At 45.2% G+C, this 60,948-nt stretch overlaps 1 protein-coding gene across 2 annotated transcripts; it reads left to right on the forward strand.

Moving 5' to 3' along the window:
* Positions 1 to 33,398: 33,398 nt before the first annotated feature.
* MGME1 (mitochondrial genome maintenance exonuclease 1) lies at positions 33,399 to 43,461 on the forward strand. 2 transcript variants are annotated; one of them, XM_040429666.1, is made up of 5 exons: positions 33,399 to 33,456; positions 36,895 to 37,473; positions 38,193 to 38,415; positions 39,973 to 40,105; positions 42,164 to 43,460. In XM_040429666.1, the coding sequence occupies exons 2-5, from the start codon at positions 36,942 to 36,944 to the stop codon at positions 42,299 to 42,301; spliced, it is 1,026 nt and encodes a 341-aa protein (XP_040285600.1). In that variant the 5' UTR covers positions 33,399 to 33,456; positions 36,895 to 36,941; the 3' UTR covers positions 42,302 to 43,460. The 2 variants fall into 2 exon arrangements, with proteins under 2 accessions (XP_040285600.1, XP_040285601.1); XM_040429667.1 differs by lacking the exon at positions 33,399 to 33,456 and having other exon boundaries at positions 36,864 to 37,473; positions 42,164 to 43,461.
* The last annotated feature ends 17,487 nt before the right edge of the window (positions 43,462 to 60,948 follow it).

Below are 60,948 nucleotides of genomic sequence, written 5' to 3' on the forward strand. Positions count from 1 at the left end.
TGGATGCAAGGTGACGGCTGCACCCGCCGCCGTTCGTGCCCAGCGCCGCCTTTCCAGACTTCTGCGCCGCCTCCTAATCCTCTGTGCCGCCTCTCGCTCTCCCTCCCTCCCCCCTCCTCCTGCTGTAAGATCTCGCGCATACAGGGGTTGAGCGAAGTGCCGGCACATGCGCACTTCGCTGTAAGAAGCCAAATGGAGAAGTCCGCACGGGCGCATCAGGCAGAGCCCTGTGCGCAAGCGCGAGATCTTACAGCAGAAGGAGGGGGGAGGGAGGGAGAGCAAGAGGCGGCACAGAGGATTAGGAGGTGGCGCAGAAGTCCGGAAAGGCGGCGCTGGGCACGAACGGCGGCGGGTGCGGCCGGCACCTTGCATCCATTAACATCCCCTTGGGAACCTTATTTGTTTGACTGACAGGTTAGTAATAGCTGTTTTTTAGCTAAATAAGCCCACAGATGACATTTATAAGCCCACATTAGGAATCGTGAAGACGCCCTGAACATCAGCATATTTTTAGCTGACAGGGGTAAAACCTGGTGACAGAATCCCTTTAAAGAAATTACTGTTTCTAGCTGCTGTGGAATAGCAGCTAGAAACAGTAATTTCTTTAATGTGTTATGTTATTTAGACTGAGCTCTCAGCATGCTTAGCCAGTCAGTAATTTTCATAGTGCTGTTATGATTTATGGACACAGCTCTCAGCATGCTTAGCCAGCCTTCTATCTGGCTGTGCTTCTTGAGAGTCACAGTCCACAGGCTCAGAAACAGCCTGTGGACTGTGACTCTCAAGATGCAAAGCCAGATAGAAGGCTGGCTAAGCATGCTGAGAGCTGTGTCCATAAATCATAACAGCACTATGATTGCCCTCCCTTCCAACTGGATGAGTTTATCTGATACCTGCCCTGCTCCAGAAGCTCCTGCTGTCTCGCGAGCTGGTGTGGCTGAGCGCTGTGGGCCGTGTGCTGGTTGAAACTGCTGAGCAGGTTGTACACAGCGCAGCGTGCAGGAGGGATAACCGCGGGCGCACTGAGGTCATATCCGGCGGGCCGAGGCATTACAGGAACAGCACCAGCTGCTCTGACGTCCTGCCGCCGGATATCCTGTGACGTCAGAGCAGCTGGTGCTGTTCCTGTAATGCCGCGGCCCGCCGGATATGACCTCAGTGCTCCCGCGGTTATCCCTCCTGCACGCTGCGCTGTGTACAATAGTGATGGGAAGTTCGGATCTTTCGGATGAATCGGTTCATTTGAATCAGCTCATTCAAATGAACTGATACATGAATCGGATCTTCGGTTCACTTGCTGAGTCACTGACTGCTGAGCTGACTCGCAAGTGAAGACTCTAGGTGCCGGTGCGCATGCGCAGATGCTATCCATTCGATTCACTTGCTGCTGCTGACTCAGTCGGCTCTTCAGCTCTCTAATGAGTGAGTCAGGATCAGGAAGAGTGATTGATTATAGTGATAGTGAAGGGAAGCTGAGGCTGACACCGGACAGGAGGACTCAGGAGCTGTCACTGTGGTGTGCATTGTTGTCTGTTGTGCATTGTTACCCACAGTGACAACAGTCTGACACTGACAGTAGTACAACGAACCAAGTGAAGTGAAATGTGAATGCACGCACAGGGAAAACTATGTTCTGAATTGATAACAGTATTACAGTAACACAGTCACTGGCTGATAATAAAATAGTCCCCACTTAACGGAATCCATAAAGGAGATGTGAACCCACCCTTAGTTATATAGCTACTGAATGAGATGCCTTTAACATATATATCTCCTGAGAAGCCAATTTGATCCTAAAGGGTTAATTCAACATGTAATCTAAACTCTGTGTCATCTGTCACTTCTCTTATCTCTCTGCTCCTGTCCCTTAATCTTATCACTGCTGCAACAAAAGCATCAGCCGACAGCCTGAGTGTAACCTGTTCTAGACTCTGACTCACGGCTCTGTTAACTCGAATCGAATGAGTCACTAACTAATCGGATCTTTAGATTCTTTTAACTTGTGACTCATTCGATTAATTTATATTCTTAGACTCCCTGTACTACTCAGACGACTCAGAGCTGCTAGTGCTTGCCTTGCCTCAGCTCTGATTGGTTGGTGGGCGGGGAGGGGAGGCGCTGGCAGAAGCAGCTTCCACTCTAGGATCATATTACGCTCCTCCCGAGTCCCTCCCTCAGGCTCCCTGCTGCCAGCGTGAGGTGAGCGTCTCTGCATTGTCTGTGCTCTATGTGACAGCTGACAACAGAGGACTTTTAGCGCCGGCCGCTCCCGGCGGCCTTTTGGCTGGCGGATGGGCCTATTTTATGGTAGGGGCCTGGAGCTGCAGCTCCATCAGCCCCTACGTTAATCCGGCCCTGCATGACGGCTACCATACAATTCAGGGAGTGTAGGTTCCACATGCATGCTGGGCCTGCTTTAATTTCTGTCATCTTTGGCATTTGGTGTGCTCTTTAAAACTACTGTTTCCATAGAACGGCGCTAGAGGAATTACAGAGTAACTTGGGAATGTGCCTCTACAAGTCTCAGGCCCGCCATTGCCGCCTCTTGGGTCTCCAGGTCATTAAAGCTATGGTTAGGTCAACTAGAATCTCATATTAGAGACAAAACTCCTAGAGAGGACTTACTATCCTCCCTCCCAACCTTCAAGGCAGCAGATTTCCTTGCAGACGCTTCTACTGATGTGGTCTGTTTTTCTGCCAGAGCAGCTGCCATGTCAAATGCAGCAAGGCGTGCAATTTGGCTTAAATCATGGAAAGGGGATCAAGGGTCCAAGTCTAGACTTTGCTTTCTCCCATGTGAAGGTTCTAGATTGTTTGGTTCCTCTCTTGATGACATCTTAGAGAGAGCCTCTGACAAAAAGAAGGGGTTTCAGGTTTCCCAGAACTTTTTATTTTTTTAGTAAATCCAGGCCAGTTTTAAAAGACAAAGGGGTAAGCAAAGTAATAGAAGTGAAAGAGAAAGATTTCCTAAAAGATCAGTTTTTTTTTGTTTAAAACCCAGGAAAACAGACCAAAAGACAAACCCGCAATGACGCCAGAAGTCAGGTGGGAGAAGACTATCTCAGTTCTTCCCAGCCTGGAGGTCCATTTCTCAGAACAAGTGGATCCTAAGTGAAATAGAAAACGGATTCCGGCTGGAGTTCATTTCTCGTCCAAAAAATGTTTTCACTCAGACAGTTCATCCCAAAAATCCGGAAAAAGGGAAAGCTTTAGAATCAGAGATTTTTTTTTCTCTTAGACAAGGGAGTAGTTTGTCCAGTCCCTAAGACAGAGAGGGGCAAAGGGTTCTATTCCCCTTTATTTTTGGTGAAAAAAACTAATGGAACATTCAGGGTTATTTTAAATCTGAAGAAACTGAACAAATCCCTTGTCTGCAAGAAATTTCGAATGGAGACGATAAAAACAACTGTGAACCTCCTCTTCCAGGATTGCTAGATGGCAAGCCTGGATCTGGAGGATGCGTATTACCATGTTCCAATCCATTTCTCCTCCCAAAAGTTTTTAAGAACAGCAGTCTGGGTTCAGGGGAAGGTGTTGCATCTCCAATACAGAGCGCTTCCCTTCGGTGTAGCGCAAGCTCCAAGAGTCTTCACCAAAGTGGTAGTGGAGTTAGCAGCTTTTTTAAGACAGTCAGAAATTACTCTGGTGCCCTATCTGGACGATTTTTTTATAGTCTCTAAGTCAAAAGAAGGGCTAGAAAAAAATCAAATCTGATTCCTTCTCAAGTTTACGTTTTTTGGGGGGATTCAGTTGCACTCCTGTTTACAAAAAAGTTTTCTTCCACCTCAAAGGAGAGAGTCGATTATGGAACAAATATTAGTCTTCCTGTCCTACCAGTGTACTTTCAGGGAAGCAATGGCGGTACTAGAGCAGATGACATCAGCAATCCCAGCAGTACCTTATGTACAGATTCACTCCAGAGATCTTCAAGCAGACATCCTATGATTGTGGGACGGCTCCCCTTATTCCTTGGATCAAAAATTCCACCTTTCCTCAAAGGCAAGATGCTACCTGTTGTGGTGGACGGTACCAGAACATCTATCACCGGGAGTTCCATGGACATTTCCAGACCAGGCAATAATTACCACAGACGCCAGCCCTTGAGGTTGGGGAGCCTACTCCCAGAACAGATACTGGCAAAGGAGGTGGGATCTGATTACGAGAAAAGCATCCTCCAATTTCAAGGAGTTAAAAGCAGTAGAGATGGCTCTGATGGTGGCTCTTCCGGAAATAAAAAACAGGAAGATTGTGTTTTATTCGGACAATTCAACAGTGGTGGCCTACATAAACCGTCAAGGAGGAATGAGAGTCTCTTCCCTCCTACATCTATGCCAGGAGATCTTTTGCATAGCAGAAAGAAAAATGCTTTTCCTTTCAGCGGTACATCTGAAGGGGAAGGAGAATGTTATAGTGGACTTTTTCAGTCGAGTTTCCATAAAACAGGGAAAATGGTGTCTGAACAAAGAAATATTTTTGCAGATAGTCCAGAAGTACGGTCTTCCTACAGTGGACCTTTTCGCCTCAAGAGCCAACAGGAAGGTAGAAAAATTTGTCTCCCTCAATCATTTGGACAGCCCATCAGCAGTGGACGGGTTAGCACAGGACTGGAGCAAAGAATTAGGGTACGCCTTCCCTTCATTTTGCCTTATCCCACAAGTATTGAAGAAAATAGAGAGAGAGAAAGCCTTGGTTATTCTGATAGCTCCAAAGTGGCCCAAGAGGTCCTGGCATTCGAATCTTCTGAGGTTGGCAGTACAGCCTCCATGGTCCCTACCATCCCAGGGTCCGCTAGTTCATCCCAGCCCAGAAGGCCTTCATCTTTCAGCATGGATTTTGAAAGGGAAGTCTGGCGAGAAGAGGATTGTCGGACAATGTGGTTTCCACCTTGCTAAGGCTACTTTCACACTTGCGTTTTGTGCGGATCAGTCATGGACGGATCCGTTCAGATAACACAACTGTCTGCATCAGTTGTGAACGGATCAGTTTGTATTATCTTTAACATAGGCAAGTCTTGAACACCATTGAAAGTCAATGGAAGACCGATCCGTTTTCTGTTGTGCCAGATTGTGTCAGTGAAAACCGTTTGGCTCAGTTTTATCAGACGGACACCAAAACGATGCAAGCAGCGTTTTGGTGTCCGTCTCCAAAGCGGAATGGAGACTGAACTGATGCATTCTGAGCGGATCCTTTTCCAATGCAAACTGATCTGTTTTGGACTGCTTGTGAGAGCCCTGAACGGATCTCACAAATGGAAAACCAAAACACGAGTGTAAAAGTAGACTAAAAAGTAGGAAGGCGGTGTCACGATAGGTAGGTAAGCGGGAAAATAACCAAACACAGGAAAACAAACAGAACAAATGACTAGGCCCAAAAGCTAGGGAGAAAATGGACACCTAGCGATCCCTAAAAGTTTTCCCTAAACTGCTGTGCCCATGTGCATACCCTAATGGTGGATATGCACATGCCCTCGTGCCTAAACCTAAACACCCTGGGCAAACCCTAAGCTGTAGGGAAAAGGGAACAGGCAACCTGCTTCTTCAAACCAGGAGGAAGCAAGCATCTTCCTAGAGGCCTAGATAAAAGACACACTGGGAAATAACGGAGAGGACTTATCTTGAGCAGACGATCCATCACACATCCAGAGCTCACAGGAAAGAACTATAACCCGCACAGGCCACTGGGGGAAGGAGGGATAAATAGCCTCACTAACAATCAAACCCAGTACACCTGAGGGAAGGTGGATCCAGCTCAAATCCAAACCAAAACAAACTGAGAAGTCAGACATGTGCAGCTAGTCTGACAGACCTCCGCACATTCACAGGGCAAGGCCCTGACACCCCGGACCAACTTTATCCGGGTGTGCCCTGTGAAAGGCCCTCACCAGGCGGCTAGCACTGAACCCACATTCTTTCCTCTGGACCGTATACCTTCCAGTGCACCAGGTACTGAAGGGAACCCCGAAGAACGCGTGAGTCGAGAACCCTAGAGATCTCAAACTCCAAATTGCCATCCACCAGGACAGGGGGAAGTGGTAATGGAGATAGTTCCACAGGTTCCAAATATTTCTTCAATAAAGACCTGTGAAACACATTATGGATCTTCCAGGTCTGCGGAAGATCCAGACAAAACGCCACCGGGTTGACAATAGCAGAGATTTTGTAAGGGCCAATAAATCTTGGACCGAATTTCCAAGATGGTACCTTCAGCTTTATGTTTTTAGTGGACAACCACACCGAATCACCCACACACAGGTCCGGACCAGTCACACGTCTCCTGTCAGCCATGCGTTTATATCTTTTACCCATCTTTTCCAAATTAACTTGGATTATCCGCCAGATAGATGACAAGGTGGAAGAGAATCTTTCCTCTTCTGGCATCCCAGAAGATCCAGTCCCAGAAAAGGTACCAAATTGTGGGTTAAAACCATATGCGCCAGAAAATGGTGACTTATCAGTGGACTCCTGTCTACGGTTATTCAAGGCAAATTCGGCTAGAGACAAGAACGAAAACCAGTCATCCTGCATTGTGGGAAACCCGCGCGAGTGCGCACGCAATTTCCGTCAGTTTTGTCTGCGATTGAGTTGCATTCTTCAGTTTTTTACGCACGAGTGCAAAGCGTTTTAACACACGCGTGATAAAAAACTGAATGTGGTACCCAGACCTGAACACGGACTTCTTCACTGAAGTTCGGGTTTGGGATTCTGTAGGATCTTCTATCTTCATTCAGCAGAAAGAAAGAAGACGATAACGGCTGCGCGATCAAGTGGATGAGGTGAGTAATTTTTTTATTATTTTTTAACCCTCAAGGGACATTTTACTTAGCATTCTGAATTATAATGTTATAATGGAAAATAATAAAGTGAACGGACCTCATCCCTATTTATTATCATCTCCTTAGCAACCATCCGTGAAAATCGCATTGCATCCGCACTTGCTTGCAGATGCAATGCAATTTTCACGCAGCCCCATTTACTTCTATGGGGCCTGCGTTGCGTGAAAAACGCAGAATATAGAACATGCTGCGATTTTCATACAACGCACAAGTGATGCGTGAAAAAGATCGTTCATGTACACAGCCCCATTGAAGTGAATAGGTCAGGATTCAGTGCGGGTGCTATGCGTTCACGTCACGCATTGCACCCGCGCGGAAAACTCGCTTGTGCGAAAGGGACCGTGTAAGAGGGGCCTTACACTGCTTGCTCACGTCCAGGTACATAACTCAGCACTGAAGTAGAAATCAAGTGCAGAGAGCTGGATGTCAAAGGCTCCTTTCCCCCGGATATAGCCAGCTCCTTGTATCAGCTTCCCCCCTGCTCCTCTGTGCACACTGAAATTTGTTTACATACAGATAAGGCCTCTTGCACACAAACGTTTTTTTTTACGTTTACGTTCCGTTTTTTGTATTCCGTATACGGAACCATTCATTTCAATGGATCCGCTAAAAAACGGAAGGTACTCTGTATGCCTTCTGTTTCCGTATTTCCGTTCAAAGATAGAACATATCCTATTATTGTCCGCATAACGAACAAGGATAGGACTGTTCTATTAGGGGCCAGCTGTTCCGTTCCGCAAAAAACGGAATGCACACGGACGTCATCCGTATTTTTTGCAGATCCGTTTTTTGCAGACTGCAAAATACTGAAAAAGCCATACGGTCGTGTGCAAGGGGCCTAACAGTGTGATAACATCAGAGCACACTGACAGCCCTGACAAGGGCTCTACTGTTCTTATTTATTTTACCTAACTGCCCAGAAGAGCTCAAAATCTGCTGCTGAACACCTCAGAGCCGTCCTACTGAAGTAGATGCAGAGAGGTGGCCGGGAGCTACTGCGCATGATCATACCAGGCACGCTCCTGAGAATCTAGCCAGGTTCATCACTAATGCGCAAGCCCGGCCATCACTGCAGGATGGCACAGGTGGACGTATCCCATGGAAACCAATTATAAACAAGCAAGGGAACAAAGGAGGAAAATAAGGAAATGGTGCAAAAAAGAAAACTAAAAGGATTTGCAGATTTCATCAACTTTACCTAAGGGACAATGTGAGATATGATTGTTAAGATGGGAATACCCCTTTAACCACCTCCCGACCGCCTAATGCAGGGATGCGTCCTGCGGGCGGCCGGGTTATTCCTCCTTGACGCATCGGCGCGTCATCTCGCGCGAGCCGAGATTTCCTGTGAACGCGCGCTCACAGGATCGCAAGGTAAACGAGTTGATCTACAGCCTGGCAGGCTGTAGATGCGATTTTTATAAAATCAGAAAGGTATATTAGACGCTGTTTTGTTAACAGCGTCTGATATACCTGCTACCTGCTACCTGGTGGTCCCTTTTGCTTGGATCGACCACCAGAGGACACAGGCAGCTCTGTAAGTAGCACCAATCACCACACTACACTACACCCCCCCGTCACTTATTAACCCCTGATCACCCCATATAGAGTCCCTGATCACCCCCCTGTCATTGATCACCCCCCTGTAAGGCTCCATTCAGACGTCCGTGTGTGTTTTGCCAGAACTATATAGAAAATGCCTTTTCTTGTCCGCAATTGCGGACAAGAATAGGACATGTTCTATATTTTTGCGGAACGGAAGTGCGGACCCGGAAGTGCAGATCCGCAATTACGGATCCGAGCGGGACAAAGTCTGTCCCCATAGAAATGAATGGGTCCGCAATTCCTTTCCGCAAAATACGGAACAGAATTGCGGACGTGTGAATGGGGCCTAAGGGTCCCTTATCACCGCCAGTTAGTTAGCCACTTGTTGGGTAGTTAGCGCCCACCGCAGCGCAGTCACTGATTAGTCGCTGATTAGCGTCATCGCTGTCGCTAATCAGCACTAGTACTATATAGTATCTGTAAGTGATCAAGACTGATCGCAATCAGATCTATATCAGTACATTAGGGCCACCTTAGGCTCTACAAAAAACGCAGTGTTCGCCCGATCAGGCCTGATCTTGTGTGCACACTTGCGTTCAGTCCGCCCCACCGCAGTGACAGAAATGTTTTTTTTCTGATCACTGCAAAAACACCGTAAAATCGCTGCGGCGCTATAAAGATCACTTTTGAGCTTTTCTGATCTTTATTAGCGATCGCAGATATTTTTTTTTTCATCCACATTGATTTTTTCATCCACATTGATCGATGCGAATGAAGAAATCTGTGCCGTTCGTTTTTTCTTTCAGCCCAGAGGCTAAACGGAAAAAAAAAATCTCATTACCCGTATGCTCAATATAAGGCCTCATGCACACGACCGTGCCGTTTTTTGTGGTCCGCAAACCGCGGATGCGCAAAAAACGGAAGGCGCCCGTGTTGACTTCCGCAATTTGCGGAACGGAACGGGCGCCGGCAATATAAATGCCTATTCTTGTCCGCAAAGCGCGGACAAGAATAGGAAAAACATTTTTTTTAGCGGGGCCGCGAAACGGAGCCACGGCCAAAACGGCGGCTCGGATGCGGACCCAAACAACGGTCGTGTGCATGAGGCCTAAGGAGAATAGCAGAAACTCCTAATGCTGGCCATACATGTAATGATTGCGGAGACCCTCAAATGCCAGGGCAGTACAAACACCCCACAAATGACCCCATTTTGGAAAGAAGACACCCCAAGGTATTCGCTGAGGGGCATATTGAGTCCATGAAAGATTTAACTTTTTGTCACAAGTTAGCGGAAAGGGAAACTTTGTGAGAAAAATAAAATAAAAAATTTCCGCTAACTTGTGCAAAAAAAATAAAAATTCTAGGAACTCGCCATGCCCCTCACGGAATACCTTGGAGTGTCTTCTTTCCAAAATGGGGTCACATGTGGGGTATTTATACTGCCCTGGCATTTTAGGGGCCCTAAAGCGTGAGAAGTAGTTTGGAATCCAAATGCGTAAAAAAATGCCCTGTGAAATCCTAAAGGTACTCATTGGAATTTGGGCCCCTTTGCGCACCTAGGCTGCAAAAAAGTGTCACACATGTGGTATCGCCGTACTCAGGAGAAGTAGGGCAATGTGTTTTGGGTTGTATTTTTACATATACCCATACTGTGTGAGAAATATCTCTAAATGACAAGTTTTTATTTTTTTTTATACAAAGTTGTCAATTTACAGAGATATTTCTCTCACCCAGCAAGGGTATATGTAAAAAATACACCCCAAAACACATTGCCCTACTTCTCCTGAGTACGGCGATACCACATGTGTGACACTTTTTTGCAGCCTAGGTGCGTAAAGGGGCCAAAAGTCCAACGAGTACCTTTAGGCTTTACAGGGTTGCTCACAATTTAGCCCCGCCCAAAATGCCAGAACAGTAAACACACCCCACAAATGACCCCATTTCGGAAAGTAGACACCCCAAGGTATTCACTGAGGGGCATAGTGAGTCCGTGGGAGATTTTATTTTTTTTTGCCAGAAGTTAGCAGAAATGGAAACTTTATTATTATTATTTTTTTCTCAGAAAGTGTCATTTTCCGCTAACGTGTGAAAAAAAATTAAATCATACATGAACTCACCATGCCCCTCCGAGAATACTTTGGGGTGTCTTCTTTCTAAAATGGGTTCATTTGGGGGAGGGTATTTATACTATCCTGGCATTCTAGCACCTCAAGAAACATGACAGGTGCTCAGAAAGTCAGAGCTGCTTCAAAATGCGGAAATTCACATTTTTGTACCATAGTTTGTAAATGCTATAACTTTTGCGCAAACCAATAAATATACACTTATTGGATTTTTTTTTATCAAAGACATGTAGCACAATAAATTCTGACACAAACTTGTATAGAAATTTTATTGTATTTGAACAATTTAACCAGAGAAAGTTAAAAATACACTTTTTTTGAGAAAATTGCGACCTATTTTGATTAATATCGGAAAAACAAAAAATCTTAGCAGCAATCAAATACCACTAAAAGAAAGCTGTATTTGTGAGAAGAAAAGGAGGTAAAATTCATTTGGGTGGTAAGTTGTATGACCGAGCAATAAACCGTGAAAGTAGTGTAGTGCAGAATTGTAAAAAGTGGTCTGGTCATTAAGGGGGTTTAAGCTAGGGGGGCTGAGGTGGTTAAGCTATGCTTCTTTTCCAGCTAAGACATGCCCCCTTGTCCATTAAGACCAAAAAGTGTCTAAAACACATAATAAATGAGCTGCATGCCACCTTCCTTGGACACACTGATCCAGAATTCAGGTGCAATTAGATTATTAAATTCTCCTCAATGTGTATTCCAGGAAATCCTGGAATACACATTCAGCTCAATCAAAAATGATTAGAAAACAATACAATAACAATATATAAAAGCAGGAGGAATATAAAAGTTTATGCTCATGAGCAGCAGTCACAGGTAAGATCTGTGCTAACATGACCGGGATGTTTACATGGCAGGGCAGGCTGCATATTACACACAATGCAAACACACTGCACTAATATACTGCTGCGACACAGCCCAAATATCAAATCTTCTTCCTCAGAAATCTTTCTCATGTTAATTAGACAAACTGGAGCAATTTTCAAGTGTTATTTTGCTTTTTCTGTTCTTCTGTATTCTTCTATGGCAGTGGTGCCCAACCATTTTTCGTCTGAGGGCCGCACTAGACATGGTATAAATTTCACGGGCCAGAACCAGGTAGCTTTGCCAGAAAGAAATGCAAACACTGTGAGGGGGCACGTGTGAGCATTACTAAAATACATAATACGTAGGCCTTCAAATCTGCGTTTGGAGCCTCTGTTGCAGATTCTGTCGAAAGACCAGACAAAAAAGCCTTGTATGCAGCACTTTTGTGTCCGGTAAAAAGACAGGATCCCGAGCGGAAACAGAACGGATCCCATCATAGTCGGTGGAGTCTGTTCAGCTTCTTCCCTGTGGGGTGACAGCAGGAGCGGGGAGCAGGGTCACTAGTGGGGTGACAGAAGGAGGGGGGAGCAGGGTCACTAGTTATCACGTCTGGTAAGGCAGGTACCAGACGTGCGGCGCAGAGGGAAGGGAGACCGAGTGCCCTAACACAAGGGAGAGGGAGGAGTAGTGACCCCTAACTCACCTAGCACTGGCATCTGGCTACCCTGACGTCCCTAGAAGGGTTGCTCACCCGTATGCCGATCACGTGCCTCGTCCCTGACTTATCCTGGAAGAAGCCCTAGGTAGTGAGAAGGGCGGTGGGAGCACTAGTCCTCACCATTGACACCTAGGGTAACCACAGGGAGTGGACGAACAATACAAACACCACATATAATGCCCCAAGGGAGACGACAAACAGTAGGAAACAAACTGGAGAGAACCGGAGATCCAAACGCACTGGTTCCAACAGCTCCAGCAACTCCACAGCAACACCACCTGAGGTCAGAATAGATGTCCTGAAAGGAAGGTTTATATCTGGCAAAAAGAGAAGTAGGAAGAGAGAATATATAGTAGCTAGGAGTGGCAGACCAAGGACAGCTGAAAGGAAAACTACAGATACCTAGATTGGACAAAAAGGATCGCAAACCAAAACAGGAAAACCTGGACCGGAATCCATTCCCACAACCAGGTCATGGAGCGATCTCTTGAAATCGGGCGAGTAGCCACCCGCAGCGACCTTCTGACCCCAGGCACCACGGGGTCAGCGATAGGTCATGACACCCTCGTGACACTAGTGGGGTGACAGGAGGAGGGGGGAGCAGGGTCACTAGTGGGGTGACAGGAGGAGGGGGGAGCAGGGTCACTAGTGAGGTGACAGGAGGAGGGGGGAGCAGGGTCACTAGTGAGGTGACAGGAGGAGGGGGGGAGCAGGGTCACTAGTGGGGTGACAGGAGGAGAGTGGAGCAGGGTCACTAGTGGGGTGACAGGAGGAGGGTGGAGCAGGGTCACTAGTGGGGTGACAGGAGGAGGGGGAGCAGGGTCACTAGTGGGGTGACAGGAGGAGGAGGAGCAGGGTCACTAGTGGGGTGACAGGAGGAGGGGGAGCAGGGTCACTAGTGGGGTGACAGGAGGAGGGGGGAGCAGGGTCACTAGTGGGGTGACAGGAGGAGGGGGAGCAGGGTCACTAGTGGGGTGACAGGAGGAGGGGGAGCAGGGTCACTAGTGGGGTGACAGGAGGAGGGGGAGCAGGGTCACTAGTGGGGTGACAGGAGGAGGGGGGAGCAGGGTCACTAGTGGGGTGACAGGAGGAGGGGGGAGCAGGGTCACTAGTGGGGTGACAGGAGGAGGAGGAGGGGAGAGCAGGGTCACTAGTGGGGTGACAGGAGGAGGGGGAAGCAGGGTCACTAGTGGGGTGGTAGGAGGAAGGGGAGCAGGGTCTCCGGGGACCAGTCATATGAGTCCACGGCTCCTTACCTCTTCAGCGGCCCTGTCATGTTTACCAAGGTCATCGGGCAGCGCGCCCCGCTCTCCTTACAACAGCCGCCCCTGGAGCCGGCCCCTCCTCCTTTCAGCTCCCGCCGGCTTCCCCTGCTGCAGAACCTGTATCGCTCCAGCGCACGCCTATACCAACCAATAACAAAGCTCCTTGCTGTAAGGAGCTTTGCTATTGGTTATTTCAGGCACAGGCAGCATCGCTGCACTGCCTGTGCTGTTCACAGCGCTCACTGCGCTGATGAATGTGGGGGGAAGTCTAAGGCGTATTGGTACGCCTTAGACTTTTTCCAGGGAGTCGCACGGGCCGCATGACACAGCCGTAGGTTGGGCATCACTGTTCTATGCCATTGCTTTTATGCCATTTTATAAATTATAGAATTATGGTGTTTAGCAAATGAGAAAAATGGCAAACATATTTCTTAATGTCTCAGTTTTTATTTAAAGGGAATTCCCATCTCAGCTATTCATGGTTGAGATCAGAATACCCATTGTATGAGGTGTCCAGGGTTGGGGAAACAGCTAAGTGGGCTGTGCTACGCTGTTTCCATAACATCCATAGAAGAGAATGTGAGCCACAGAAACAGCACATACAACAGGTCTACTGAATGACCGATGAGGAAGTAAAAAAAAAAAAACTTACACCTTATGCACAAAGCAAAGGTGGATGCATAGAACCAGTAAATCCACTTTCTTATGTTCTTATAATAGATTTATGGGCAGTCCTTCTGTTCCCCCATGTGCAGTGCGCGATCAGCATCAGGAATCCGGCTGTTACTGACAGCCGGATCCCTGCTGCATCCACGAGCATCAGTGATAACGCCGATGCCGGTGGACTAACCCCTCATATGCCCCGGGTCAGCGCTGACCACGGCATATGAGAGGTTTGCGCTCCCTCTCCTTAGCCATCGGGTCCCTGCGCTGCGGTGGCGGGGACCCGATGGTTGCCATGGCAGCCTCAAGCCATTTCAAGGCCTTGGGGCCCGGCATGTACGGAGGCTGGGTCTCATAGGCAAACTATCAGTGTATTACACTGATAGTCAATGCAGTACAATACAGATGTATTGTGCTGCATTGAAACAGGGATCAAACCCTGTAACGTTGAAGTCCCATACTGGGACAAAAATAAAAAATAATAAAAGTGAAAAAAAAGTGTCCCCATTGACTTACATTGTGTGCCAGGACGGATCCGTTTGTCTCAGTTTTATCAGCAAGCAGCGTTTTGGTGTCCGTCTCCAAAGCGGAATGGAGACTGAACTGATGGAAACTGATGCATTCTGAGCAGATCCTTTTCCATTCAGAATGCATTAGAATGCAAACTGATCCGTTTTGGACCGCTTGTGAGAGCCCTTAACGGATCTCACAAACGGAAAGCCAAAACGCGAGTGTGAAAGTAGACTAAGTGTCACGGTGGGGAGTGGGGGAAACCCCCCATCGTACAATGTAAGACGGATAATGGTAGCAACTAGGCCAGGACACCGGGATCAGGGATCAGATCACCTCCTATTGCATCCCTAATCCTCTCCCTAACTTCTAACTGTATGAGCGGACCCTGATGGTGGGACGGCTCATACCCTGGATACCTAATATCCTGAGTAGCCCTGGAAATCTCTCACATAGGAGCAGGGGAGAGACGACCTGTTCATTCACAACACGGAGTAACAGGAGTCTCTAAAGGCCTAGAAGCAGGGAAAGGGAAACACATACAACTTAAGGAGATGGCAGGTAAGCGAAACCCATAACACACTTACCTGCCACAGACACACTGACTGGAACCCGTGCACAAGTGCTGGTGTCCACACCAACATTAAAGGATACAGCACACACCACAAACCACACAGGGACCCAGGACACCCATAGCTGCAAAAAACATGAGACAGGGGAATGTCTAGTAAATAAGCTGGACACCAAACACCACCAAGACATGTAACACCAAACTAGACATACAAACACCCTGAACATAACCCACTCCATACAAATAAGGACAGAAAGGGGAGGAGACATCGGGATAACATTGAACATCTATGACCACAAGAGTGGCCCTCACTGGAAAGATGGTAAAGCAAGGAGCAGTGAACCACCAGCACACACCAAGCCTGGAGGAACACATGAGCTACAGGCTTCCAGCGGAGACTAAATAGGCCAATCAGCTACACCCGCAAACACATAAACCCAGTGTTCACAAAACACTAGGAAGGGAGTAAACCCTTCCAACACCAGACAGAGGGAGGAAGCCACGTAAAGGGGAAGTGCACACATAAGCATGCCAAACCACACGTTACCACCGGCAACAGCATGCGTGGCAACCATGTCACGGCAATCACCCAGAAGGCCGAGGCACAGTCACCGCATGCTCTCACAGCAACACGTTGCCGCGGGCAACTGCAAGTGTGGCAACACTGTCACAGCGCAAACCAAAGGCCGTGACACTAAGATCCTGCAGAGAGAGAGAGACTTTGGAAAGATAGAGAGAAGAACTACAACCCCTATCAGTGCTTACATCCATACATCTCTAAGACTCGCGAATTGTTTGGAACTGTGTGATACCATTGTATGTACTACAACTCTCATTCTGCACTTTAATAAAGAGAGACTTGTCTATTTTCAACAACTGGCCTGGTTACTGACTCCAGCACCATTCGCAGATAACAGCACCTACATCTCCTGCTTTGCACTCGTACCAAACTCATAACACCAAGGGCACCCCAACTATCATCAGGCTGGAGCCCCAACATTAGGGTGTGCCCAAAAGGGAAGACATGGTGTGCCCTTCTGTCACTCCCTGGCCCACGTCACCCAGGGGAGTACTCAGATCTCATAGGGTCCCTTAGCAAAATCTAATATGGACCCCCAGTTTCCCAGTACATGTGAGTGCAAAGTACGATAGCCTTGATTTCTGAATTAAGCAGAAGAAATTTTAATTTGAAAATTTTTTATTTAAAAAAAGTCACCTCTGCCTATTCCACTTTATCCAACTACTATGTCAGAAAATGTGGACTTGGTGCTTCATAAATAGGGCGCTTACACGATACATTAATTTATCCCCCATAAGGATCTCTCTATGTCTGGAGCTTCCCTCATACAATGTTTTAAAAAAAAAAAAAAAAATGGCTGAAGCCACCACTAGGTAGAGCTCAATGCATGGGAATTTATTCAATTACTATTGACTGCAATGGAAGCTGTAAAATCTCCTTGCACCGAGCTCTCCTTAGTGGTGGCTGCATGAAATGTCAGGACCAACCTGTCACGGGGTTCCGAAGGTGCACTTGGTCCCCCATTTCCCGCAGGCCTGTTGCTTAGCTTTGGGAATGAGGATCTGTGCTTGACCTCATTCCCAGGGCGGCTTTGCTGGCTGGGTGGCTCCCTGCTCCTAGTCTGCCTTGAGCGCCGAGCTGATCACTCGGTGCTCGACTGGTTGGTCTGTCGGTCATGTGATGCTGGCCACGTCACATGACCCTCACTCCCTACTATAAATACAGGCAGCCTGCTGGTCACAGGTTGCCTGTTAATTTCTAGGTTCCTGGCTATTTGTTGGACTACTGAATACTTACCTGATCCTGTTCCCTGACGATCCTCTGCCTGCTCCTCCTGTACTGCGCATACATCCTGGTATTGTGACCTCGGCTCCCACCTGACTACTCTCTTAGGACTCCTATTGTACTTCGCTACTCTCCTGGTATTTGACCCCGGCTTCTCCTGACCATTCTTTGCTTAATCCGTTGCTTAATCCGTAGCTCTCTTGGTTCTGACCCGGTCCGTTCATGTTCCGTATTTTGTCTTGTCTGTCTTCCCTGCACATATCCTAAGTTAGGGACTGCCGTCCAGTTGTCCCCTGTCATCAGGACTCGTGAGGCAAGTAGGCAGGGCCAGGGGTGAGGGTGGAGCGCAGTGGTCACTACCCTTCCCCCTGTGTGTGTGTGGACGTGACCGTTACAGATTAACAGGCCCAACAACCACTGTATCATGAATCCTCTTATTACCCTGACTGACCATGTCTCTAACTTGACACAGATGGTGCAGGAGCTAGGAGAGAGACTCCGTTCTTTTGAGTTAGGGCAAGGTTCTTCCACTCCTCTGCCCTCCAGTCCACATTTTGAACCCCAGATCAAGCTCCCAGAACCCTTTTCTGGAGACCGGAAGAGGTTTCTCTCCTTTAAGGAGAGTTGCAAACTCTACTTCCGTTTGCGCCCCGTGTCCTCCGGTCCCGAGAGCCAACGCGTGGGGATTATAATTTCTCTACTACAGGGTGATCCCCAGGACTGGGCATTCTCGTTACCTCCTGGGGCCAGTTGTCTGACTTCCGTGGAGTTTTTTTTTTCAGGCCCTGGGTACCCTCTATGACGAACCAGACAGGGCCCTGGTAGCCGAGACGGCTCTTAGGGCACTGGTTCAGGGCCATCTCCCTGCGGAGGAGTATAGCACCCAATTCAGACGGTGGTGTGTCCCCTCTGGATGGAATGAACCAGCCCTGAAGAGTCCGTTTAGGTCTGGTCTGTCTGATAATTTGAAAGATTTATTAGTCAGTTATCAAGTTCCAGAGACCCTAGAGGAGATGATGACCCTAGTTGTCCGACTTGACCGACGAGTTAGAGAGAGACGACAAGAACGACAGTTCTGTTCTCAGATGGTGGTCCAGCCAGAGGCCTTTTCCAGGGACAACACTGAGATCTCCACCGAGGATCCCATGCAGGTTGGCATGACCCGGGGTAATCTTCGTCGCAGACGCGGAGAGTGCTTCTACTGTGGAGATCCTGGCCATTGGATCAACAAGTGTCCTAAGAGGGTCCTCTCTGACAAGTCTCCTAAGGCAAGACAACCTAAAGACCAGGTACACCCTGATTTTTCTAAATATAACCTTTTGGTACCCATAACAATTTCTCTGGGGGTTAATAAGTGGCCAGGTAAGGCCTTTATTGATTCCGGTCAGCGGCCAGCTTTATTGACTTAGAATTTGCTAGTAAATTGGGTATTCCAATGTTTGCTTTACCTACACCTATCCATGTCATGGCTATTGATGCTACTCCCCTGATTGGTGGTACGGTAAGGTCATGTACCTCTGAAATTTCTCTGACCGTGGGTGTGTGCCACTCTGAGAGATGTTCTCTTTTTGTCTTGGAGAACCTACCGGTTGAGGTGGTACAAGGGTTGCCTTGGCTCCATTTACATAACCCCACAATTGATTGGTTCAAAGGAGAGTTGGTGAAATGGGGACCTAAGTGTGACTCATGCTTGTCCGTGGTCCAGGCTGGGGTTTCAGTAAGGTCTAATACATTACCTTCAGTTATTAAAGAATATTCTGATGTATTCTCATCCCCTATTCCAGAGGTTCTACCCCCCCATAGACCTTATGATTGCGCCATAGAGCTAATAGAGGGTGCCGAATTTCCTAAAGGGCGAATTTATAATCTTTCAGGGCCCGAACGCAAGGCTATGGAAGATTATATTAAGGAGAGCCTTGCTAATGGGCATATTAGACCTTCAGTCTCTCCTATGGGAGCAGGGTTTTTCTTTGTTAAAAAGAAGGATGGTGGTCTTAGGCCTTGTATTGATTACCGGAGATTAAATAAGATCACTGTCCAAAATAGATACTCTCTCCCATTGATTCCGGATTTATTTAACCAGGTTCTGGGGGCAACCTGGTTTTCCAAGATTGACCTGAAAGGGGCATACAATCTAATCCGAATCAAGGAGGGAGACGAATGGAAGACAGCGTTCAATACTCCGATAGGACACTTTGAATATCAGGTGATGCCTTTTGGACTCAGCAATGCCCCAGCTGTGTTCCAAAACTTAATGAACGATATTCTTAGAGAGTTCTTAGGTAAATTTATTATTGTCTATCTTGACGATATTTTGATATTCTCTCCTGATTTCGAATCTCATGTGTCTCATGTCAAACAAGTATTAGAGGTGTTGAGGGAGAACCAGCTCTCCGCTAAGCAAGAGAAATGTGTCTTTGGTGTACAGGAGATACTGTTTCTAGGGCATGTTTTGACTCCTCACGCCTTTAAGATGGATCCTGGTAAGGTTTAGCAATTAAGGAATGGTTAAGGCCTTCATCCTTAAAGGCTTTACAACGATTTTTGGGTTTCGCTAATTACTATCGTAAATTTATCATTAATTTTTCTGTAATTGCTAAGCCATTGACCGACCTTACTAAGAAAGGGGCGGATTTGGAGAATTGGTCTACCAAGGCCATTTCTTCATTTGAAACATTAAAAAAGGCATTTAGTAGCGCTTCCATTCTGATCCAGCCTGATCAGGAGAGACCCTTTATTGTGGAGGTAGATACGTCCGAGGACGGCGCAGGAACAGTTCTTTCACAGGGTCCTGCTAGCCTCACTAACCTGACACCGTGTGCCTTCTTCTCCAGGAAATTCTCTCCCACAGAGAGAAACTACGACATTGGGAATAGGGAGCTGCTGGCTATTAAATGGGCATTTGAGGAGTGGAGGCATTTTTTGGAGGGGGCAAGGCATCGAGTAACTGTTGTCACTGATCATAAAAACCTAATGTTTCTCGAGTCGGCTAAGAGGTTGAATCCCCGACAAGCCCGATGGGCTCTGTTTTTTACCCGTTTTGATTTCTCCATTACGTTCAGGCCGGGAAGTAAAAATGTGAAGGCAGACGCATTGTCCCGGAGCTTCCATGCCTTTCAACCCACTGAGACGCTGCCTGAATCCATCCTACCAGCAAACATCTTCTTAGCAGCTCTAACCCAGGATATCTCGGCTCGCATTGAGGCTGAACAACATCTGGCACCGGCATCCACCCCAACAGATAAGTTGTTTGTTCCCGTACAATTTCGTCTCCAGCTGTTGGGGGAGTGTCACGATTCTGCCTTTTGTGGACATCCGGGTGTTGAGGGCACTAAGGATCTGGTTTCTAGGTCCTATTGGTGGCCCACTCTGACCAGGGATGTCAAGTCCTACGTGCCAGGTCTAAGACACCTAGGACTCGCCCTGCTGGTAACCTACGACCCCTACCCCTTCCCAGTAGACCCTGGTCCCATATCTCGATGGACTTTATAACTGACCTACCGCTGGCGGAGGGTAAGACTGTGGTTTGGGTAGTGGTCGATAGGTTTAGCAAGATGGTTCATTTCATTCCCCTGTCTAAACTTCCGAATGCTAAAACCCTGGCGTCTATTTTTGTGAGAGAGATTGTTAGTTTACATGGCATCCCGGAAAATATTGTTTCTGACAGGGGTGTGCAGTTTGTGTCCAAATTCTGGAGGGCCTTCTGTCAAAGATGTAAAATTTCATTGTCTTTTTCTTCCGCCTACCATCCTGAGAGTAATGGGCAGACTGAACGCCTTAATCAGTCTGTGGAACAATTCTTGAGGTTGTATGTTGCTGATGACCAGCAATTATGGGTCAAATTCCTTCCGTTGGCTGAATTTGCTTTGAATAACCGTGTCAATTCTTCTGCTGGGGTCTCCCCTTTCTTTTGTAACCATGGTTTTCATCCCCGTTTTCATTCTGGGTCGTCCGTCTCCTCCTCTAACCCTGAAGCGGATAAACTCTCCTCCGAACTGTGCACAGTTTGGGCCCGGGTTCAATCGAACCTAGAAAAGGCTCAAAGTTCTCAAAAACTCAAGGCCGATAGGAGACGTTCAAGGGGGGTGAACTTTCAGGTTGGGGATAAAGTATGGTTGTCCTCCAAGAATCTATCTCTCAAGGTAACTTCTAAAAAATTTGCTCCTCGTTTTATTGGACCATATAAGATCACGGAAGTGATTAACCCGGTATCTTTTAGGTTGGAGCTGCCCGAGTCATTCCACATTCATAATGTGTTCCATAAATCTCTGCTTAAAAAATATTTTGAACCGGTAGTACCATCAAAAGCCTCGCCTCCGCCGGTTCTTGTTAATGATGCTGTCGAGTATGTGGTGTCTAAAATAGTGGATGTCAGGAAGGTGCGTAATGCCTTGCAGTACCTGATTCACTGGAAGGGGTATGGACCTGAAGAGAGATCTTGGGTACCTGCTAGGGAGGTTCATGCTCCTAGACTTGTTCGTAAATTTCATTTAGAATACCCTGAAAAGCCATCGCCTGAAGTCTTGGGTCCGGTGGCCCCTCGTAAAAGGGGGGGTACTGTCACGGGGTTCCGAAGGTGCACTTGGTCCCCCATTTCCCGCAGACCTGTTGCTTAACTTTGGGAATGAGGATCTGTGCTTGACCTCATTCCCAGGGCGGCTTTGCTGGCTGGGTGGCTCCCTGCTCCTAGTCTGCCTTGAGCGCCGAGCTGATCACTCGGTGCTCGACTGGTTGGTCTGTCGGTCATGTGATGCTGGCCACGTCACATGACCCTCACTCCCCACTATAAATACAGGCAGCCTGCTGGTCACAGGTTGCCTGTTAATTTCTAGGTTCCTGGCTATTTGTTGGACTACTGAATACTTACCTGATCCTGTTCCCTGACGATCCTCTGCCTGCTCCTCCTGTACTGCGCATACATCCTGGTATTGTGACCTCGGCTCCCACCTGACTACTCTCTTAGGACTCCTATTGTACTTCGCTACTCTCCTGGTATTTGACCCCGGCTTCTCCTGACCATTCTTTGCTTAATCCGTTGCTTAATCCGTAGCTCTCTTGGTTCTGACCCGGTCCGTTCATGTTCCGTATTTTGTCTTGTCTGTCTTCCCTGCACATATCCTAAGTTAGGGACTGCCGTCCAGTTGTCCCCTGTCATCAGGACTCGTGAGGCAAGTAGGCAGGGCCAGGGGTGAGGGTGGAGCGCAGTGGTCACTACCCTTCCCCCTGTGTGTGTGTGTGGACGTGACCGTTACACAACCATGAATTAAACTGTTGCAATGAGTCTGCTTGCGGTCCCCGATGCACGGGCCTCATCCGTGCGGCAGCCGCGACGGCTCCAGACCCATTCAACTTGAATTGGTCCGTGATCCGTCCGCTTTTTTGCGGTGCGGAGGCACGGACAGAAAACCCACGGAAGCACTCCGTAGTGCTTCTGTGGGCTTCCGATCTGTGCTTCCGTTCCACACTGCACCGCATCTCCCGGATTGTGGAACCATTCAAGTGAATAGGGCCGCATCCGTGGTGCGGGGCGCAAACGGTGGATGGCCGTGTATTGCGGACCCGCTGTATGCGGGCTGTAATACGGCCACAGTCGGGCAACGGCTGTGTGCATGAGGCCTAAGCAAGAACCATTCTTTGTTGGGGGTAGTAGGGACAGATCACAGTATCCTGTAAGACATCTATATAACCTGAAAGGGTATATTGACAGCAACTAGACTAACGACCTCTAACCTGTGGCTTTATAGCTGTTGCAAAACTACAACTCCCATCATGTCCTGATAGCTGAAGGCCATAATTTCAGTTGTGCAATCCCAGGTAGAGACAAGTCGTACAATGCAAGTTTTCTAATTTGAGTCATAAAACTTTCCCAATCCACCTCTAGTGAGATATGAATCAGAGTTGTACGACTGCTTCAATGTCTGCTGAAGTTGTCTTGAAACCTTCCATTTATATAATGGAGCAAACTTTCATAAAACGGACCAGTGAAATCAGGCTTCAGCAATGTCATGTGCAGAGGCAGTATAGTATTTTCACCTATCACATCAAGGGAACAGTGTAGAAAAGGAAAATCTGTACCTGGGATTTTACTTTCCTTGAGTCCAAAGGCAGCACAGCATGGGTTAAGCTCGTCTTCATCGCCTTGGCTAGGACCGCCCACCTAGATTAAAATAATTAATTAATTAAATCATTAGTCGACACTATAAAGCTGGCCTCCCACAATGCTCCACTGTGTTTAAAAAAAAATAGACTTTCATTCAATGCAAAAATAACAAAATTTATTTCAGGGAGGGTATATTTGTGCTGCCTTCGGACTCAAGGAAAGTAAAATCCCAGGTACAGATTTTCCCTTTCCCCTTTCGTCCTACGTCAGCACAGCATGGGATTTGTATAGATCATGAAGGGGGGATTTTTCATCAAGAACTGCACTTAATACCCCAGTGCCAAAGGCTGAGCTTCTAGCGTTGATGTCTAACCGATAATGCTTCATGAAGGTCTGAGATGAGGACTAGGAGGCTGCATTGCAGATTTCTTCTATAGATACGTGCGCCTGTTCTGCCCAGGAGGTTGCGGCAGATCTTGTTGAATGTGCTTTAATTGGAAAAGGAGAAACCATTTCTTCTAAGGAATAGGATTCTTTGATAGTATCCTTTAGCCATCTAGCTAATGTATCTCTGGAAGGTTGTCGCCCTCTTCTTGGACCCGTGAACAATACGAACAAATTTTCGGCTAAACGGAACTCTTCTGTTCTCTGGAGATAGATCTCGATTGCCCTTTTCAGATCTAGAGTTTGTAGTAGAGCTTGTTCTTCATCAACCGGGTCAGGAAAAAACACGGGGAGAAAGGCTTCTCTATTATTGTTAGCAGTAGAAGGCACCTTAGGAGTAAAAGAAGGTATGGTGCGAAGAAGGACCCCATCAGGCAGGATTCTTAAATAGGGGTATTTAGAAGACAACGCTTGAAGTTCACCTACTCTTTTTGCGGAGGTGACAGCAACCAGAAACAATACTTTGTATGACAGCCATTTTAAGTCAGTTTGCTGCAAGGGTTCAAATGGAGCAAGTGTAAGCCTTCTCAAAACCAGAGAGAGATTCCAGACTGGTGTAGGTTCTCTATGCGTAGGTTTCAATCTTCTTATTGCTTTGAAGAATCTGAAAATAAGTGGGTGATGGATAAATTCGTTCTCAGTCATAATATTGATAGCAGTCATGTGCGCTTTTAATGTGTTAGGCTTAAATCCCTTCTGGAAACCTTCCTGAAGAAATTGAAGAATGGATCCGACATCAATCTTCACATGGTTCGCTTCAGCCAACCAGGCTGTAAACTTTTTACATATTCTAGCGTATTTTTTATTAGTAGAATCCTTGCGGGAACACAACAAGGTCTTAACTACAGACTCAGAGAGGCCCATCTCCATTAACTTAGATCTCTCAACCTCCAGGCTGTCAGGTGTAAATGGTTCAAGCTCTGGTGATAGAGACCGTCTTGTAACAGTAGATCTGGAACTGGGGGAAGCTTCCAGAACTGCCCCTTGGATAGCCAGAGTAGTAAAGGGAACCACGACCTCCTTGGCCAGAATGGGGCTACTAATATCGTCTGAGGCTTGTCCATTATTATCTTCCTCAGGACTCTTGAGATGAGAGGTACTGGAGGAAAAATGTAGACAAACAGGTGTCTCCAACTGAAGGAAAAAGCATCCAGTATTGTGGGATTGTCCATCTTGTTCAGAGAGAAGAATTTGGGAACCTTTTTGTTCGATGCTGATGCCATCAAGTCCCACTCTGGACATTCCCATCTGGTCACAATCTGCTGAAATATTCTCTGGTTCAGTTCCCAATCTGCTGGGTCTATTTTTCTCCGGCTCAGACGATCCGCTTGAATTTCAAGGAACCTCTTATATGCATGGCTTTTAGCTCTAAGATATTGGCTTCCGCCCAACTGAAGATCTCTTTGCACAACTTCAGGAGGGAACCGTTTCTTGTTCCACCCTGCTTGTTGAGGTAGAATACAGTTGCAAGATTGTCCGAACGAATCAGCACTGGTTTTCCTACTATAGGTTTCTTGAACTGGAGAAGTGCCAGTTGCACTACCTTTAGTTCTTTGAAGTTTGAAGACTTCTTCCTGTCTTCGGAGGACCACAGCCCCTGGATCCAACTGTCTTGAAGATGGGCTCCCCAGCCTCGGCCAGACGCATCCGTAGTGATTACTACTGGGGGTAGATATTTGAAGGTCTTCCCCTTGGATAGATTTCTGGATTGAAACCACCACCTGAGGCTCTGAACTGTTGAAGGCCTTAGTCTCACTCTTGCTTCCAGATTGTGAGAAGTGTGATGCCAGACTTGAAGCATATTTTGCTGTAGGTCTCTGGTATGGATTCTTACCCAAGGTACCGCATCCGTTACTGCCGTTAGATGTCCCAGGGTCTTCATCACTCTGCGGACTGTGGGAAATTGTAAAGAAATTAGAATCTTTATTTCTTTTTTCATAGCTCTGATCTTTGGTGGGGGAAGAAACAGAGCCATAGACACTGTATCTATCTGCAGGCCCAGAAAAATCTTTGAGGTAGTAGGAATCACATCGGATTTCTCCCAGTTTATTAAAAATCTCAGTTTTTGAAGCGTGTTGATAGTTTGTCTGAGGTCTTCTGACTGAGCTACCAGTAACCAGTCGTCGAGATATGGAAAAACTTGTATTCTCTGGAGACGAAGATGTACTGCAACCAGGACTGCCACCTTGGTGAAGATTCTGGGAGAGGAACAAAGGCCAAACGGTAGTGCTTTGAACTGGAAGTGTGATACTTTCTTCTTTCTTATGACCGCTATTCTTAGGAATCTCTTATAGGGATGTGCAGGTAGGCGTCTCTTAGATCCAGAGAGACCATGAACTGATTTTCTGTGAGCACTGCTGTGATAGATCTTAATGTCTCCATTTTGAAATGGATTTTTTTCATGAATTGATTCAGGTATCGAAGGTCTATGATAAGACGATACTTTCCCCCTGGCTTGGGAACCTGAAATATTTTGGAGTATACTCCGATACTTCTTTGGTGCATGGGTACTGGTTCTAATGCTCCTTTCTCTATGAACTCGTCTAGAAGACAAAAAATTTTGGGATCTTCTTTCTTGTTCAGTAGAAATCTGTCTCTTGGATGTCGATCTAGTTCCAACATGTATCCTTCTTTTATAATGTTTAGGACCAAAGCGTCTGAAGTAATCTTTTGCCACTCCGAGTAGTGATGTGTCAGCCGACCTCCTACTTTTTGGCTTCTGGCGTCAGAATTCCTTCTTAGATGGTTTTCCATCCTCTGATTTCTTTTTAGATTTTTCTGAAGCCATCCAGGTTCTTCTGTCAGGTCTGCCTCTGTTGAAGCGTCCTCTTGATCCACATCTTCTATAATTTTGTTCTCTGTAGGGACAAAAAAAACCCGCATCTTTTCTCTTCCCTTGAATTGGGGAAAATTCAACGCTTTTTCTTCATTACTGGATTCCAGAAGTTTATCTAGATGGGATCCGAATAACTTCCCGGGCTCAAAAGCGCCATATTCTTAGCTATTAATCTTAAAGAATCTACTGAAAAATCACAGAGGGATTCTGCAGCTAGTTTCAATGTAGGTAACTGTTGGAGCAGTTCTTCTCTGGACACCCCATCTTCTATGTCTCTGCCCAGGTGACTGAGCCAGACCCTCAAAGCGCGGGCTACCGGAACCGAAGCCATAGCAGCTTTATTCGTAGGAGACAGGTAGGAATGTAATCTTTTTAGGAGACCGTCCGCCTTTTTCTCCATTGGATCCTTGAGAAGTGAAGAATCATCACTAGAAAACATGGATCTCTTGGCTAATCTGGCGACAGCAGGATCAACCCTAGCAGGAACTTCCCAACTTGTAGACTCAGCCGGGTCTATTTTATATATAGACTTGAATCTTGATCCTAAGTTTATTTTTCCTACTGGCTGCTGCCATTCTTTACGCATAATAGTGTTGAGTACTGGATGGCTGGGAAAAACGGACGCCTTTTTCTTGGGAAAATAAAAAAGGTTATCTTCCTCCTTATCAGCTGTCTCCTCTTTTTTTTGATTCCATGATGTTTTTCATCTCCTTAATCAAGTGATTTGCATTACTTTTGTAAACCAAAAAATTGTCTTCCAGGGTAGGTAAATCAAGCTCCGAGTCTGAAGACACTTCCCCCTCAGATCTAGAAGACTCTTCAGAAGATGATGGAGAGACATAATGCTTCTTTTTTGTTAAATGCCTTTTCTTTTTGGCTTTAAACATTGACATTAATTTTTTGGTTTCTGCATCCGACACTGGATGCTAGCAATTTTCACATATATTAGATGACCAGTTCAGGGGTAAGGGCTGAATACATGAAATACATAGACCATGCTTAGTCTTCTGCCTCTTATTAGATCTGGGTGGTGACCTTAGAGGGTCCACATTACAGCTTATACACAGATCTTCTGTACATTCATCAGGTAATGGCTGTTCACAGGACTTGCATAGCCTATGCCTGCCTTTGCGGGATCTTTTTCCCCCTTTCTCAGAGGAGAAGGACATCTGCAGTGAGAGAAGGGGGGGATAATATATATATATATATATATAAAATGAAGGATTTGCCTGAACAAGACAGGCTTTTTACCTTATTTCTGCTAGAGCTCGGCTGCCATGCACAAAAGGGCGCCGAGCTCTGCACAGAGCCGCCTTATATACTTAACTTAATTAGTCCTAAGGGCGCTTGTAGTGGAGGCACCTGATGCGCTTGTAGACGCACTTCCTGCGTTCCACGGCGCGAACCGGAAGTTCGGATTCCACTTCCGGTCCTAGACACACGCCTCCTGCGATTTGAATAGTATCCAGGAGAGTGAATCACTCTCCTATTCAGCGCCACAGCGGCTAAGAATGGCTGCCAGGGAACCACACATGGCAAGCGCCGATTCTTACAGACCATTAAAACCTGGAAACACCACGGTTTACGGCCATATAGGTGGGCTTCATCCTCAAGGAATGAGGACAATAAAAAAACACAGTGGAGCATTGTGGGAGGCCAGCTTTATAGTGTCGACTAATGATTTAATTAATTAATTATTTTAATCTAGGTGGGCGGTCCTAGCCAAGGGGATGAAGACGAGCTTAACCCATGCTGTGCTGCTGTAGGACGAAAGGGGAAATGATACAGGTATCCCAGGCATCTTTATTTAGTATAAACCTCGGGCATGCAGTCATTTCTGCACCTTATGAACAGCGCACAGATACTGCAGTTGCAGCGTTCCCACTAGCTTATGTGGGAAATGCAAAAGCTTTTTGTCTTCTTCTGTAATATCATGCTGCATTGTACTACTGTGTAAAATCCCTTTTTACCAGGCTGTCAGATGCACCACATACATCACACCACTAGGTGGGGGTAGCACCACAGTATATATAGGACAGTTCAGGCCTAGTTAGGGTGGTTGAGAGATGGAAGTGTGAAGGAGATGGAGTGAGGAGCTAAGGGGGAAGGAGAGGTCCCCTCTCCTCTCAGCTCTCTCTGGGGCTCCATGGCCCAGAGAAGCCATCCTGCACCTCAGTATCAAAGCCAGGAAGACAGGCAGAGGAAGGTCTACATTCTACTATGCACTCCTTAGGAGTAACAAGTGAATTTCTGGTCAAGTTTATTATTGGATAAAGACAAAGGAAGGACAAAGCCATTATTCTAGGCTCTAAGTGCCTTTGTATCTAGGTGAAGGACTTATTAGCTTCCGGCAGCCTCACCGTTATTCTAAGGACAGATAAGGGTTCTGTTGTATCACTTGTGTAGATCAAGACTGGAACTACCTCAACTGAGACTGAAGCAGGGCAAGAAGCTGAATATCAGGGAGTACCTAACTAACTACCCGACACATTACTACCAGCACAGCCTGTTACTGGGATTAATCACATCCAACTTGCATGTATACCAGAGACTGTATTACTACTGGATGTAAACTGTTATCAAGAACCTGGTTATAGTAAAGTTCCCAGTTGGATTTGAACCTGCCTCATTCTGCTAACTCCATACCACTACCACTCAACATTTTGCACCATCAAGGTGCTGGCGTCACAACAAAACCTAAACCAGGGGCCCAGCCGCACAAGCACTCAGCATCCATTCACCATCAAGGACACCTCAATCACCACCTGGCCGGTGTCCCCTGTAATAGAGTGTGCCCCGGAGAATCCAGTGCTGTTCTCCCCTTCACTGCACTGCTGGCCCAGGGAGGCGTCTGCTAAACCGTGAGTAACTGATGAACTGTATGTACAGTCGTGGCCAAAAGTTTTGAGAATGACACAAATATTAGTTTTCACAAAGTTTGCTGCTAAACTGCTTTTAGATCTTTGTTTCAGTTGTTTCTGTGATGTAGTGAAATATAATTACACGCACTTCATAGGTTTCAAAGGCTTTTATCGACAATTACATTACATTTATGCAAAGAGTCAGTATTTGCAGTGTTGGCCCTTCTTTTTCAGGACCTCTGCAATTCGACTGGGCATGCTCTCAATCAACTTCTGGGCCAATTCCTGACTGATAGCAACCCATTCTTTCATAATCACTTCTTGGGGTTTGTCAGAATTAGTGGGTTTTTGTTTGTCCACCCGCCTCTTGAGGATTGACCACAAGTTCTCAATGGGATTAAGATCTGGGGAGTTTCCAGGCCATGGACCCAAAATGTCAACGTTTCGGTCCCCGAGCCACTTAGTTATCACTTTTGCATTATGGCACGGGGCTCCATCATGCTGGAAAATGCATTGTTCTTCACCAAACTGTTGTTGGATTGTTGGAAGAAGTTGCTGTTGGAGGGTGTTTTGGTACCATTCTTTATTCATGGCTGTGTTTTGGGGCAAAATTGTGAGGGAGCCCACTCCCTTGGATGAGAAGCAACCCCACACGTGAATGGTCTCAGGATGCTTTACGTTTGGCATGACACAGGACTGATGGTAGCGCTCACCTTTTCTTCTCCGGACAAGCCTTTTTTCCAGATGCCCCAAACAATCGGAAAGAGGCTTCATCGGAGAATACGACTTTGCCCCAGTCCTCAGCAGTCCATTCACCATACTTTCTGCAGAAGATCAATCTGTCCCTGATGTTTTTTTTGGAGAGAAGTGGCTTCTTTGCTGCCCTTCTTGACACCAGGCCATCTTCCAAAAGTCTTCGCCTCACTGTGCGTGCAGATGCACTCACACCTGCCTGCTGCCATTCCTGAGCAAGCTCTGCACTGGTGGCACTCCGATCCCGCAGCTGAATCCACTTTAGGAGACGATCCTGGCGCTTGCTGGACTTTCTTGGACGCCCTGAAGCCTTCTTAACAAGAATTGAACCTCTTTCCTTGAAGTTCTTGATGATCCTATAAATTGTTGATTCAGGTGCAATCTTAGTAGCCACAATATCCTTGCCTGTGAAGCCATTTTTATGCAACGCAATGATGGCTGCACGCGTTTCTTTGCAGGTCACCATGGTTAACAATGGAAGAACAATGATTTCAAGCATCACTCTCCTTTTAACATGTCAAGTCTGCCATTTTAACCCAATCAGCCTGACATAATGATCTCCAGCCTTGTGCTCGTCAACATTCTCACCTGAGTTAACAAGACGATTACTGAAATGATCTCAGCAGGTCCTTTAATGACAGCAATGAAATGCAGTGGAAAGGTTTTTTTGGGATTAAGTTAATTTTCACGGCAAAGAAGGACTATGCAATTCATCTGATCACTCTTCATAACATTCTGGAGTATATGCAAATTGCTATTATAAAAACTAAAGCAGCACCTTTTCAAATTTCCAATATTTATGTAATTCTCAAAACTTTTGGCCACGACTGTACATTCCGGCCCACCGTGAACCTCACGTGTTCTACCCCTGCGGACTGGCACGTTGCACAGTCTATAAAATGCATAATAAACTGCTAAAGAAGTAAATGGTGAAGTGGAAGATCACAGCAAGTACAGAATTACTGTTAGGTGTACGTCTGTGCCCCCTGCTGGTAGACTTGAGTAACACACTCCCTTTACATTTCCAGGATTTTCACCTGTGATCATTGCACATTTTCGTGGCATATCTTGTGTACATCTACGCAGAAATCAGCAGTGTAAATCAAAACCCCGCTACAGACCTTTAGCAAACTGCACATGTAAACACTCGTGGATTTTCTTGTATAATTCTTTATGAATTTTATTGCCAAACGATAAACTCTGCATTACAACCTGTAAAGCCTCTTTCACACGTCAGTGTTTTGGTCAGTGATTTCTATCCATGATTGTGAGCCAAAACCAGGACTGGAGCCTCCACAGACATAAGGTAGGAAAGATCTGCACCTGTTCTGTGTTTAGAGCCTCACCTGGTTTTGGCTCACAATCACTGATGGAAATCACTGATTGTGTGAATAAGGGCTCATGCACATGTTCCGTTTTTTTTTTTGTGGACCGTATGTGGAACCATTCACTTCAATTGATCCGCAAAATCAATGGAAGGTACTCCGTGTGCATTTTGTTTCCGTATTTCCGTTCCGCAAAAAAAGTTGGGAATGTCCTATTATTGTCCACAGATCACTGTTCGAGGCCCCATTCAAGTCAATGGGTCCGCAAAAAATATGGGACGCACACGGAACACATCCGTATGTCATCCGTATTTCATCTGTATTTTGTGGATCCATACTGTAGAAATGCTATGCCCCGCCCATATTGCTCATGTGTTTGGGTATTAATAAGTTACTGTTTCCGTTTCCAATCCGCAAAAAACAGATCGCATACGGAAACCATACGGATATTTTTTGTGGAATAACGGAATGGAAGAGGACTTAAATCAGAGAAAAAAAACCTCAGATACGGAACAACGGATCCGTGAAAAACGGACCGCAAAACAACAACGGTCGTGTGCATGAGCCCTAAGGCCTTGTTCACATTTCTGTTTTTCACTGACATGTGCTGTCCGCCTTTCCTGCGGACAGCACATGCACCCATTGATTTAAATGTGTCTGTTCACATGTCAGTATTTTTTTTTACTGACCGTGGGTCATGCACTACTTTGATCTGTGATGCGGACCAAGCACGCCCATTGAAGTCTATGGGTCCGTGAAAATCACTGACACACATCCGTGTTGCGTCCGTTTTTCACTGATGACTAATAGGAGATTCTTTGGAAATTAATTTTCATCTGAGCAACATCAGATCAGACCCAATCAGCCCTCAGATCAGATACAGCGCTGTATATATGTGTACTGGGCATAGACAGCGCTGTATATATGTGTACTGGGCATAGACAGCACTGTATATATGTGTACTGGGCATAGACAGCGCTGTATATATGTGTACTGGGCATAGACAGCACTGTATATATGTGTACTGGGCATAGACAGCGCTGTATATATGTGTACTGGGCATAGACAGCGCTGTATATATGTGTACTGGGCATAGACAGCACTGTATATATGTGTACTGGGCATAGACAGCACTGTATATATGTGTGTACTGGGCATAGACAGCACTGTATATATGTGTACTGGGCATAGACAGCACTGTATATATGTGTACTGGGCATAGACAGCACTGTATATATGTGTGTACTGGGCATAGACAGCACTGTATATATGTGTACTGGGCATAGACAGCGCTGTATATATGTGTACTGGGCATAGACAGCACTGTATATATGTGTACTGGGCATAGACAGCGCCGTATATATGTGTACCGTACTGGGCATAGACAGCGCTGTATATATGTGTACTGGGCATAGACAGCACTGTATATATGTGTACTGGGCATAGACAGCGCTGTATATATATGTACTGGGCATAGACAGCACCGTATATATGTGTACTGGGCATAGACAGCACCGTATATATGTGTACTGTGCATAGACAGCGCTGTATATATGTGTACTGGGCATAGACAGCACTGTATATATGTGTACTGGGCATAGACAGCGCCGTATATATGTGTACTGGGCATAGACAGCGCCGTATATATGTGTAGTGGGCATAGACAGCGCTGTATATATATATGTACTGGGCATAGACAGCGCCGTATATATATGTACCGTACTGGGCATAGATAGGGCTGTATATATGTGTACTGGGCATAGACAGCGCTGTATATATGTGTACTGGGCATAGACAGGGCTGTATATATGTGTACTGGGCATAGACAGCACTGTATATATGTGTACTGGGAATAGACAGCACTGTATATATGTGTACTGGGCATAGACAGGGCTGTATATATGTGTACTGGGCATAGACAGCGCTGTATATATGTGTACTGGGCATAGACAGCGCTGTATATATATATGTACTGGGCATAGACAGCGCCGTATATATGTGTACTGGGCATAGACAGCGCCGTATATATATGTACAGTACTGGGCATAGATAGGGCTGTATATGTATATGTCTTGCCTTCCACACCTCACAGACAACTTACGCGCCACCGCACAGCCCCTACAGAGCGGCGACCAATCACAGACGCCTTACTTTGCATTATGGACAATGTAGTTTTTCCAAGTAAGACGCGCGCACTACTGGTTGACACTGAAACTACATTTCCCAAGATGCATTTCCCGGCAAAGTAATGGCCGATAGCTGGGAATGTGCTTAGCTGCTTTCTGATACAGGACGGGTAAGTGACGGGCGAGTGTGGTACATGCTGTGACGTGGTGTTGCAGGTGCTGATAGAACCTGGTGGGATAGAAGAGGCCTGTAGTGGGGGCTGCTAGAGGGAACGCAGTCTGAAAACAGCAGTGGTACAATACTGTGAATGGCACTGACAGATAACGCTGTATAGATTTATTGTCCTGACATTTCTGCACAATAAGAGGCTGGCGTACAGCGGGGTGCGGGAGAGGTGCGAAGGACATGTGAGGATGTCATGTGACCATAGGGGCGGAGCTTTGGAGGAGAAAGTAAAAGTTCGGAGTTCAGTCAGTACTTGTCCAGAGCCAGTGGCCGATCTGTGTGCACACTGTGCAGGCTGGATCCTCCACCGTTCTAACTGAAGACAGAGATCGCTTCTGGCCTGTGTGGGAGGAGCCTGCAGCCTGGAATCTGCCTAAGCTCCTCCCACACAGTGCTGCAGAGCGATCTGTGTCTGCAGGGGAAAGCTGGATGTGAGCTTCAGGAACGGGACAAGGTGAGTAGTTGTGGTTTTGTTTTTTTTTAACACAGAGGGCATTGCTACTATGGAGGGGCCACAGAGGTCATTGCTACTATGGAGGGGCCACAGAGGTCATTGCTACTATGGAGGGGCCACAGAGGTCATTGCTACTATGGAGGGGCCACAGAGGTCATTGCTACTATGGAGGGGGCACAGGGGTCATGCTACTATGAATGGGGCACAGAGGGCATTACTACTTACTACAAAGGGGACACAATGGGCATTACTACTATGAATGGGGCACAATGGGCATTACTACTATGAATGGGGCACAATGGGCATTACTACTATGAATGGGGCACAATGGGCATTACTACTATGAATGGGGCACAATGGGCATTACTATTATAAATGGGGCACAATGGGCATTATCACTATGAAGGGGGCACAATGGGCATTACTACTATGAAGGGGGCACAGATGGTATTACTCCTGTGAAGGGGGTGGGCATATCTGTTATGGGGCACAGTGGGCATTATTACTGTGAATGGCGTACAATGGGCATTACTACTATGAAGGGGGCACAGAGGACATTACTCATGTGAAGGGTTGGGCATAACTGTTATGGGCACAAAGTGGGCATTATTACTGTGAAGGGGCACAATGGGCATTACTACTGTGAAAGGAGCGCAGAGAGGGCATAACTACTGTGAGGGGGCACGAAGAGGGCACAATGAAGGGATAAGTACTTTAAGGGGGCACAATTTGAGCATAACTACTGTGAAAGTTGTACAGTGAGGGCATAAATACTCAGGGGGTACAGTGTGGGCATAACTACTGTGAGGGGGCACATATCTGGACAAAACTACTGTGAAGGTTGTACAATGAAGGCAATACTACTGTGAGGGGGTACAATTTTTTTTTAAAGTATTTGGGGGGGGGGGGGGCAAAGAAAGGACCCGCCCCCGGGTGCTAAACACCCTAGGCACGCCAATGTACAGAGCCAAGGATATGCTGAGAGTTGTAGTTCTCTGATAGCCTACAATAACAGCTTGGATATGGTGAGAGTAGTAGTTCTGAGATCCTAAAATAACGAGATCAGGAAGCCAGAGTGTCCAGCCTAAGGGCTCATGCACACGACCGTTGTTGTTTTTGTGGTCCGCAAATCGCAGATCCACAAAACACAGATACCGGTCCTGTGTGTTCTGCATGTGGAGGAACGGAACGTCCTGCCCTCTATAGAACAGTTCTATACTTGTTTGTAATATGGACAAGAATAGGATATGTTCTGTTTTTGTTGTGGGTGCCATGGAACAGACATACGGATGCTTATAGCACACAGTGCTATCCATGTATTTTGCCGTCCCCATTGAAGTGGGGTCCGGGTCTGCACGGATGCAGACAAAAAACACGGTCGTGTACATGAGGCTCTAAAACATCTTCAGTCTCAGCTGCTAGGGTGGCCAGATTTCCAGGGGTCCTCTAGCCAGTACTGTATGGGGGTCCTGTAGCCGATACTGTATAGGAGTTCTTTAGCCAGTACTATACAGTGGTCCCTGTAGCCAGCGCCTTACGGGGGTCCCTGTAGCCAGCGCCTTACGGGGGTCCCTGTAGCCAGCGCCTTACGGGGGTCCCTGTAGCCAGCGCCTTACGGGGGTCCTTGTAGCCAGCACTGTACGGGGGTCCCTGTAGCCAGCGCTGTACGGGGGTCCCTGTAGCCAGCGCTGTACGGGGGTCCCTGTAGCCAGCGCTGTACGGGGGTCCCTGTAGCCAGCGCTGTACGGGGGTCCCTGTAGCCAGCGCTGCACGGGTAGCAGGTCACCGCTGTGACCAGTGATTGGTTGCAGCTGTCTCGTGCCCTCCTACCCCGGTCAACAAGATGTTGATTTCAGGGCAGCAGGGAGAGGAACAGCCGGACTTGAAGGAATGGAGACCAAACACAGTGGAAGGGACCAGGTAAGTATGATCACCACTGAAGGTCCAGCCACTCTAGGAGGTCTGTCATAGTATTGGATAACTCCTTTAAATATTGCAAGTAGGGTTAGGGTTATGAAAGTGGCCACCTTAGCCTCAACCCATTACCCCACTGAGCTAAGCCACTACCGCTATCTTGAACCCCCTTTGGCGCTGGATCGGATGTGTTGAACGACTATGCACCACCAGTATGTGGAGTGGATGTGCCACATCCATAACAAGCTTTTTTGAAAGCTAGAGAGAAACATGTAGATGCGCTTATTACATTTCTTAAAGGGATTGGCTGAGTTTTGAAGGGGTTGTCCGAGATAATTAAAATCTCAGAAAAGCCCTCCAATGGCCTTAAAATAACAAATGGTGTTCTACTCGCCCCTTTTCTGCATTGCTGGTCCAGTCCTCCTGCCACTGCTTGCTGCATAAATGCTACCAAAATGCCTCCCCTTGTCTTCAAAAGACTTCCTAAGTGGCGTGTTACTTCTTTAAAGCATATTTGATGTCACGTTACCCATTGTAGTCAGTTGGAAAGGGCTAAAATATGTTGCAGTATAAAAACAGGCTGCCACTGATTTTTGAGCACAAGTATTTTGCAGTGTGAACACGTTTTGATGCAGGTTATGAAACCAGTGTCAAAAGTGGATTGCAAATGGACGGCAAAGGTTCTTCTCTTTTTGAATCCAGTCATTGTTTTAAAAAAAATAGTGCATCACGATGGCATTTGTGAAAGCAATCCTACAAGACTGAATAGATAAAGGGACCCAGGAAAAGGCTTAGAACCTGAGAGGAGAGCAGAAGAGAACTAATACTGCCCAACAGCAAATTTTTGACTCAACCCAAATGGCGACAAAATGGACTATTGACACATCAGCAGTGATTCTAGTCTCCAGTACTTGAATCGGGGTTTCTATTTTGATGTTGGATTTTTTTTCCTTTTTTTTTATTTTTTATTTTTTTTTATTTTTTTTTTTAACCCTATTCTTCCTTTTTCTACAGCTATTTAAGCCTCTTTGTTCAGCACGTCTGTATTCCCACTGTTCACAATGAAACCTCTTCAGCTACTAGGCAGAAACTGCAGAAGACTAGTAGATGTCCTGCCCCATCAACTGTGCTTGCCGGTTTTCTTGTCCACATCCTGTAGTCTCAGCAGGAAGAAAAAAGTAAATGGTTATGAAGATGTCAACCAGGAAAAATATGGAGATCTAGTGCGGACGGTAACCACCTCCAAAACCAGTTCTCAAAACCCAGAGAGGCTATTTGAAGAGGACAGTTTCTTGTATGGTAAAGTAGTCAGGTCAAAGGGTCCATCATCGCAAGACTCTCAGCCAAAGGTTCCTCAAAAGCAGATTCCATTAAATAATCCCAATAAAGTCATTTTGAATGTGAAGACAGATCCTAACATGCCAGTGAAGATCGGCCTCCCAGGCAAGAATCAGATGATCAATGGTAGACTGCCAAGTGTCACCCGAATTCTTCAGCAGACCATGCCGATGGAGCAGGCATTTTATTTGGAAAGGTGGAAACAGAGGATGATCATGGAACTGGGAGAAGAAGGCTTCATAGAGTACACGGCAGGTATACTTACAGTACATCAATTTTATTAGAAGTGCATTGTCTTCTGATGTCTCATGCCGTATACCATATTTTTCGCTCTATAAGCACCTAGGATTTAGAGGAAGAAAATAAATAAAAAATTCATGAGACCCCCAATCTTCATCAGACCTTAGGACAGACCCCCAAAAATTCAACATACACCCATTCCTCATCAAACTTCAAATCAAAACCCCATTCCTCATTAGACCTTTGATCAGCCCCCCCCCCATTCCTCATTAGCCCTCAGATCAGACCCCCATTGATTATTAGACCTCAGACCCCCATTACTAATTAGACCTCAGATAAGACTCCTATCAGACATAAATTAAATAAATGAACTTGCCTTTCCAGCTTGGGACTGCGACACCACTCTGCAGATTCAGCGTCAGGTCTTGGTGCACGCACTACATCCTGATGCTGTATGCAGTAAGGACAGTGCGGCGCCTAGAGAAGACCAGGGAGGGGTGCGTACAGCCAGCACTAGGACCGCTCCCCAGTCCTACTGTGAACTAGTGAGAGTTTCCATACTTGAAGCGCTCACGAATACTTACACCATAAGACGCAGTGACATTTTCTTCCCCCCCAACCTTTGGTCTTATGCGTCCTATAGAGTGAAAAATACGGTAATTATTATATATAGTTATAGTAGCTTCTTTGACAATTAGGATATATACTGAATAATCTGTTTAACTCTCTCTAAGCCATGTTCTCCAAAGGAAAGCTCTTTCATGCCCAACTAGAGGATCTGCTTTTGTCTGCGGAGCAATATACAGAGAAAGCGGAAGACACAGAAGAACTGGTGGGATATATGAACAGTGTGGAAGATGTGCTGTCTGATGTTGTGAGAGTCAAGAGTCTTGAAAGCGCCGTGGTGCATTCAGATCTCCAGTACTTGGGCTTTGTAGACTGCGTGGCTCAGTATCGGTGAGATACCTGTTCCCTTGTTTTTTGCATGTAGAAGAATAAGAAAGAGGTCTACTGTAGCTACTGAATTTTTATGCTGCTCTCAACGGCAAGATAAGCACAGCGTACAGCACTATGCTTGCCGTCAAGAAAATGGCCCACATTATAAGTCATTTGGACCTGGCACAGCTCCTTTGCTTTTGTTGAACAGCACCTTAGGTCCATGAGCTGCCAGCAGCATAGAGGAACATTGAGGTTAATCCCAATGTTGCCATTATGTGAGATAAATAATAGGGGTCACTTATTAATGTGAGGCACACGGTGTTATTACTTTAGTACCTCCATGTGCCTCACATTAATAGTAAGTGACCCCATCACGTACCTCCTCACATAGTGGGCAAGATGGGGTTAATGTGAGGTACATGATGAGGGTATTTACTATTAACGTGAGGCACGTGGAGGTACAGATTGATAAAGCCATGTGCCTCACATTAATGGCAAGTGACTCCATCATGTACCTCAGTATTAACCCCATGTTGCCCATTATGTGAGGAGGTATTTGATGGGGTTACTATCAATGTGAGGTAAGTACTTTCTGTTGAGTCTGTCTCAGCTGCCCATCAAAACTTTTGATATACTGCTGATATTTGATATATCAAAAGTTTTATGAAAACTCAGTGACCCTTTAAAGAGTTTTTTAGGAGTTAAAAAAATTAGCATAACAGCAGAAAATATGGTAAAATAAAAACTAACCATCACTCGCCGCTCCAGAGCCGCCTCTCTAGCGGACCTTGCAGCTCTTTGATTACTGTGCCGCAGTGATGCTGTTTCATACATCCTCAAAACCCTAACCACATGTTGCACAGTAATTTTACGTAGATATCCGAGCATCCTCGTAATCTCAGATCCTCAGTATGCACATTCTTGTGCAGAAAAGTCGGATTTCAAACTCTAATTTAGAGGGGTGAAATCTGCAGTGAATAGCACGTGGATATCGCCTTGGAGTTGGATTGCCGGACTTGGGGACGGAGTGGTAGGACTATTAGCACAGCGGTGGTGACGAATCAATAAAATGAGAATACTGAAAGCTTTTTGACCCTGTAGACCAGCATGTATGGAGAGAGTAGAAAGCTGCTGCCAGACACCTAGTGGCGGGTTATCTACCAGGAGAACAAAAGTGCGCCCGATCCTTGTTTCCCCCGACATCAACTGACTAGCTACTCATACACAGCCTGTCGTCCAGTCCTGCAGAAAGTGGTGGTTTCAGCCAACAATAGTTTAATGGGGCTTAAAGGGGTTATCCAACCCCTATAATGACGCCCCTCATAAAGGTTATACATACTCCGCTCCCCGGCACCTGCTTCTGATGCCCTTACGGCTGTCGCTGCAGATCCGCGTCGCGCGGATCAAAACATCCAGCGACGGGGAGGCCAGCCAATAGCAGGCCGCGACAGGGACGAGCCTCCCAAGCATCGCAGGTGACACTAGTCCCCGTTTTCTTCTATACTGACGAGGTCTTTTTATTTTGTTTTATTTATAACATCGTATTTTACTTTTTAATTTTTATTTTTTTTGCAGGGGGAAGTTGTGTGTGATAGACTGGAAAACCTCTGAAAAGCAGAAACCAAACTTAAAGAACACCTTTGATAATCCACTGCAGGTAGCTGCCTATATGGGAGCAATAAATCACGACAGTAATTATAACTTTCAAGTAAGTGCCTTGGAATATTCCCCTTACTATGTGCCAGCACAAATGCTTTTTTAGGCCTCATGCATACAACCGTTGTGCAGCCGCTCCGTGCATTGGCGTGCGACGGCCGGAACAGATCGAGACCCATTGAACTGGAATGGGTCCGTGATCCGTCCTCGCCGTAAAAAAATAGAACATGTTCTATTTTTTTTTGCGGTCCGGAGGCACGGACAGAAACACCACGGCAGCACTCTTCCAATGCGTGTCGTGCTTTCGTGAGTTTCCGATCTGTGCTTCCATTCCGCACCGCATCTCCCAGATTGCGGACCCATTCAAGTGAATGGGTCCGCATCCGTGGTGCAGGGTGCACACGGTCGGTGCTCTTGTATTGCGGACTGGGTGTAGATTACAGTGACTTTCTGGCCTAGTATCTGCATACATGAGTTAAAGAGGACCTTTCACTAGAATAAAAAATCTAAACTAAGCATACAGACATGGAGAGCGGCGCCCAGGGATCTCCCTGCACTTACTATTATCCCTGGGCGCCGCTCCGTTCTCCCGGTATAGGCTCCGGTATCTTCATATGTTCGGCTCAACTGGGTGGAGCCTGCCGGCGTCTCCTTCTCCCAGGCTGGAGTGCTGGCCAATCGCAGCGCTCAGCTCATAGCCTGAGAGAAAAAAAAAAAACTCTCAGGCTATGAGCTGAGCGCTGCGATTGGCCAGCGCTACAGCCTAGGACAAGGAGACGCCGGCAGGCTCCACCCAGTTGAGCCGAACATATGAAGATACCGGAGCCTATACCGGGAGAACGGAGCGGCGCCCAGGGATAATAGTAAGTGCAGGGAGATCCCTGGGCGCCGCTCTCCATGTCTGTATGCTTAGTTTAGATTTTTTATTCTAGTGAAAGGTCCTCTTTAAAGGGGTTATCTGCAAAAAGTATTCCTCTTTGGTGATAAATATCAGATTGATTGGTCCCACCCCAGGTATCCCAAGAACAGGGGTCCCTGAATACCATCTCAAAATGGAGTGGTAGTGAAAATGTCTGTCCACCACTCCATTCACTTCTGTAGGAGTGTGGTCGTCCAACATTCACAATACCACTCCAGTTTGAGAGGTTCTGTTTTCGGGATTGCTGGGATCGCTCCCCAGGCGATCGGATATTTGTCGCCTGTCCTGTGAATAGGTTGTGAATATTTTTCATGAGATAACCTCTTCAATGAATTGTCTTATCTGAGACATTGGTGGCATATCGCTAGGATATCCCACCAATTTCAGAAAGGTGTGGGTCCTATCTCCAAAAAGGGGAGGATTGCTCATGTGCGATGTGCTCTCCATTCTTTTCCATGGGAGACTCGAAAATAACCAAGCGAGCATGCGGAAGTCCCATAGAAATAAATGGAGAACGCACCGCCCATGCTCGGCCACCGGTCCCTTTACTTCTATGCGACTGTTGGAGATAACTGAGCTAGCGCTCGGCTATTTTCAGCAGTCCCATAGAAATGAATTGAGGGCGGCTGCAAATGTGCAGCTGTTCTCTGCTCACCTAGGGGGTCCCATTCTGGAGATAGGTGGGACCCACACCTATCTGACATTGGTGGTATACCCTAGAGGAGAATGTATCAAGTGTGGTGTACAAAAGTAGCAAATCTTGGCGCAGGTCGCAAAAAACACACCTGCAGGGGGGTGGCGTAGGGAACGTGGAGTAGCACTTTTAGACAGTTTAAAGATCCACCAACTTCAGTCAGATTTGACACGCCTTTCACCAACTCTAAGTGAAATGAAGCCTGGCTTCAAAAAGTCGCATCTTGATACATTCCCACCATTGTTTCTGGTGAGAGGCTTAAAGAGAGCTGGATAGAAGGATTTAAAAAAAAAAAAATGGCAGTGGAGGTTGGGTTCTGCTCGGTGTCCTTTATGCACCAAATGCACGGAGATGGATAATGTCATTGACAGCATGAAGGTCCATCTCCTCCTTTACAATCAGTCATAGACTTGTGGGGGACAGAGAGAGCACAGGGGAAGTGAAGGGGTGCTGCTGTCCTAGCGGGAAGATTATAGGTCACCTCTTCTGTTTTCCAGGTTGATTGTGGCCTAATTGTCATTGCCTATAAAGATGGCTCCCCTGCTCACGCCCATTTTATGAACTCGGAAATGTGTTTGCACTACTGGGACAAATGGCTTTTACGACTAGAAGAATACAAAGAAAAAAAGAAATGATATGGTCACTGTAAGGAATATATATTCTGGGTGGAAGAGTCAAACTCTTCCGGTTCCTCCAGTATTACAGAAGTGATGCCACTGCCTATAAAGCCAATGGTTAATGACATTAATTCCTGGAAATCACAGATTCCATGAAGATTGATTTTCAACAGGAAAAATAATGAAAAATAATAAGGTTAACTGTATAATAATCTGAACCGTTAATTGTTGGTGATATATTTTTGTATATTGAAGCGACTATGCTTGTAGCTGAATGATAGGACAATTAAAATATAGCAATATAGACTTTGTATTTAAAGAAAAACACTCCCAAAACATATTTTTTAATTTAAAAAATCAAACTCATTGGATCATTAATTAAAATGACATTACAAGTTAATACTTGGAGAAGTAATAGTTTGTAATTTTGTATGTTTTACCCAATTTCATCTTTAAAGGTGCACTTCCACAATTATATTAGTGGCTGTAGTTGTGAGCTATCTACATGAACATAAACATTTTTAGAATGCAAATTTCAATTGACCCCTTTCCCGACCAGTGTCATACATGTAAGGTCCGCTCTGGAGCGAAGAGGGCGTGATAGCCACCTGTTTTGTGCTGTTTCACACAGCAGAGATCCAGAGCTAATGTCTATGATCAGCGATAACCTCCTTCACCTCCGGAAAAAAAAAGAATAAAAAGCAGTCAAAAAGTCACACACAGTCCAAAATAGTATCAATAAAAACTACAGGTCGCCCAGCAAAAAAATAGCCCTCACATAGCTGCATAGACATAACTATAAAAAGTTATGGGGGTCAGAATATGGCGATGCAAAGAAAAAATACATTTTTTCCAAAGTTTTTTTTGGAATCTCTGTAATCGTACCTGCCCATAGAGTGAAAGTCACAGGTCAGTTTTACCACCTAGGGAATGCTGTAAAAACGAAACGCACAAAACTATGGCATAATCGCTTTTTTTTTTTCTAATTCCGCCCTATTTGGAATTTGTTTTCCAGCTCCGCACTACATCTTATGCAATATTAAATGGTACCATTAGAAAGAACACTTTTTCCCACAAAAACAAGCCCTCCTATGGCTATGTGAATGGATAAATAAAAATGTTATGGCTCCAAGAAGCAGGCAGTGAAAAACGGTAACAGAAAAAAAATCGCCCGGGGCTGAAAGGGCTCATGCACATGAACATATATTTTTTTTTTGTGCAGCCTGTATGTGGAACCATTCACTTCAACAGGTGCTGCAAAACAACGGAAATGACTTCCATGTCCGCATGGTTGTGCTGCAAAAAAATAGAACATGTCCTATTATTGTTCGTATTCCGGACATGGATAGGACAGTTCTATTATGGGCCAGACGTTAAGTTCCGCAGTATGCACAATGGCTGGTATCCGTGTTTTGTGGATCCGCAATTTGCAGACCGCAAAACCACCAACGGTCATGTGCATGAGTCCTTAACATTGTATTCTCAGCTCAGATACATACGGTATATCGTCAGGACATGCCAAAAATGTCTAATAGATCCGGTCTCACCACTGAGATCTACACTTCTCTTCAAACCACGGCCTCTGCATCCAGACAAAGAGTGAACAGAGGGGTAGCTGCAGACATCCGCTAACCCTGTCACTCCCAATCGTTTACCGTATTGTCCATCACTTTTAGCCAGTTTGTTAGGTAGAGAAACGGCACATACGTCGAATGTGTATGGCCATGATCATACCCTTTAACCCTTGCTTGCTTAAATGGGTCCATTGGGTTTATTCAACCATATCTAGCAGTTTTCTCAAAGTGTGAAATTGGATAACACTAGTGCAGGGTTCGCAAACTGGAACCACACTGATTCCTTGAAGGAGCTGCAGAAATTGCCTCTTTTGAAAAGTAGGCATGGTTAGGTACGCTAATTGCCGGTAGGTGTATGCCAGATGTAACAACTGCAACTTTTTAAAAAGTTGCAAAAAAAGGCACAGTCTTACTGCAGTAGGAGGGTGGCGTAAAAAAACTGCCAATGAGGCCCCAAATTTATCAAATTATGTGTAACAGACTAAAGGCAAAACGAACTTCAAAAATTCCCCTGATGATAACCCCCCCCCCCCCCCCCCCCCCCCAAAAAAAAAACCTTAACAAATTCAATCTAACTTTTCACTGGTTTAATTATAAAAGAAGACAAGAGTAAAACATACAGTATGTCTCGGAGAACACAGAAAAAAGAAGAATGCAGCAGCACCCTGAAAATCAGATAAAGTACAATAATGCCATAGTCACAGAAATTATTATAGTGCTAATGCTACACTTATTTATAAAGTGAGATGCTTGGCCAATGCATTTTGTACAAAACCATCTGAGCCCGTCTGCCGAACGTCAAGGCGATCTCTGTAAGACGGGTCCTAACACTAAATACTACCTGTTATGCGCCAATATGGCCACCATAAAATCCAGTGAGTGTTGGATCCACATGCATGCTGGGTCCACTCTGCCTTTTACCATTTGGGCATCTCACTTTATAAATAAGCGTAGCATTAGCACTATAATAATTTTTGTGACTATGGCATTGTTGTACTTTATCTTATTTGCAGCGTGCTGCTGCATTCTTCTTTTTTTCTGTTTGCAGCCATGGCAGCGTGCACCTGCGCATTGGGAGGTGCTGACTGACCCCTTTTTTTTTTTTTTTGCAGACTTTTGCTATTTTAATGGGGTTTTTAAATGTGTTTCCTTTAGCCAAAACTGGGACTGGCTGAGTCATTAATTTTTCTCCTTCCTTTATGATCCAAACCTAGAGTTACAGAAAAGCATGAAAAAATACTGCATCGAGTCTGCAGTATGTGAACAAGTTATAAATTTTTAGCAATTTCATACATAGTATTATGAGCTTTTATTGTGTTGACAGCTCCTCTCCTGGGCAAAGCCATCAGACACCAAAGGGACCCACATTTCTAGAAATTGGTGGATCTCCATACCTTGACTTTCACCAAAAGCAGTGCTACGATATTGATGACCTATCCTCAGGATGCGTCATCAGTCACATCGGCGGTGGGGAGGTCCCACTCCTGGCACTCCCCACCAATCAGCTGTTTGAAGGGGTATTGGCGTTTGTGCAAGCTCTGCTTTCTTCTCGAATTACCTGCACCATGTCTCCTGTGCATTGTAATTACTATTGCTCATCTCGATCTTTTGAATGGGAAAGGCAATTTTGCAGAGAAAGCGGTGCTACCCCTTCAAACAGCTGATTGGTGGGGGTGCTAGAAACTTAACCCCTGCTGATCTGATATCCTGAGGATAGGTCATCAGAATTGTAGCACTGAATAACCCCTTTAAGTGCTCCAAATGGTACAAATATGGGCCAACACTAGTGTTGTTCACGGCCAGTCATGCGGTCATGGAACTGTAGAAGCGGGGAAGGGCCTCTAAGCACTTCATGCCCATCCTTATGCAGATGGTTCTCGTGGTCAGAGGGGGCTGTGGTTCACTTTTGTGTATATGCTGGCTAATAATGTTGTGGAATAAATTTGAAATATTTTCATACAAAAAATGTTTTTTGTTTTATTTTTTAATGCAAGAAATTACCATAAAGGATTAATTTATTCTTCTGCTCTAAAATAGACAATTCCTTTAAAGTATGGTTTTCTTGTCATCCATAATCAGGTAAGTTTGTTCTCAAGAGTTCCGAAACAATTTTACAATGTAAACCCCCATAAAAAAAACAATTCTGGACCAAAGAATTTTTTGCAAGTACAGTAGGGTGCATAAATATTGGGACATCGACACAATTCTAACATTTTTGGCTCTATACACCACCACAATGGATTTGAAATGAAACAAATAAGATGTGCTTTAACTGCAGACTGTCAGCTTTAATTTGAGGGTATTTACATCCAAATCAGGTGAACGGTGTAGGAATTACAACAGTTTGCATATGTGCCTCCCACTTGTTAAGGGACCAAAAGTAATGGGACAGAATAATAATCATAAATCAAACTTTCACTTTTTAATACTTGGTTGCAAATCCTTTGCAGTTAATTACAGCCTGAAGTCTGGAACGCATAGACATCACCAGACGCTAAGTTTCATCCCTGGTGATGCTCTGCCAGGCCTCTACTGCAACTGTCTTCAGTTCCTGCTTGTTCTTGGGGCAATTTCCCTTCAGTTTTGTCTTCAGCAAGTAAAATGCATGCTCAATCGGATTCAGGTCAGGTGATTGACTTGGCCATTGCATAACATTCCACTTCTTTCCCTTAAAAAACTCTTTGGTTGCTTTTGCAGTATGCTTTGGGTCATTGTCCATCTGCACTGTGAAGTGCCGTCCAATGAGTTCTGAAGCATTTGGCTGAATATGAGCAGATAATATTGCCCGAAACACTTCCGAATTCATCCTGCTGCTTTTGTCAGCAGTCACGTCTTCAATAAATACAAGAGAAACAATTCCATTGGCAGCCATACATGCCCACGCCATAACACTACCACCACCATGCTTCACTAATGAGGTGGTATGCTTAGGATCATGAGCAGTTCCTTTCCTTCTCCATACTCTTCTCTTCCCATCACTCTGGTACAAGTTGATCTTGGTCTCATCTGTCCATAGGATGTTGTTCCAGAACTGTGAAGGCTTTTTTTAGATGTCGTTTGGCAAGCTCTAATCTGGCCTTTTTGAGGCTCACCAATGGTCTACATCTTGTGGTGAACCCTCTGTATTCACTCTGGTGAAGTCTTCTCTTGATTGTTGACTTTGACACACATACGCCTACCTCCTGGAGAGTGTTCTTGATCTGGCCAACTGTTGTGAAGGGTTTTTTCTTCACCAGGGAAAGAATTCTTCGGTCATCCACCACAGTTGTTTTCCGTGGTCTTCCGGGTCTTTTGGTGTTGCTGTGCTCACCGGTGCGTTCCTTCTTTTTAATAATATTCCAAACAGTTGTTTTGGCCACGCCTAATGTTTTTGCTATCTCTCTGATGGGTTTGTTTTGTTTTTTCAGCTTAATGATGGCTTGCTTCACCGATAGTGACAGCTCTTTGGATCTCCTCTTGAGAGTTGACAGCAACAGATTCCAAATGCAAATGGCACACTTGAAATGAACTCTGGGACCATTTATCTGCTGATTGTAATTGGGATAATGAGGGAATAACACACACCTGGCCATGGAACAGCTGAGAAGCCAATTGTCCCATTACTTTTGGTCCCTTAACAAGTGGAAGGCACATATGCAAACTGTTGTAATTCCTACACCGTTCACCTGATTTGGATGTGAATACCCTCAAATTAAAGCTGACAGTCTGCAGTTAAAGCACATCTTGTTCGTTTCATTTCAAATCCATTGTGGTGGTGTATAGAGCCAAAAATGTTAGAATTGTGTCGATGTCCCAATATTTATGGACCTGACTGTATTTTGTAGCCGTCACTTCAGCCATCAGTTAACCACCAAGCTGTCTCTAGGATTAAATGCCTTTGTCCATAGCTGTCTGGAGAATGCTCAATAATTGAGATGGAGGATTATAATTACATTTCTTCTAGAGGTCAGTATCCTGCAATTGTCTGAGATCTCACTGTTTCTTTGTCTATCATCCAGACTTAGGTGGCACCTTCATTACAAAGCCATTTCCGCATGGACTATTTCCAGGCGCTTAGAAGCTGGAGATTTTATGTCATGGTGCCCCTTATGTTACTTGCCATTGACAGTCAGTGACTGTTGCCTTTGTTTGTAGTGGTGTCGTGAAACGAGAATCCTGGACTACTATGGACTGGAACCGTATTGTCTTTAGTGACAAATCCAGGGTCTGTTTGGGATCCCATGACGTTCGGGTTAGAGTATGGAGGCCTCATAGTGAGCACTCCAATCCTGTGTTTGCTGTGGAGTGACACACTGCCCCAACTGCTGGTGAAATCGAAGTAGGCACTACAAGAACAACAGGCCGACTTAGAAAACCGATCAAGGCGGAACAATCTTCGGATTATTGGAATCTCAGAAACGATACTTCCCAAACTGTTAAACCAACTTTGTGCCATGAACCTGCCGCGTGTCTGGGAACTATCAGGGAGTTTCAAAGTAAAACGGGCGCATCGATTGGGAATGCCAAAGAGACAGAATGGCGGGAACACAAGGATGCCCAAGACCTGTTATAGTAAAATCCTTGATACAGAAAAATCTGCCATATTGAGAGCATTCAAGCAGGCTTGGGATCCTGTCCTGATTAATAGCCACAAGGTGTTGGTGTTTGGGGAGAGAAAACAGAAGGCCTTCACCACAATTTGCACCTCTTTAGTGTGGAAACATTTGCTTTTCCCTGCAATAGCAAGCAACAATCAAGATTTACCACAAGGTGGAATGTTTCAACAATCTAGAGGCATTTATACAGCATAATTGGATGCAATGTCATTCTTAGTTTTTGCTGGGGTTAGGATATAATATACTGTGCTCTTGTGCCGCGTATACGTTGGGGGGTTGGGGGGGGGGAGTAGGAGAAGTATGGTTTAGTGGAGTAGTGAGGCTGAAGTTGGAGGGAGCTAGAATGTAGAATGGAGTGGGTAAAAGGAGGTGTAACGTCAAAATTGTCGCTTGCAACAATTAGAATGATATTTCTCGTTGCAAATCCATCAATTTACAAATACGGTAACTGTTCAGTTTCTACATTAGTATTGACATTGTTATCCAACATTAGGATGCCAGAGTTTTTTTTTATTTTTGCAAGTATAATTGAAACAAGTGGGCACTCGTCATCTGGTTCTATATCAATCAATGAATATGTATATATACTTTTAACTCAGACAGGTTTATTCACATCACAATATACTTAAAATACAAAAATTAGGTAAAATATAATAAAACTTTTTAAAACCCTACGGATCAGACATATAATGTCTGGTATTGGTAACTGGTAGTACTTGTCCGTATAGCCATACAGTATTAGAGATGTTTTTGATGACAGAGTAACTGTTAGTAATGACCAAAGTGGTTGTCAGTAATAGCTATTACGTATATTTAGCTGTATAGCGTTAGTCTTCTTGTAGACATAAAGATAAGTTGTTAAAATCATTTACAATAGTCTTTCCTGATGGTGAATTCTTTTGGTCACAACAGTGCAGAACGGAGATTAGTATTCCATTAACTGTATTAACGGTTAGTGTTGATTGCCAAGACATCAAGTCTAGAATAGAAAATCCCAACAAGAAACACAGATTCCATTTTATACCCATTACAGAGTTTTTTTTGTATGTATATTATGGTTCTTTATACTGTCTGGTAGAAATATCTAAGAAACCCTTGTAATAGGAGAAAAAAACGCACAGAAACCGCATATGCGTTTTTTTGTGTTAAACAATAAAATGGTTGCAAACACGAGAAGGCTCAACTAAAATTGGAGTTGTATTACATTTGTTGGAACCACGTGAGAAAACCACCTGAGACGCCGAAAACCCGAAACACATCAAACCACCACCGCCACATGGTGAATTCTTTTGGTCACAACAGTGCAGAACGGAGATAGTATTCCATTAACAGTATTAACGGTTAGTGTCGATTGCCAAGACAGTGTTAATAGTTAATAATGGTGATATTGTTAGTTATAGATACACCACAATCAGAAGACCTATTTATCCTTATTCCGGTGAGTATTGATAGTATTAATGGAGATCGCTTTATCGGATCTTTTACTCACTGTTCAGTTGGTTTGAGTCTTCCGGTGGCGTCCCACCTGAGGATAAATGCACTCACCCCACTTTAACGTACAATGTGTATTGCAGTCCGGACCCTCGTGGTGGTGTGCTGTGTTCCGGGATTTCAGCGTCTCACGTGACTAGGATGGTGTCACATGGTTTTCTCACGTGGTTAGAATGATGTTATGTGGTGTTTTCCTCTGTGGTGTAGTCTGCTATTTTCTTTATTAACGAGCCGGTTATTCGTGCCTTGGTTTGCTCGATGATTCTTGCGCTGTTTATCAGAAAGAATATTACAGGATATCTGATATATTCCTGATGGGTGTTGTAGTGAGCTTGCTAAAAGCGTTTGGAGGTTCTCTGACCTCTTCCTCAGTAGCCATGTTACAATAGAAGAAGAACTTCCTTTTTATACCCATCTAGGTTACCTCCAAAACCCAGTATGGGCATAGTTTTAGGTTACTTTTAAAATCAGACATGGAACCAACCTTAATTTTCACTAATTATGTTACATTAGGTCAAACAAATGTAATACAACTCCAATTTTAGTTGAGTCTTCTGACATTCTTGTGTTTGCAACCATTTCATTGTTTAACGCAGAAAATGCATATGCTGTTTCTGTGCGTTTTACATGGGTTTTTCAAAATATATATGTGGTTTTTTTTCTCCTATTACAAGGCTTTCGTAGATATTTCTACCAGACAGTATAAAGAACCATAATATACATACAAAAAAACGGCAAAACTAGACTTGATGTCAGTGAGTTGGGTGGGGGCCCTCCACCAAGGGGAGATAAGGGTGCTGATAGAACAGTCAGACACCTGATGTCCCATTGGCGAGGGTCTATCTTCATAAAAAACCCAACAGTTCAAAATCGGAATTCAGGCCGTCAGGGATTAGTGTGTTAAAATCATTTATCCATCTGGCTTCTTGTCTCGACATGTTTGCAATGTGGTCTCCCCCTCTCCAATAGGTTTCTACTTTTTCGAAGTAGTTGACTTGGATCTTTATTATGGTAATGCTTAAAATGCTTAGATAAGGAGTGTTTTTCATAACCATTTCAAATTTTGGTCATATGTTCAGAGATTCTAGAATTAATAGACTTTTTGTTCTTCCAATATATTGCTTTTTACACGGGCATTCGATTAATTACAACACGTTAGATGTGTTGCAAGATAGGAAGGTGTCTATTTCATACGTTAAGGTATTTGTGGAGGAGGCTCTGATCTTTTTTTTGCAAATTTGGTATTTTTACAGTTGTTATACAGTCCTGATCAAAAGTTTAAGACCACTTGAAAAATGGCAAAAAAGGTTGCAAGTAGAGCTTCAACATGCAACAAGAAGAAATGGGAGTGAGACAAAACATTTTGTTGAGCATTCAATTTAATGAAAACAACAAATAAACTGAAACAGGCAATTTTTCAGCTGATCAAAAGTTTAGGACCACACCTCCAAAAAAAAAACCTAAACCCCCCCCCCCCCAAAAATAGAAATCCAACTTCCAAACATGAACTCAGTAATGAGTAGCTCCGCCGTTATTGTTTATCACTTCAAAAATTTGTTTCGGCATGCTTGATGCAAGCGTTTCCATGAGGTGAGTGGGAACATTTCTCCAAGTGGTGAAGACGGCCGCACGAAGGCCATCTACTGTCTGGAACTGTTGTCCATTTTTGTAAACTTCCCTTGCCATCCATCCCCAAAGGTTCTCAATTGGATTTAGATCAGGGGAACACACAGGATGGGCCAAAAGAGTGAGGTTATTCTCCTGAAAGAAGTCCCTTGTCCTGCGGGCATTGTGCACTGTAGCGTTGTTCTGTTGAAAAACCCAGTCATGAGGAATGCTCTCTGCAACATCTGGACATAGCCAGCGGCCGTTTGACGCCTCTGCACTTCCTGAAGCTCCATTGTTCCACTGAAGGAAAAAGCACCCCAGACCATTATGGCGCCCCCTCCACTGTGGCGTGTAGAAAACATCTCAGGTGGGATCTGCTTGTCATGCCAGTAACGTTGGAAACCATCAGGACCATCAAGGTAAAAAAAATCTCATCAAAGAATAAAACTTTCTTCCACCTTTTGAATGTCCCATGTTTGGTGCTCTCTTGCAAAGTCCAAACGAGCAGTTCTGTGGCGTTCAAGGAGACGAGGTCTTTGAAGACGTTTTTTTGTTTTTGAAGCCCTTCAATCTCAGATGCCGTCTGATGGTTATGGGGATGCAGTCAGCACCAGTAAGGGCCTTAATTTGGGTCGAGGATCGTCCAGTGTCTTGACGGACAGCCAATTGGATCCTCCAGCTCAGTGCTGATGAATTTTTTTTTGGGGTCTTCCACTTGACTTTTTTGTTCCATAACCCTCAGGATCAGTTAAGAAATTCCAAATGACTGTCTTACTGCGTCCCACCTCAGCAGCAATGGCGCGCTGTGAGAGACCCTGCTTATGCAGTTCAACAACCCGACAACATTCAAAAAGGGAGAGTTTTTTTGCCTTTGCCATCACAACGTGTGACTACCTGACAGAGAATGACAATGAATCCACATCTTTGCACAGATTTGGCCTTTTAAAGGCATGTGGTCCAAAAATTTGGATCAGCTGAAAAACAGCCTGTTTCAGTTTAATCGTTATTTTCAATTAATTGAATGCTCAAAAAATGTTTTGTCTCACTCTCATTTCTTCTTGTTGCATGTTAAAGCTCTACTTGGAATCTTGTTAAAGGGTTTCTATCACTTCGTATGACATAATTAGCTGTCAGACACTAGCGATCTGCTAGTGTCTGCTCTGGCCAACCATCCTACTATAATCACTTGTGGGGCAGCGGTTTTGCTAAAAAACTAACTTTTATAAATATGCTAATGAGCCTCTAGGTGCTATGTGGGCGTCATTAGCACCTAGAGGCTCCGTCTACCTTCATACACAGCCGCCGCCCAGCGCGTCCCTCCAGCCCGCCCATGTCCTCCTCCGTGTGACGCAGCGGACGAGTTCTCGCGCATGCGCCGTGCGCGGCTGTATTCGGCGCATTTGAGATCTCAGCTCGGAGCGGTCAGACATTCAATGCGCATGCGCCGAATACAGCCGCGCATGCGCATTGAATGTCTGACCGCTCCGAGCTGAGATCTCAAATGCGCCGAATACAGCCGCGCACGGCGCATGCGCGAGAATTCGTCCGCTGCGTCACACGGAGGAGGACATGGGCGGGCTGGAGGGACGCGCTGGGCGGCGGCTGTGTATGAAGGTAGACGGAGCCTCTAGGTGCTAATGACGCCCACATAGCACCTAGAGGCTCATTAGCATATTTATAAAAGTTAGTTTTTTAGCAAAACCGCTGCCCCACAAGTGATTATAGTAGGATGGTTGGCCAGAGCAGACACTAGCAGATCGCTAGTGTCTGACAGCTAATTATGTCATACGAAGTGATAGAAACCCTTTAAGATCCAACATTGTAAAATATGATTTTTTGCCATTTTTCAAGTGGTCTTAAACTTTTGATCAGGACTGTATGTGTTACATCTGTAGAAACCTTTCAGGTTAAATAAATTCTGGGAGAGTCCTTCTTTTACTTGTTTTTTTGCTTTAACAGTCGGTGCTATTTTAAGTTGTAGGTTAGGTGCTTTAGTGTATACGATTTTGGGGTCCACTAGCTAAAAGTGGGCCTATTAATTTATCTTTTACAACATGGTGCCAGTGTTTTCTCACAATGGTCTCTTTTTTTCTGTATTGGGCACTGTAAGGCAAGATAATCCTAATTTGGTTTTCTTGTTCCTGATGTTTAGTCTTTGTATCTTCTAATTTAAAGAAGGAATCCCTTTCCATATTCCTTACCTCAGTTAATGATGTTTCAATGAGGTGGGCAGGGTCATTTTTAGTGAGGAATTGTTCTTTCATATGTGCTGCTTCCTGTTCGAAGTCTTCTTCAACTGTACAGTTGCTTTTTAACCGTCTAAACTGACCTTTAGGGATATTTAACAGCCATCTTGGTAGGTGGCAGCTGGAGTTGAGAATATAGCTGTTTCTTGCTACCAGCTTTTGATATGTTTGACATATTAATCGATCTTCTTGTGTTTTAATGATTAGATCCAAAAATTATATTTGTCTTGTACTAATATTTACAGTGAATTTTAGATTATTTTGGTTCTGATTTATCTCTTCCAAAAATATTCCCAATTTGCTCTCAGTTTTTTGCCAAATGAAAATGACAACATCTATAAACCTTCGCCAGAGCACTAGGTCCTCCCCCAGTCTAGGTACAATAGGTACAAATTTGGTGAAGATCGGTCCAGTCGTTTGGTCGCGCATAAAGAACGTCCAGACAGACGGACAGAAACTCATTTTTATATATATGAGACTAGCAGAAGGACCCAGCTTCACATGGGTATATTTCATCTATTTCATTTTATGTTTCCGTGTGTCGTAAAAATATATCGACAGTTTCCCCCATAACAGTGACCTCTACAGTGACCGCCCCTTTAGCATTGACCGTCCCTTTAACAGTGACCTTCATAGTGGCCGCCCCTTTAACAGTGACTTTCACAGTGCCCGGCCCTTTAACAGTGACTTTCACAGTGCCCGGCCCTTTAACAGTGACTTTCACAGTGCCCGGCCCTTTAACAGGGACCATCATAGCGCCAGCCCCTTTAATAAAAGTGACCTCTACAGTGCCCCCAGTTTAATAACCGTGACCTCCACTGTGCCCGCCCCTTTAAGCAGTAAAGAAAAATGGCTGGGTTGTTATGGAAACCTGGAGTAAAACTGTGTTTATAGCAGTTGGGATTTGAAGAGAAAGACTTGCAGACTTGTATTGGGGGGCTGGGGCTCAGTTTTTGGGAATATCTCAGGAACGGTACGTCCTAGAGAGCTGAGACCCGGTCTAAAACCTTCCCGGACACCTGATGTACCTGTGTGTCAAATTTGGTGAAGATCGGTCCAGTTGTTTGGTCGCGCATAAAGAACGTCTAGACAGACAGACAGAAACAATTTTTTTTTATATATAAGAGAGATAGCGGTGTACTGATATGTGAGTTACGAGGTATAAATTACACCTCGTACCTCACATATCAGTACACTCCTGTATATAATCTTGGGGTCATTACACCAGTTTGATAAAAGTAGAACTGGCTTAGTTGCCCACAGCAACCAGTCAGATTCCACCTTTCATTTTTGACAGCTTATTTGGAAAATTAAAGGTGGAATCTGGTTGCTGTGGGCAACTCAGCCACTTCTGCTTTACACCACTTTGATAAATGACCCCATATATCTGCACACACTACATCTTTTAACCCCTTCACACATTATGACGTAAGTGTACATCAAAATTGTAAGTAATTTAGCGCATTTGGATGTACGGTCACGTCCAAACTGCTTACTGGGGCAGCGACACTATAAAGCCGGCAAGGGACCAATCAGAGTGTCGGCAAGCGCTCCGATTGGTTAGTCTCTGCAGACTAACCAATCAGAGTGCTTCAATAAGAAAATGCCGGTTTCAGGCTGTGATCTCCACACTGGAGATCACAGCCTGAAATTAGGCAAGACCCCCACTGTGCCCCCATTGCCTCCTGATGCCCCCTGCAACCGGCCTCAGTGTGATGGCAGCGGCTCAGGAATGGAGCCGCTGCCATCAGCAGAGAGTGTCAGCTGTAATTTACAACTGACACTCTGCTGCTAAGTCCGAAATCGGTGTTGGCACCGATCTCAGCCGTTTAACCCCATAGAAGCTGCGGTTGGTAGCCGCCCGCGGCATCCATGGGGTTGAGAGGGAGCTCCCTCTCTTTTTTCCATCGGGCCGCGGCTGCTGCGATGGCAGCGGCCCGATGGTTGCCATGGCAACTGGGCGTTTTACAAGGTCATCCGGGCTGCCAAGTACCTAAGGCTGATCAGACCCTTAGCGTTTGATCAGCCTTAGGCTACTTTCACACTTGCGTTCAGAGCGGGTCCGTCTGATGTCTGCACAGACGGATCCGCTCCTATAATACAGACGTTTGGATCCGTTCAGAACGGATCCGTCTGCATTATAGTTTAAAAAAAATTCTAAGTGTGAAAGTAGCCTGAACGGATCCGTCCAGACTTTACATTGAAAGTCAATGGGGGACGGATCCGTTTGAAAATTGAGCCATATAGTGTCAAATTCAAACGGATCCGTCCCCATTGACTTAAATTGTAAGTCTGGACGGATCCGCTTGCCTCCGCACGGCCAGGCGGACACTCGAACGCTGCAAGCAGCTTTCAGGTGTCCGGTTGCGGAGCGGAGGCTGAACGCTGCCAGACTGATGCATTCTGAGCGGATCCGCGTCCACTCAGAATGCATTAGGGCAGTACGGATGCGTTCAGTGCCGCTTGTGAGCCCCTTCAAACGGAGCTCACAAGCGGACAACCGAACGCAGGTGTGAAAGTAGCCTTAGTGTAAGTGTAATACAGACTATACAGTGCATTACAATAGATGACTATTGCAATGCACTGTATAACCTTCAGGCCCACTGGATCTTCAAGATCCAAATGGGTCTTGATAAATAAAAAAATAAAAAAAATAAATTTGTCTTTTCTCATATCCGTTCATTTGCTATAAAAAAAATGAAATAAATAAAAAACTATACGTAATTGGTATCGCCGCGTCCGTAATGACCTGATCTATTAAAGTATCATGTTACTAATCCCGCACGGTGAACGTTGTAAAAAATAACATAAAAAACAAGGACGGAATTGCCGTTTTTGTTACCTCCCCTCCACAAAAAAATAACAAGTGATCAAAAAGTCATATGTACCCCAAAATGATACCAATAAAAAAATACAACCCGTCCCGCCAAAAACCAAGCCGCCACACAGCTATATTGCTGAAAAAATTTAAAAGTTATGGACTTTAGTATATAACGATGCAAAATTCTAATTTATTTTTAACGGAAAAGAGATTTTATGGTGAAAAAGTTGTAAAACATAAAAAAAGCTATATAAATTTGGTATTGCCATAACCGTATCAAGCCCTTAGAATAAAACTATCATATATTTTCCGCAAGAGGAACCCCATAAAAACACTGAGACAAATACCATTTTTACCCAATTCACCTCCACAAAAAATGTTCTAAAAAGTGAGCCAAAAGACTTATGTACCCCAAAATGATGCCAATAAAAACTACAGCAAAAATTTGTTTCTAAGCCTTTTAACTTCCTGAAAAAATAAAATGACGACATTTTATGAAGTATCACTGTCTTAAAAGCGGAAAAATTCAAATTTGTAAAATTTTTCCAAACTTTCTGCCTATTTAGGGGTGGGGGTATGCATAAATGTAAAACATATCAACTCAAATTCACCACTAACATAAAGAATGATGTGTCACGAGAAAACAGTCTCAGAATGGCTTGGATAGGTAAGCGTTCCAAAGTTATTACCACATAAACTGACACGTCATGGTGCTCCGGCATTTTGTCCAAACTGGCTATCGCTTGAACGGGTTAAACCTCATACCTCACATATCAGTACACTGCTGTATATACTATATATCTGTAAAAACTGCATCCATTATACCTCACATCAATACTCTCCTATCCTATAATGATTGCAGCGTATATATATATATATATATATATATATATATATATATATATATATATATATATACACTGCTCAAAAAAATAAAGGGAACACAAAAATAACACATCCTAGATCTGAATTAAATAAATATTCTTCTAAATACTTAGTTCTTTACATAGTTGAATGTGCTGACAACAAAATCACACAAAAAAAAAAAAAATGGAAATCAAATTTTTCAACCCATGGAGGTCTGGATTTGGAGTCACCCTCAAAATTAAAGTGGAAAAACACACTACAGGCTGATCCAACTTTGATGTAATGTCCTTAAAACAAGTCAAAATGAGGCTCAGTAGTGTGTGTGGCCTCCACGTGCCTGTATGACCTCCCTACAACGCCTGTGCATGCTCCTGATGAGGTGGCAGACGGTCTCCTGAGGGATCTCCTCCCAGACCTGGACTAAAGCATCTGCCAACTCCTGGACAGTCTGTGGTGCAACGTGACGTTGGTGGATAGAGCGAGACATGATGTCCCAGATGTGCTCAATTGGATTCAGGTCTGGAGAACGGGCGGGCCAGCCCATAGCATCAATGCCTTCGTCTTGCAGGAACTGCTGACACACTCCAGCCACATGAGGTCTAGCATTGTCTTGCATTAGGAGGAACCCAGGGCCAACCGCACCAGCATATGGTCTCACAAGGGGTCTGAGGATCTCATCTCTGTACCTAATGGCAGTCAGGCTACCTCTGGCGAGCACATGGAGGGCTGTGCGGCCCTCCAAAGAAATGCCACCCCACACCATTACTGACCCAATGCCAAACCGGTCATGCTGGAGGATGTTGCAGGCAGCAGAACGTTCTCCGCGGCGTCTTAAGACTCTGTCACGTCTGTCACATGTGCTCAGTGTGAACCTGCTTTCATCTGTGAAGAGCACAGGGCGCCAGTGGCGATTTTGCCAATATTGGTGTTCTCTGGAAAAAGCCAAACGTCCTGCACGGTGTTGGGCTGTAAGCACAACCGCCACCTGTGGACGTCGGGCCCTCATATCACCCTCATGGAGTCTGTTTCTGACCGTTTGAGCAGACACATGCACATTTGTGGCCTGCTGGAGGTCATTTTGCAGGGCTCTGGCAGTGCTCCTCCTGTTCCTCCTTGCACAAAGGCGGAGGTAGCTGTCCTGCTGCTGGGTTGTTGCCCTCCTACGGCCTCCTCCACGTCTCCTGATGTACTGGCCTGTCTCCTGGTAGCGCCTCCATGCTCTGGACACTACGCTGACAGACACAGCAAACCTTCTTGCCACAGCTCGCATTGATGTGCCATCCTGGATAAGCTGCACTACCTGAGCCACTTGTGTGGGTTGTAGACTCCGTCTCATGCTACCACTAGAGTGAAAGCACCGCCAGCATTCAAAAGTGACCAAAACATCAGCCAGGAAGCATAGGAACTGAGAAGTGGTCTGTGGTGACCACCTGCAGAACCACTCCTTTATTGGGGGTGTCTTGCTAATTGCCTATAATTTCCACCTGTTGTCTATCCCATTTGCACAAAAGCATGTGAAATTGATTGTCGCTCAGTGTTGCTTCCTAAGTGGACAGTCTGATTTCACAGAAGTGTGATTGACTTGGAGTTACATTGTGTTGTTTAAGTGTTCCCTTTATTTTTTTGAGCAGTGTGTGTGTGTATATATATATATATATATATATATATATATATATATATATATATATATATATATATATAGAGAGAGAGATGAAACAAGGACAGCACTCCAAGTAAAAAAGTGGTATTTAATCACCCATGTAGATGGCAACGTTTCAGCTCAAACAAGAGCCTTTTTCAAAAGGCTCTTGTTTGAGCTGAAACGTTGCCATCTGCATGGGTGATTAAATACCACTTTTTTACTTGGAGTGCTGTCCTTGTTTCATCTCTGTTCATCTTGGGTAAGCAGCTATATCCCTGGACGTAGAACCCATACTGCCTGTTTCCAGTGCCGCCATTATTTAACTTTTTTTTTTATATATATATATATATATATATATATATATATATATCACCCCGGAGTGGTGTTACCACTCCTGCACCCGGCTACTACCTCTAATAGGCTAACCTGAATGTCATCTGTGTATTTTTGTCCAGGTCTTCTACATGGTGCAATGATAATATCTTTACGCAGCTGTTTTATTACATGTAATATGCCTGGTTCACCAGCAGGTGTCAGTGCGAATGGCAGAGCTATAGTTTAAGAGAATGGAACTCATCATTCCATTCTCCCCCCTTTGGGCAGAAGTGGACGAGTCCTGCTTCCTGCCGGAAGGGTGGGGCAGAAGTTTCCAGTTAGTTAGTCTAGTACTAAGCTAGGGAGCACGTGTGTGAGCAGGGGCACGCTCAGGCGTGCCTACACCAGCCAGAGTGCCCTAAGCTCTGCTGGCCATGAAGAAAGATGTCTGGAAGCCATAGGGGCCAGAGGAATAGTTCTTCGGCCACCATAAGAGAATCAGCAAGAGGAAGAGTTCTTCGGCTGAAGATAAGTTTTACCGAGTGTCAGGCCGAGTTGACAGCATCCTATCCAAAGATACCTAAAGTGTAGAAACCAGACCTTAAAGTGATTATCGCATGACTAATGTAAAAAATAAAAATCAGACATTATATAGTACATGACAATCTCTCTTTCTAACAAAACTAGAACCAGCCCTGTACCTCACATGGATCCAGAGATCTCTACATTCATTGCACTGCTAAATTTATAACAAGCTGACAGCTCAAGGGGAGTGTCTTTTCTGCTGCAGCTCAGGGGGCGTGTCTCAGCTCTCCCTATCACAGCTCAGGAGGCAGTTGAAGGATGAAACTGAGCATGTGCGGCCATCTCAGTAAGCAGGACTAAGAAAAAGAACAAATAGGCGGTGCTATACAGATACATTTAGCTGAATAAATTGGTGGCTATGCAAAATTTTTAATTACATGCAAATACAAAAGTATTCAGATCCAGGGGCTGGTTTTCAAACTGTAAAATATTTTTCATGGGACATTTCCTTTAAGCAGAATTTAGTGCAGCTGAAAGAAAGAAAGCAAATTATTACAGCAGAGAAAGGGAGCAAGCAGAGTTATTGAAGAAGCATGCCAGTTTATGCTAACTCCTGCTTGGGACCAAGATAAAGTTTAAAGATTGTTTTGGATTAACGTTTACTCCTGTTCAACTACATACAAGGCCTGGACTCTTTTATCCCTCAATTATCTTTGCCTTCTTATTGCTTCAGAGCCAAATCCCAAGGTCCAGAAGTATCCAGGTAGGATTACCGTGACACACAATAAGAGACATTCAGGCCGCACCACTACACCACTCTGCATTTCCTATCACACCTGGGATGCGGCGTGCATTGCATAAAATGATGATTACACTTACCGGTAATCGGATTTTCCAGACCCCACGACAGCACCACAGAGAGATAGGATCTGCCCCCAGGGACAGGAAACCTGCAGAATAAAAAGATGGAGCCTCTCTCCC

Source organism: Bufo bufo, chromosome 4 (genome assembly GCF_905171765.1).
Source record: "Bufo bufo chromosome 4, aBufBuf1.1, whole genome shotgun sequence".
Taxonomy (NCBI): domain Eukaryota; kingdom Metazoa; phylum Chordata; class Amphibia; order Anura; family Bufonidae; genus Bufo; species Bufo bufo.

Coding starts and splice junctions, on each gene's coding strand:
- MGME1 (XM_040429666.1), top strand. CDS start 36,942: ATGAAACCTCTTCAGCTACTAGGCAGAAACTGCAGAAGACTAGTAGAT. Junction 38,416..39,972: donor GACTGCGTGGCTCAGTATCG/GTGAGATACCTG, acceptor TTTTTTTTGCAG/GGGGAAGTTGTGTGTGATAG. Junction 40,106..42,163: donor ACAGTAATTATAACTTTCAA/GTAAGTGCCTTG, acceptor TCTGTTTTCCAG/GTTGATTGTGGCCTAATTGT.